A 72,089-nucleotide genomic window follows, 5' to 3' on the forward strand; every position below is an offset into this window, starting at 1 on the left:
AGTGCTTTTCCCAAATAAGACTCCCTAAACAGATAAAAACAGACAATGCCCCAGCTTATACTTCTGCTGCTTTTAAGAGATTTTGTCAACAATTTTCTATAGTGCATTCAACAGAAATATCTTATAATCCCCAAGGCCAAGCCATACTAAAAAAAAAAAAAAGGCACACACCAGACTTTAAAAAATCAGATAGCTAAATTAAGACAGAGAAAATTTAAATATTCCTCTCCACACCATGTCATGCTTTGTTTGTAATTAATCATTTAAACGTAGACACACAGGGACAGAATACAGTGATGAGACGCTAGATTCCTAAAGGGGCTATGACTCAGCCCCTGGTCAAGTGAAAAGACCCTCCTTACCAGAGAGTAAAAAGGGCCAGATGTATTGTTAACTTGCAAGAGAGGGTATGCTTGTGTGTTTCCACAAGATTCCACTTCTCCTGTTTAGATTCCTGACAGACTGATTTGACATATCCAGTCCTATGAGATCTCCAAGATCACAAAGACACCCTGGAGTCCTAGAGTCCGGGACCGAGGGAAGATAGAGAGATCAAAAGCTCATCGACTCCGGACCTGAGAGAGTCAAAAAAAACCAAAAACAAATGGCGAGTGACCCTTCCCCTGAGGCTTCACCGCTAGTACCCTTCAGATACCTGGCTCTTCAAGAACGACATGCTGTCGAGTCCAACCGTATTCTGCTCCATCATCACCGCATCGCACTCAAACAACTACCTCCAACACGGCGCCAACATGGGGCCAACTAAAACATCTCACTCAACAGGCTGAAGAACTAATAGAAAGGGGGAGACACAACGCTGCTCCGGTGGTAATGTTTGTGGCTACGCTTGCTGTGTTGGCTTGTCAGTCGAGGCCCTCCAGCGCAAAAAAGTTCATTGGGCCTATTTGCGTAATCCACTTTCTTTCCAGCCTGTTGATTGGATGAATGAGCCCATTCGTGCTTTTGTTAATGATACTCATCTTTTGGGCGGGGCTTCCATCTAGCCTGCTGCTGCTGCTGCTAAGTCGCTTCAGTCGTGTCCGACTCTGTGCGATCCCACAGACGGCAGCCCACTAGGCTCCTCTGTCCCTGGGATTTTCCAGGCAAGAACACGGGAGTGGGTTGCCATTTCCTTCTCCAATGCATGAAAGTGAAAAGGGAAAGTGAAGTCGCTCAGTCATGTCCGACTCTTCGCGACCCCATGGACTGCAGCCTACCAGGCTCCTCCGTCCATGGGATTTTCCAGGCAAGAGTGCTGGAGTGGGGTGCCAATGCCATCTAGCCTAATAATGCTAAAACAGTGGCCAGTACTCCCTTCAGTTTTTCAGGCATGTCCGTTTATCCACCTATTTGCTTTGCCATACCTTCCTCCTTACAAGGATCAGCTCTGGGTTTAAATGGATGTGTTAACACTTCCTTGAAAGGCATGCTTACTGATCCTCCGAGAAGCAATAGCAAGAGAGACTTTTGGTCCTTACAGCTGCTGATGCCGGGGGCACAAGAAAAACAATAAAACAGGCAGCCCCTCATTTAAAGGACTTTCCAAGCTGTGCACTCCCCGCTCCAGATTCTGATGAAGAAGGACTACAGGCCTGGGAAACCATAAGCTAAATTTCTGTCTTTCCTCGTTGGAAAGAATTCATGTATACCTTAAAGTTATCTATTCCCATTGTTGCCACCAGACATTCTCTGATCAAATGGGGGTGCCCCTATCTTTTGGATCAACAATTAAACTTGGTTTTTGAAGAACCTTATAGATCCATATAGAATGATTCATTCATCCCCTAGCCTTCAGCAATCACTAGGTGGCATGTTGAAGCATGGGTTCCTCCGTTAGTGAGTTTCGGTGGAACGGGTCCCACGCAGCCTGAGTTATGGAGAGCACTGGCTGCCATGGCACCTGAGACTTTACATGGACCTTTAAATGAACAAGATACACTGTATGGGCCTGCGCACATTCTCCCTGTGCCTTTTTGCTGGCCAGAAATCGGAATGATTTGGGAGATTTTGAAGGAGAAATTGTTTATAATGTCTAATGTGTGAATTGTTTTATATCAAATTGTGTTGAAGGGAATGATTATAGTAATTATAAGGCTGTGATGATTGTAAAACAACCACCATATTTGATGGTTCCTGTAAAATTAGAGGGACGATGGTTTGATGATTATGCATTGAAAGTTTTGTATGAACTTAATGGCTTAATTTCTCAACCTAGCAGATTCCATGCAGCTCTGATGGTGGGAATCACTGCCTTGACTGCCATAATTGTTTCAGTTGCAGTTTCTGCTGTTGCCCTGTCAAAAGAAGTGCATACTGCCTCATTTGTTGATCAGCTGTCCAGAAATGTTTCCGTAGCTCTTACTACACAGGAAATTATGGATAGGAAAATAAAAAATAAGGTCAATGCTTTAGAAGAAGCAGTCCTGCTTATAGGACAAGAAATTACAAATTTAAAAATTAAGTTGTCTTTAAAGTGCCATTATATCTACTACTGCGGGCAGGAATCCCTCAGAAGAAATGGAGTAGCCATCATGGTCAACAAAAGAGTCTGAAATGCAGTACTTGGATGCAGTCTCAAAAACAACAGAATGATCTCTGTTCATCTCCAAGGCAAACCATTCAATATCACAGTTATCCAAGTCTATGCCCCAACCAGTAACACTGGAGAAGCTGAAGTTGAACGGTTTTATAAAGACCTACAAGACCTTTTAGAACTAACACCCCAAAAAGATGTCCTTTTCATTCTAGGGGACTGGAATGCAAAAGTAGGAACTCAAGAAACACCTGGAGTAACAGGCAAACTTGGCCTTGGAATGCAGAATGAAACAGGGCAAAGACATACAGTGTTTTGCCAAGAAAATGCACTGGTCATAGCAAACACCCTCTTCCAACAACACAAGAGAAGACTCTACACACGGACATCACCAGATGGTCAACACCGAAATCAGATTCATTATATTCATTGCAGCCAAAGATGGAGAAGCTCTATACAGTCAAGAAAAACAAGACCAGGAGCTGACTGTGGCTCAGATCATGAACTCCTTATTACCAAATTAAGACTCAACTGAAGAAAGTATGGAAAACTGCTAGACACATTCAGGTATGACCTAAATCAAATCCCTTATGATTATACAGTGGAAGTGAGAAATAGATTTAAGGGCCTAGTCTGATAGACAGAGTGCCTGATGAACTGTGGAATGAGGTTCATGACACTGTACAGGAGACAGGGATCAAGACCATCCCCATGGAAAAGAAATGCAAAAAAGCAAAATGGCTGTCTGGGGAGGCCTTACAAATAGCTGTGAAAAGAAGAGAAGCGAAAAGCAAAGGAGAAAAGGAAAGATATAAGCATCTGAATGCAGAGTTCCAAAGAATAGCAAGAAGAGATAAGAAAGCCATCTTCAGCGATCAATGCAAAGAAATAGAGGAAAAGAACAGAAAGGGAAAGACTAGAGATCTCTTCAAGAAAATTAGAGATACCAAGGGAACATTTCATGCAAAGATGGGCTCAATAAAGGACAGAAATGGTATGGACCTAGCAGAAGCAGAAGATATTAAGAAGAGGTGGCAAGAATACACAGAAGAACTGTACAAAAAATCTTCACAACCAAGATAATCACGATGGTGTGATCACTAATCTAGAGCCAGACATTCTGGAATGTGAAGTCAGGTGGGCCTTAGAAAGCATCACTACGAACAAAGCTAGTAGAGGTGATGGAATTCCATTGGAGCTGTTTCAAATCCTGAAAGATGATGCTGTGAAAGTGCTGCACTCAATATGCCAACAAATTTGGAAACGTCAGTAGTGGCCACAGGACTGGAAAAGGTCAGTTTTCATTCCAATTCCAGAGAAAGGCAATGCCAAAGAATGCTCAAACTACCGCACAATTGCACTCATCTCACATGCTAGTAAAGGAATGCTCAAAATTCTCCAAGCCAGGCTTCAGCAATACATGAACCGTGAACTTCCTGATGTTCAAGCTGGTTTTAGAAAAGGCAGAGGAACCAAAGATCAAATTGCCAACATCCACAGGATCATGGAAAAAGCAAGAGAGTTTCAAAAAACATCTATTTCTGCTTTATTGACTATGTCAAAGCCTTTGACTGTGTGGATCACAATCAACTGTGGAAAATTCTGAAAGAGATGGGAATACCAGACCACCTAACCTGCCTCTTGAGAAATCGGTATGCAAGTCAGGAAGCAACAGTTAGAACTGGACATGGAACAACAGATTGGTTCCAAATAGGAAAAGGAGTACATCAAGGCTGTATATTGTCACCCTGCTTATTTAACTTCTATGCAGAGTACATCATGAGAAACGCTGGGCTGGAAGAAGCACAAGCTGGAATCAAGATTGCCGGGAGGAATATCAACAACCTCAGATATGCAGATGACACCACCCTTATGGCAGAAAGTGAAGAGGAACTAAAGAGCCTCTTGATGAAAGTGAAAGAGGAGAGTGAAAAAGTTGGCTTAAAGCTCAACATTCAGAAAATGAAGATCATGGCATCCTGTCCCATCACTTCATGGGAAATAGATGGGGAATCAGTGGAAACAGTGTCAGACTTTATTTTTGGGGGGCTCCAAAATCACTGCAGATGGTGACTGCAGCCATGAAATTAAAAGACGCTTACTCCTTGGAAGAAAAGTTATGACCAACCTAGATAGCATATTCAAAAGCAGAGACATTACTTTGCCGACTAAGGTCCGTCTAGTCAAGGCTATGGTTTTTCCAGTGGTCATGTATGGATGTGAGAGTTGGACTGTGAAGAAGGCTGAGTGCTGAAGAATTGATGCTTTTGAACTGTGGTGTTGGAGAAGACTCTTAAAGGTCCCTTGGACTGCAAGGAGATCCAACCAGTCCATTCTAAAGGAGATCAGCCCTGGGATTTCTTTGGAGGGAATGATGCTAAAGCTGAAACTCCAGTACTTTGGCCACCTCATGTGAAGAGTTGACTCATTGGAAAAGACTCTGATGCTGGGAGGGATTGGGGGCAGGAGGAGAAGGGGACGACAGAGGATGAGATGGCTGGATGGCATCACTGACTTGATGGATGTGAGTCTGAGTGAACTCCGGGCGATGGTGATGGACAGGGAGGCCTGGCGTGCTGCCATTCATGGGATTGCAAACAGTTGGACATGACTGAGAGACTGAACTGAACTGAACTGAAAGTGCCATGCTGAATTTAATGGATGTGCATTACCCCTCTACAAGTGAATGGTTCCGTACATTCTTGGGAACACATTAGGCATCATATTCTAGGCGTTTAAAATCATTCAGATTTTCGTATTGATATTTCTAAGTTATATCAGGACATTCAGAGTATGAAGCAGGTGGAGTCTGACTTTTCCTCTCAATGGCTTTCTAATTCCCTTTTTAAAAATCTGGAGGGATATCTTTCCCATGGATCCTTTTTTACAAGAATGATTAATGCGGCCATGTGCTTATGCCTGTTGGTTCTGATTTGTGTAATAGCCCCCTGCCTTTTCAAAATAGTCAACCAAAGTGTTTCTGCTTTATCTACTGAGTTTCATACTTATGCTCTAAAAAATAAGAAAGGGGGAGACGTCGGGAGCCATGTTAGACATTACTGACAAAATGGAGGCACGGCCCCAACCCCCTCTCCTCATCCCGTAGGCACGGTCCCAAGATGAAGGAGTTAGGTCTTGTGAATCTGACTTGTTCTTTCCTTTCTTCGGTTGAGTTGGCTGGAAAGAATGTTAAGGTGCTTATTGTTCTTGAGAAAAACATGAGAAAGCACAAAGCCTTCTGCAGTTGTGCCCCAAAAAATAATCTATAAAGTAACCATTGACATTTGTTCAAAGATATTTACAAAAAATGTCCCAAGATGAACAGGTAGGCCACAGCTTGAGGCCGTGGAAAAAATTGTTCTGAGACCTGTTTTTTGAGGGAAATGTTTATGACAAGAGAAGTTTGCTGAGCTTAGGGAAAAATAGCTAAAAGGCTTTTTAGGAAATAGTGAGCTTAAGATACTAGGGACAAACAGGATTTAAAAAGATAAAAAATAAACTGAAGAATGTGATATACAGCCCAGACATAAACACGAGTTACAATGTAATCACAAATAAACACGATTCTGAGAGAATCGCTGAAACAAGAACTCTGTTTGAAGGACAACAAAGAAATAATAAATCTGGGTGAGGGGGAGCTGAAAATGTAAAACCTCTGACCTAATGCTTTTGTCAAAATATAAAAAAAGACCTGATGCTTAAAATAAACATGTAGTCCCATACCTTGAGTCAGAGACTACATCATTCTCCAACACCGCTCATCCCTTCAGGCTGATTCCCTGGCTGCTGGAGCTAAAGAATCAAAGCTACTCCATTTTGTAAGGTTCCAGGAAAAGAGCCTTTGGAAATCCCCTGACCTCACCCCACCACCTGTGAACCAATCAGAACCCTTGGCCAGCCCGGGAAATTCGAATCAAGCCCAGAAAGGAGAACCGATCAGAACTCAACACCTAACCCTTCACCAGAAGGTGACCAATCAGACCCGGAGACTCCCGTTTTCCAAATTTTTCATGCGATAATACCGTATATAAGCAATGTAACCCAGAGCTCAGGGCTCCTCCCTATAGCTGCTGCGTTGGTATCGGTGGGAGCCCCAGCTCGAGCTTGGTAATTAAAACTCTTGCTTTTGCATCGGATATCGGCTCCCTGGTGGTCATTGGGAGATTTCGCGACTTGGGCATAACAGAGCTGGACTCCGACAAGTGACCTCACAGAGAATTCATTGTAGGAGGGTGAAACAGATGGGAAAGATAAATTGTACAGCATGTGAGAAGGTGAAAAGTGCTATGGATAAAAATGAGGCAGTGAAAAGGAACAAGGATTGGCATGGGGGCACAATTTTAAATTATCTGGTCTGTTGGCAACACGAAGATGATGTTTGGGCTAATATTTGAGGAGGTGAGGGAGTAAGCTACACAAGGCACTGAGGACAGTTGTATCTCCTTTGATGCAAAAAATTCTCTTAACAGTTTCTTAGCATTCTTCTTCCTTGTATCTCAGATAACATGACACTTAAAAATTTTGATCTTTTGTCTCATTGATTCTAATTCCTGTTGCTGAAATGTTGAGTGGATGCCTTCTTACAGTGTGTGCATCTCTGTGGGTGCCTGTTCCCTTTGTGACCATCCCACAATTTGTCAGTTATTCAGCTACAAGAACAGGGCACTGAATACTGAGGCTCAACCTGTGTTACTCCTGTTGAATCTAAACAGGGAGGTGTGATCTGCCCAGCAACAGAGCCCAGGCTTTACAGTGTGGTGGACTCCGTGCTCTTCTGTGGCTTTGCCTCTGCTAGGTAAGCAAGGTCTGGGAGTTGGTGATGGACAGGGAAGCCTGGTGTGCTGCTGTTTATGGGGTTGCAAAGAGTTGAACACGGTGGAGCGACTGAACTGAACTGAACTGAGGTGACTATAGGCCCCACCCCTTTGCCTTCTCCTGAGATGGAGTTTATCTTCTTTGTCTTGTAAATTTAGGGCTCAGAGAGGGTTGCTGAGTGAAGAAACATGGGTGGCCTGCTGGGCTGTTGATCCCTGTGGCCCCACTGTTTTTTTCAGTCTCTCGAGGTGAAAGTACAGGCAGCAATCCGGCCAGGGCAGCAACTGAAAGAGCTGAAGTCAAAAGCTCTTTTGCTAACTCTGGCCTCAGCAAGAAGCCTGGTCCTGTAGCCCGATGCCCCAGAATGCCGCTTCCCGTGCATAAACAAGGCATCTGCTGCCCTGCTTCTCTGTCCTGGCCGCCTGTCCTTTTTCAGCGTTATTTGCGCAGATGAGTTGCTTGCTCCAGGGGGATCTTCCACGGGTGGTTGGGGGTGTGTCTGCTGCTCCGCCTTGGACCTCCCACTTGCCCCTCCAGCTCTGCAGGTGGACTTCCCTTCCCATCACCCCTTGAGGGGCTCTCCCTAATGTCAGGAAGAATCTTCCACTGGTGTCTTCATAGGTGCACTTTACAAGTGGGCCTCCCTGGTAGCTCAGATGGTAAAGAATCTGCCTGCAATTTAGGAGACCAGGGTTTGATCCCTGGATCAGGAAAATCCCCTGGAGAAGAGAATAGAAACCCACTCCAACATACTTGTCTGGAGATTTCCATGGACAGGGGAGCCTGGGGGGCTACAGTCTATGGGGGTCACAAAGAGTTTGACACGACTGAGCGACTAACACACACACACACACACACACACACTTTTCAAGTAACCTTCCCCTCCCCATCCATTCAAAGTACTGACATCTTCCTTCTTGAAAATATCTTTTCCTTCAGTCCTGGGAAAGTCCCACTTTCTCTCTGAACTAGGCGCTCCACTTCCCTTTGCCTTTTCTTCTGTCCAGACCCATCCAACCCTGAGTTATCCTAAACTATGAGTATGCTCCTGACGTTTGCCCCTTCAGATGTCATACACACCAGCTAAAACATCACATCCAAACTCCTGACATATTTTCAGCCCTTTCAGCCTCGGTAAGCCAAACTCTCAGCCCTACGTTATGGCCCAGTCGAGTCAAGTCACGTTTAGTTATCAGACAACACTTTTCCTTTATGCAGGAGGACCTCTTGTCCAGAAAGCACCGTCTGACTAACTTCCCTCCCCACACTCCCACTATGTCTGGTCTTTCTCAAAGGTCAACTTTCAGATTTTCCCTCCTCTAGAAAGCTCTCCTTGACCTCTCCAGGAAGACTTACCCCCACCTACTCATGTGTTACAACAACATATTTTCTGACCTATATGCGCATATATTTTCCAGTGTCTTTTCTCAAATAGACTATAAGTTATAAGAGGGTAGAACGCTTTCAATTCCTCTTGTATTTGATAGGTAATAATAATTTAATAAAGTTGAGTGAATATTTAAATCCTTTAGTTTCCAAAGGCTCTATCAAACTGGCATCTCTGTGCCTAGAATCACACCAAGGCGCTCCAGGAAAATCAACACCATCATGAGCTCTCATCTCAGAGATGTGCAGAGGCGGCTGGCTGTGCTGCTAGAGGAGAACCCCGTCATGGCAGGCTCTGCTGCCCATCCGCTCTGATGCATCCTCCCTGGCACCAAGAAGGCTGCCTCCTGCCAGTTCAGGAGTATTCATGGAGTGAGTGGCCTCAGGCATGAATGTCCACTGGACCAGCAGGTTCTGCCCTCAGAGTGCACCCATCAGTTGTTCCATTTCAGTGGGCAGCTCTGTACACGAGGGTGAAGGATTCCAGGACTACCTGTGTGAATCCTGGGCCTAGGGAAGAACACTTCTTTTGTGCCATCCTCCAAACATCTTATACCACCCAAGTCTGAAAAAGGCCTTATTAGATATGACAGTAGTCAGGGCCTCTAAGTAGTCCCAAGGGTTTATTTCATTCCTTTAAGCTTTCTGTATTTCTGACATTGTCAGCAATAAATATGTGTTTCTTTCATGGTAAAAATTTTTGACAAAACTGAAGAGATGGAGACCACATTAAGGTTGCCAGAGGTGGAGAGGTGTGCTGATATAGAGGAGTAGCATGGGGCAATCCCCTAGCTATGCTGGAATAGCTTGATAGTGGCAATGCTTACACAAATCTAAACATGGGATAACATTGCACAGGACTGTACCCATGCATGCACACACACACACACACACACAAATGAATGCATGTAAAATACAGTGAGCAATGGCACCCCACTCCAGTACTCTTGCCTGGAAAATCCTATGGACGGAGGAGCCTGGTAGGCTGCAGTCCATGGGGTCGTGAAGAGTCGATGCGACTGAGTGACTTCATTTTCACTTTTCACTTTCATGCATTGGAGAAGGAAATGGCAACCCACTCCAGTGTTCTTGCCTGGAGAATCCCAGGGACAGGGGAGCCTGGTGGGCTGCCATCTATGGGGTCGCACAGAGTCAGACACTACTAAAGTGACTTAGCAAAATACAGTGAAAACTGGATCTAGTTAACAGTACTGTACCAGTATCAATTTCTTGGTTTTGATGTTCTATAGATATGAAGTCACCACTGAAGGAAGCTGGATGAAGGGCACACAGGACTCTATGTACTATTTTTGCAACTTCTTGTGACTCTATTTTTAAAATAACCTTTTAATATCTTTCAGGAAAATATAATCCAAAATTTGGAAATACAACAAACTAACTGGATGACCCTAGAATGTCACACCAGAGATTTTTAAATTTTTTATTTATTCAATTTTGGCTGCACTGGGTCTTTGTTGCTGCAGGAGTTGTAGCTCCTGAGTTGCAGTGCAGGCTTAGCTGCCCCAAGCCATGTGGGATCTTAGCTTCCTGACCAGGGATCTAACCACATCCCCTGCATTAGAACACAGATTCTCAACCACTGGACCACAAGAGAAGTCTCAAGATTTTTTTAAAATAGTCCCATCTGATCTTATTAGAATTCATGACTTCATTTTTCTCAGAATTGATTTAGGGTCCAGGTATTGAATAATGGGTGAATTTAGGTTAACATATAGAAAACAGATTAGAAGTAGAAAAGACAATCTCAAGAATTATAGTTTTAGGATTTTTAACCAGCTTTGTACTCAATTTAGCAATCTGCTCTACCTAGCTTATTTCAACATAAGATAGTTGACTACATAAATCCTACTTCTTTATATCTTTATTGAATCAGCTTTGCTACCCTGATTTGGGAAACTTGGTTTAATGGGATACTTAAATTTGGCATGTGCCATTATTTATATGGTAATTATGTTTTCAATAGTATGGGAATTATGTTTTCACAATATTTGAAGGTAGCACTGAACTCTGCTCAACTTGTTGCAGGACAGGGGACCCTTTCCAGGGCCCAAAACTGAGCTCTTGTCTAACACTTGGAAATGAATTGTCTGATTAAAGTACACATGTGATGACAAAGCAAGAGATTTTATTGGGAAGGGCACCCGGGTGGAGAGCAGTAGGGTAAGGGAACCCAGGAGAACTGCTCTACCACATAACAGGTTTTATGGTGATGGGATTAGTTTCTGGGTGGTCTTTGGCCAATCATTCTAATCCAGTCTTTCCTGGTGGTGCCACGCATTGCACAGCCAAGATGGATGCTAGCGAGAGGGATTCTCGGAAGTGGACAGACATGTGGTGTCTCTTTTTGACCTTTCCCGAACTCTTCCGGTTGATGGTGACTTATTAGTTCCGTATTCCTTATCAGGATCTCCTGTCATAAAACAACTCATGCAAATGGTTACTATGGTGCCTGGCCAGGGTGGGTGGTTTCAATCAGTGTGCTTCCCCTAACAACTCCCCCGTGAGAGACTTCATAGTCAAGATACTTCTTGGGAATTGGGGCAGAGGTCTCTTTCTTCTCTATCTTCTTCCTGCTGTGCATGGGCGTAGGCCTGCCTCAGTTCATTTCAGTTCAGTTCAGTCACTCAGTCGTGTCCGACTCTTTGCGACACCATGAATCGCAGCACGCCAGGCCTCTCTGTCCATCACCAACTCCCGGAGTTCACTCAGAACGCATTCATCAAGTCCGTGATGCCATCCAGCCATCTCATCCTCTGTCGTCCCCTTCTTCTCCTGCCCCCAATCCCTCCCAGCATCAGAGTCTTTTCCAATGAGTCAACTCTTCGCATGAGATGGCCAAAGTACTGGAGCTTCAGCATCAAAATCATTCCCTCCAAAGAAATCCCAGGGCTGACCTCCTTCAGAATGGACTAGTTGGATCTCCTTGAAGTCCAAGGGACTCTCAAGAGTCTTCTCCAACACCGCAGTGCAAAAGCATCAATTCTTCAGCGCTCAGCTTTCTGCACAGTCCAACTCTCACATCCATACATGACCACTGGAAAACCCATAGCCTTGACTAGACAGAACTTAGTTGGCAAAGTAATGTCTCTGCTTTTCAATATGCTATCTAGGTTGGTCATGACTTTCCTTCCAAGGAGTAAGCATCTTTTAATTTCATGGCTGCAGTCACCATCTGCAGTGATTTTGGAACCCAAAAAAATAAAGTCTGACACTGTTTCCACTGTTTCCCCATCTATTTCCCATGAAGTGATGGGACCAGGTGTCATGGTCTTCGTCTTCTGAATGTTGAGCTTTAAGCCAACTTTTTCACTCTCCTCTTTCACTTTCATCAAGAGGCTTTTTAGTTCCTCTTCACTTTCTGCCATAAGGGTGGTGTCATCTGCATATCTGAGGTTACTGATATTTCTCCCGGCAATTTTGATTCCACCTTGCACTTCTTCCAGTCCAGCGTTTCTCATGATGTACTCTGCATAGAAGTTAAATAAGCAGGGTGACAATATACAGCCTTGACGTACTCCTTTTCCTATTTGAAACCAGTCTGTTGTTCCATGTCCAGTTCTAACTGTTGTTTCCTGACCTGAATATAGGTTTCTCAAGAGGCAGGTCAGGTGGTCTGGTATTCCCATCTCTTTCAGAATTTTCCACAGTTGATTGTGATCCACACAGTCAAAGGCTTTGGCATAGTCAATAAAGCAGAAATAGATGTTTTTGTGGAACTCTTTTGCTTTTTCCATGATCCAGTGGATGTTGGCAATTTGATCTCTGATTCCTCTGCCTTTTCTAAAACCAGCTTGAACATCAGGAAGTTCACGATTCACGTATTGCTGAAGCCTGGCTTGGAGAATTTTGAGCATTACTTTACTAGCATGTGAGATGAGTGCAATTGTGCGGTAGTTGGAGCATTCTTTGGCATTGCCTTTCTTTGGAATTGGAATGAAAACTGACCTTTTCCAGTCCTGTGGCCACTGCTGAGTTTTCCAAACTTGCTGGCATGTTGAGTGCAGCACTTTCACAGCATCATCTTTCAGGATTTGAAACAGCTCCACTGGAATTCCATCACCTCCACTAGCTTTGTTCGTAGTGATGCGTTCTAAGGCCCACTTGACTTCACATTCCAGGATGTCTGACTCTAGGTGAGTGATCACACCATCGTGATTATCTTGGTCGTGAAGCTCTTTTTTGTATAGTTCTTCTGTGTATTCTTGCCACCTCTTCTTAATATCTTCTGCTTCTGTTAGGTCCGTACCATTTCTGTCCTTTATTGAGCCCATCTTTGCATGAAATGTTCCCTTGGTGTCTCTAATTTTCTTGAAGAGATCTCTAGTATTTCGCATTCTGTTGTTTTCCTCTATTTCTTTGCATTGAGCAGAAGTCTCTCTCTACCAGATCTAAGTCAAGGTATTTTTTGCCTGAAACCAGCATTCACCCTTGTAATAACAGAAATTTAGTTTGAAAGTTGGCCCCTCTCAGAGATGAAATAGACAGGGGCCAAACAGGAGACCTAACAGGATGGTCATCTCTGGTCCCCGGAAACAGAAGGCAACGTTTGGGGAGAGGGTTGCAGGGTTTGTGACCCTTTCTGATTGGTTGGTGGTGAGGCAACAGAGCTATGCTCCAGGAATCCTGTGTTCAGTCTGAAGTTACCATCCTTCACCTGGGTGGGGGCTCAAAGACATTGTTATGCATATTTCTTTGAGTTGGAACCAGGACTCAGTCTGGAGGCTGTACCATCCTTTGATTGTTTATCCTGTTTCTGTATCTCCTCCCTTCCCTGATTAGCAATTGTTTGAATCCACCCTTACGAACTCAGGGAAGGTCAAGGAGGCTGAATGAAGCCTGTATCCTACAGACAAGAGATGGAGAACACAGAACAGATCTCTACTTCAGAGACCCACAGAGTTCTACTCAGTTTTAATTTAGGGAACTAGGCAACTATGACTGTGATAACTTCCTGTCAAAATGGAGCATAGGACTGCCTCAGCTTGGAGTGTAGACACTGAATTGGAAGTATTTCTGAGTTCCAAGTTCTAGATCTGAGTCTTGTATGATTGTAATCTCAATCCCTTGGTCTGCCATTTTGGTGTAACAGACCAAATTAGAAGTGGTTTGAGGAGTGATAACTGGAATTTAGTAGACAAAATAAATCTCATTTCTTTTTAGAAGAATAGGCCTGAAATCCAGTCTGGACCTGGCACTTCAGGGAGACTTGTAACCAGGTAGCCAGTTGCCTAGTTTTATAAAAAGTAAGGATGCAGTTACTAGCTTCCAGCAGACGTTGTTTTGACAATGGTGGCATCCAAGCCTGACACAACTCAGAAAACTCAAGTGTTTAGCTGCCGGGAGCCAGCATGGGAGATCCCACCCATGCCAAGGTCATGCAGGACTCGAAGGACTCCCTGGGCTGATCCCACCCATGCCAAGGTCATGTGGAGAGACCTGACGAGCAAGGAGGATCAGGACTCGAGGGACCCCCTGCACCTGCTCGAGCATCTACCCCCAAACCAGAATCTTGTCTGTCTTACTATTTTATGCCTTTCACCAACTCTTTTGACATTAACAGGGGGCTATCCCTGACCACCTTCTCTGGAAAAAAATCAACTTAGGGCTCTAGTTGATAAATCTCCTGGGCATGAAAGGAGTGTTTCAATTCAAACCCCCTGTTAGCATTCCAGCTTATTTGGCAGGTTTATCCACTCTTGAAACATTGTTGAGCCAATGCTTGCTGCCAAGTTCCCACATCTCTTATCCATTGTGTTCCTGGGAGTGCATATAGTCAGGATGTAGGAAAAACAAGCAGTAGCCTTAGCATTAGCAACATTAGACTTTGAGTTAACAAGTTCTTTCTTTGCTGTAATCCACTAAATCTTTGCTCCATAAAAATGTAACTCTGTACTTTAACGGTGACGCATGCTAGGAATTTAAGAAGAAACACTTCAAGGGAAAATTATTGTTCTGGCTGACCAACCTTATCAAAAAGAGGTCATAAAATACCAACAGGCCTTCGGGCCAGAAGATAATGTACAAAAAATAAGACTCTTGCAGGAAGGAACCTGGTATTGATAAAAGTTAATACTGATGGAATGTTGAGTTGACTCTGCATTTTTCACTTTGCTCAATGTACAACTCAGGGTCTAAGAGTTCCCTCTGAAAATAAAGTGACGGGCCTCGCTCACTGAGGCTTGGTCACCCCACGTCATGCATTCATTCATTCACCACCGTCATCCATCCTGAGGGTATCCCTGGGCTCTGCTGAAGCTGGACCCTGGCATTTAGCAATACAAGGTCTAATCTGAAAGTACACCCATAGCATCACCTAGTTATTTCCCAGGATATCTGAACCATAGCTACTCTATTTTGACTTTTAATTGTAAACTTTTCCTTAGTAGCCAAAGCAGATTTCACCATTAATGACGTCAGTGTTTCTCTAGGTATGAGAAGATGCAAGAATTGGGATTCATAAAATCTTCTCCTGAAAAGATCTAACTATCTGAAAGCCTGTTCTGCCAGTTTTTCCCAGAGCACAGAGTGCCTCATTCCTGTTTTTCACCCTGAACTCCTTTCAGGGGAGTTGAAAGTCAGCAGTTGCAGTGGCCATGATTTAATCTTTGTAGATGTAGATGGCAAGTGTCAGTCTTCGGCTGGCAGAGCCCCTTTTTGCTCATAAACTTGACAATGATTTTGAGGGGAGCATTTCATGACCATTTTATCCCATGGTGCTGAGAATGTCCCTTCTTAGGTTTGGCAAAGCTTTTGTTGACAGGCTACTCAATGTGCTGTTACTGGATCAGGCCATAAAACAATATCCAAAATTCTCTGGACCACTTGTCTTACTAGCCTCTTGGTCCAGGAAAATATTCCCTCTTGTTGCTTCTTCCCATATCTAGAGTTACACTGTTACCATCATCGATCTCATATGGGACTATATATTATTTTATTAGAGGCCTCAGACATACACTTGTAAGAAACAACAATTTTGTAAAATGGGTGAAATACAAATAACATAGCCAGCAGTATTAGTAAAGTCACAAGTAAGACTTAAGAGCTTCCATTGGATGTAGCCCAGCATATCTCAGGTCATCTGACTTAGTCTGCTCTGTAGAATCTTTATCTTCTAGGGAAGTTATATATTGGCACCGTCTATAAGGCACATAGCCCAGTTTTCTAGTGTTACTAGACTGATTGTCCTTAGTATGATTTGTTTCCAACACAGAGGAGACTTTAAGCCTAAATTGCCATAGCCTGGTGTTATCTATATAAATCCATCCCATAATTGTGGGAGAGTTTTTCCTCCTTTGCTGAAACTTTTCTTGTTGCAGTGATTGAGCTTGAGCAACAAATAAAAGCTCAAATTTATGGCCAGAGTCAGAGCAGGCATTATTAATTGGCCCGGGGTGGGGATACCATCTAGTAATATCACAGTGACCTGAATATGACTATAAATTTTTTTTAAGTAAATTTTCTCAGGGCCAACCAGTTAGAGTCTTGCAGGAGAAAAATTTACCAAGGTAAGCCAGAACTAGACACAGGTAATTGGCCACAAACCCAACAATTGAATTGATTTCTAAAACTAGCATAGAATCAGAGAAGGCAGTGGCACCCCACTCCAGTACTCTTGCCTGGAAAATCCCATGGATGGAGGAGCCTGGTAGGCTGCAATCCATGGGGTTGCTAAGAGTTGGACACAACTGAGCGACTTCACTTTCACTTTTCACTTTCATGCATTGGAGAAGGAAATGGCAACCCACTCCAGAGTTCTTGCCTGGAGAATCCCAGGGATGGGGGAGCCTGGTGGGCTGCCGTCTATGGGACACACAGAGTCGGACACAACTGAAGTGACTTAGCAGCAGCAGCAGCATAGAATCAGGCCTATGATAGAAAAGCATTTGATTTATATGCAAAGGTCTAAGAAGTCAAGAAAACATAAATGATCATACGAATCAAGTCTAGCATCTTGGGCAAGCTGTTTACCTCTGATGTCGTTGTCTTCTCATCCTGGTGTAGTATAGTTTCTCCTGCTTGAGCATCATTTTAAGGTGAGATCAGGTCAGCTGTCTTCTCTATAGCCCAATCCAGTGTAAGGGACTTTGGAAGTGGGAATTAATCTAAGAGTTAATTTCCCTTCAGTTTCATTGTGCATGAGCTAGTTCACTTCAGTTCAGTTCAGTTCAGTCACTCAGTCGTGTCCGACTCTGCAACGCCATGAATTGCAGCACGCCAGGCCTCCCTGTCCATCACCAGCTCCCGGAGTTCACTCAGACTCGTGTCCATCGAGTCAGTATGCCATCCAGCCATCTCATCGTTGGTCGTCCCCTTCTCCTCCTGCCCCCAATCTCTCCCAGCATCAGAGTCTTTTCCAATGAGTCAACTCTTCGCATGAGGTGGCCAAAGTACTGGAGTTTCAGCTTTAGCATCATTCCTTCCAAAGAAATCCCAGGGCTGATCTCCTTCAGAATGGACTGGTTGGATCTCCTTGCAGTCCAAGGGACTCTCAAGAGTCTTCTCCAACACCACAGTTCAAACGCATCAATTCTTCGGCACTCAGCCTTCTTCACAGTCCAACTCTCACATCCATACATGACCACTGGAAAAACCATAGCCTTGACTAGATGGACCTTAGTTGGCAAAGTAATGTCTCTGCTTTTGAATATACTATCTAGGTTGGTCATAGCTTTTCTTCCAAGGAGTAAGCATCTTTTAATTTCATGGCTGCAGTCACCATCTGCAGTGATTTTGGAGTCCAAGAAAATAAAGTCTGACACTGTTTCTACTGTTTCCCCATCTATTTCCCATGGAGTGTTGGGACCGGATGCCATGATCTTCGTTTTCTGAATGTTGAGCTTTAAGCCAACTTTTTCACTCTCCTCTTTCTCTTTCATCAAGAGGCTTTTTAGTTCCTCTTCACTTTCTGCCATAAGGGTGGTGTCATCTGCATATCTGAGGTTATTGATATTTCTCCTGGCAATCTTGATTCCAGCTTGTGTTTCTCCCAGTCCAGCATTTCTCATGATGTACTCTGCATAGAAGTTCAATTAGCAGGGTGACAATATACAGCCTTGATGTACTCCTTTTCCTATTTGGAACCAGTCTGTTGTTCCATGTCCAGTTCTAACTGTTGCTTCCTGGCCTGCATACAGATTTCTCAAGAGGCAGCTTAGGTGGTCTGGTATTCCCATCTCTTTCAGAATTTTCCACAGTTGATTGTGATCCACACAGTCAAAGGCTTTGGCAGATATCCTAGAAATTATATGGAGTTCTTAACACTCTGATATGTCCTGGTATTCTAATGGAAAACCTGATGACTTCACAAAAGTTAACAAGGGACTGAATGAACCAGTGAATATGCTTATAACTTTTATGGTTTTTATGTGAAAAATTACATGTTTGAATCTTGTGTTTTCCCACAGTAGAGAAAACCTTCCTCTCAAACTAATTATGAAAATAATTTGGTAAAATTACACGTTATAAACATAACAATTATACTTTCTCTCTATCTGACTCCTCCAGAAATTTGAAACTCTTAGGTTTCCAGTAAGTTTATCAAATGAGCTAGGAAGGTTATCTCACTAACAGGTACAAAAATCTCAAGGAAATTTTGAGACCTTAAAAAGGGAAGAATTCACCTAGATTTGTTAGGCAAAATCTGTGATAAGCCTTTGGTGTGGGTTTTCCAGCCCTGTTTTATTTTAAAAGTTCAGTCTGAGACTCTATACATGTTTCAGCAAAATAAAAAGTCTATAATCAATTATGGTTATATAAATCACCAGACCCAAATTTAGTGAGAACAGACCTATTTTGCAAACAAGCTAGCTTTTATTTGGTTATATTTGATAAAAATGAGGGTACTTTTAGGGAGAAAAAGATGTTTTAATAAATGTTAAATCCCAGTTTGTTAATGGAAGTCTACCAATGGAAGTAGTAAGACTCATTTATTGGATAGTTCTTTGCTGTTATGTGATATTAATGTAAAAAATTTAATTGAATTCTTAAAGAACACCCTAAGTTTGTTTCTGAAGCTTATCTCAGTAATCTGTCTTTGGATGAAGATCAGATGCCTCATGACTTGCAACCAGGACTGGAAAAAGACATAATTTAAGGGACTGTCTCCAACCTGGATGGAAGGACTTTTTTATCAGGTACTCTATGCACATGACACCACCCTTATGGCAGAAAGTGAAGAGGAACTAAAAAGCCTCTTGATGAAAGAGAAAGAGGAGGGTGAAAAAGTTGGCTTAATGCTCAACATTCAGAAAACGAAGATCATGGCATCCGGTCCCATCACTTCATGGGAAATAGATGGGGAAATAGTGGAAGACTTTATTTTCTTGGGCTCCAAAATCACTGCAGATGGTGACTGCAGCCATGAAATTAAAAGACGCTTACTCCTTGGAAGAAAAGCTATGACCAACCTAGATAGCATATTGAAAAGCAGAGACATTACTTTGCTGACTAAGGTCCATCTAGTCAAGGCTATGGTTTTTCCAGTGGTCATGTATGGATGTGAGAGTTGGACTGTGAAGAAGGCTGAGCGCCGAAGAATTGATGCGTTTGAACTGTGGTGTTGGAGAAGACTCTTGAGAGTCCCTTGGACTGCAAGGAGATCCAACCAGTCCATTCTGAAGGAGATCAGCCCTGGGATTTCTTTGGAAGGAATGATGCTAAAGCTGAAACTCCAGTACTTTGGCCACCTCATGCGAAGAGTTGACTCATTGGAAAAGACTCTGATGCTGGGAGAGATTGGGGGCAGGAGGAGAAGGGGACGACCAAGGATGAGATGGCTGGATGGCATCACCGACTCGATGGATGTGAGTCTGAGTGAACTCCGGGAGCTGGTGATGGACAGGGAGGCCTGGCGTGCTGCGATTCATGGGGTCGCAAAGAATCAGACACAACTGAGCGACTAAACTGAAGTGAACTGTATTAGTAATTTTACTATATACATTATAACTTGAGTGGATTTATTACTCATTTGATAATCTTTTTCATGTAATGTAACCAACCAAATAAACACCGTTTAATATCTCTCTTTGGGATGTTTCAGGGGCCCTCTGAAGCACCCCAAATTTAGCTAGACGTCAAAAGAACTTCAAAAGAATTTGATTTAGGAAGTTTTATCAAAAAGATGAATTAAAAGGGTTTAGAACATTTGGTCAGATTTAGTCAATGTTGATGGGTATATCATTTAGCTTGTTGATATGTCACAATGGGTGTAAATACCTTGTTGATATGTCACAATGGGTGTGAATACCGAGGCTCAAGGTCTAGTGAAAGTCAGCTCTGCCATCTTGAACCCAGCTGGCTCTAACCAGTTTTCTTATGGCTGTGTCATTCCCAACAAAATCTACTTATTTAACTAATTGTAATCCAATTTTAGAAAATCCTGATCATGCATAACTCTTTTAGTATTTTTCACATCTTTTTTTAAAAACTGAAAACACACTTCCTACCTTCCTTTAACAACCAAGAGCTAACTTTCATATTAGCATTTTATAATTTGGTGAGCATAAATGCCAGTGATAATTTCTAAAACCCTTGCTTTCTTAGAACATTTTTGGATGGCACCAAACATTATTCACTTATAGTCCCAAATCTCTTTGTTTCTCTGTAAAAGTAAATCAGTATTTAGTAGTAAATGTTTCAAAACCTTATTTTATTTGGAAATGACCTAACTATTCAATAGACTTCTAACACTTAGCACACTTGCACAACCCTTAGAAAGTTAAATTACGCCGATCTGGAGAGACGATTTTAGACAGGTATTGCTAAAGAATAATTATTCTTAATAGAGTTTATATAAAAGCTCATATCTCATTTACATTTTTTATAAGTTTCTTCACTGGAGGTAATTTCCTTGTCGACAAACTTGTAACACATACAATATTTTACTTATATTAAACCTAGGTATAATGAAAATATTCTATTTAATGTTAATTACTCTATTGCTACTGCTACTGCTAAGTCACTTCAGTCATGTCTGACTCTGTGCGACCCCATAGATGGCAGCCCACCAGGCTCCCCCGTCCCTGGGATTCTCCAGGCAAGAACACTGGAGTGGGTTGTCATTTCCTTCTCCAATGCATGAAAGTGAAAAGTGAAAGTGAAGTCGCTCAGTTGTGTCCGACTCTTAGCGACCCCATGGAGTGCAGCCTACCAGGCTCCTCTGCCCATGGGATTTTCCAGACAAGATTACTGGAGTGGGGTGCTATGCCCTCCTTCAGGGGATCTTTCTGATCCAGGGATCGAACCCACATGTTTTATGAAACCACGTCTCTTACATATCCTACATTGGCAGGTGGGATCTTTACCACTAGTGCCACCTAGGAAGCCCCAAATATGTGTGCATATGTGTGTATATGTGTGTGTGTGTATATGTATACACCTTTTACATATCAATGTCATTATATATACCTTCCCAGAAAGTGCCAGTTTGTGTTGTCACAGTCTAATGACATTGCTATGCAAAAAGTAAAATTTATATTACTAGAAACTTCCTTTTTGAAAAATCATTAAAATGTTACCAAGGAAAATCTGTGAAACATTTTTATGTAAGAGACTAATATCACCTAATATTCTTCAATCAAGTTAAATCCTGAATTAAAACAGAGATTTAAATGTAGTTCCAAAAAAGGAGAGGAAAGAACATAAAAATTCAGTTCAGTTCAGTCACTCAGTCGTGTCTGACTCTTTGCAACCCCATGGACCACAGCACGCCAGGCCTCCCTGTCCACCAGCAACTCCCAGAGCTTACTCAAACTCATGTCCATCGAATCAGTGATGCCATCCAGCCATCTCATCCTCTGTCGTCCCCTTCTCCTCATGCCCTCAATCTTTCCCAGCATAAGGGTCTTTTCAAATGAGTCAGCTCTTTGCATCAGGTGGACAAAGTATTGGAGTTTCACCTTCAACATCAGTGCTTCCAATGAACACTCAGGACTGATCTCCTTTAGGATGGACTGGTTGGAAGAAATAAAATGCTTCATTTTATTTAAAATTTTACAATCTCAATGTTTTTAAGATATTAAATGTCTCAAAATTGGTACAGACATTCAAACCAATCCCAATCAAAAGTCCAGAAGGTTGACAGAAATGACTAAATGATTTCAAAGTCACTTAGACATGTTATCAGGTGGCCAAAGTATTGGAGTTTCAGCTTCAGCATCAGTCCTTCCAATGAACACTCAGGACTGATCTCGTTTAGGATGGACTGGTTGGATCTCCTTGCAGTCCAAGGGACTAAAGAGTCTTCTCCAAGACCACAGCTCAAAAGCATCAATTCCTTGGCACTTAGCTTTCTTTATAGTCCAACTCTTACATCCATACATGACTACTGGAAAAATCACAGATTTGATTAGATGGACCTTTGTCGGCAAAGTAATATCTCTGCTTTTTAATATGCTGTCTAGGTTGGTCATAGCTTTTTTCTTCTGATGCTTAATCTGAAACTCCAATACTCTGGCCACCTGATGCAAAGAACTGACTCATTCAAAAAGACCCTGATGCTGGGAAAGATTGAGGGCAGGAGGAGAAGGGGACGACAGAGGATGAAATGGCTGGATGGCATCACTGACTCGACGGACATGAGTTTGAGTAAGCTCCGGGAGTTGGTGATGGACAGGGAGGCCTGTGGTCCATGGGGTCACAAAGACTCAGACATGACTGAGTGACTGAACTGAACTGAACTAGACATGTAATGCACCTAGAACAGCCGCAGTAATCTTGAAACTTCCTTGTGATGTGCAGGCTTCTCATTGCAGTGGGTTCTCCTGTTGCTGAGCACAAGCTCTAGGGCATGCAGGCTTGAGTAGTTGTGGCTTTCAGGCTTAGTTGCTCTGCAGTATGTGGGATCTTCCTAAACCAGGGACCAAACCCATGTCTCCTGAATTGGCAGGCAGATTCTTAACCACTGGACCACCAGAGAAGTCCCAGGAACTCCTGGTAGTGCTAATGGTAAAGAATCTGCCTGCCAGGATATAAAATCAACACACAGAAATCCCTTGCATTCCTATACACTAATAATGAGAAAGTAGAAGAAGAAATTAAGGAAACAATTCCATTCACCATTGCAACAAAAAGAATAAAATACTTAGGAATATATCTACCTAAAGAAACTAAAGACCTATATACAGAAAACTATAAAACACTGATGAAAGAAATCAAAGAGGACACTAATAGATGGAGAAATATACCATGCTCATGGATCGGAAGAATCAATATAGTAAAAATGAGTATATTACCCAAAGCAATTTACAGATTCAATGCAATCCCTATCAAGACACCGGCGATATTTTTCACAGAACTAGAACAAATAATTTCAAGATTTGTATGGAAATACAAAAAAACCACGAATAGCCAAAGCAATTTTGAGAAAGAAGAATGGAACTGGAGGAATCAATTTGCCTGACTTCAGGCTCTACTACAAAGCCACAGTCATCAAGACAGTATGGTATTGGCACAAAGACAGACATATAGATAAATGGAACAAAATAGAAAGCCGAGAGATAAATCCACATACATATGGACACCTTATCTTTGACAAAGGAGGCAAGAATATACAATGGAGTAAAGACAATCTCTTTAACAAGTGGTGCTGGGAAAACTGGTCAACCACTTGTAAAAGAATGAAACTAGATCACTTTCTAACACCGCACACAAAGATAAACTCAAAATGGATTAAAGATCTAAATGTAAGACCAGAAACTATAAAACTCTTAGAGGAGAACACAGGCAAAACACTCTCCGACATAAACCACAGCAGGATCCTCTATGATCCACCTCCCAGAATTCTGGAAATAAAAGCAAAAATAAACAAATGGGATCTAATTAAAATTAAAAGCTTCTGCACAACAAAGGAAAACATAAGCAAAGTGAAAAGACAGCCTTCCGAATGGGAGAAAATAATAGCAAATGAAGCAACTGACAAACAACTAATCTCAAAAATATACAAGCAACTCCTGCAGCTCAATTCCAGAAAAATAAACGACCCAATCAAAAAATGGGCCAAAGAACTAAATAGACATTTCTCCAAAGAAGACATACGGATGGCTAACAAACACATGAAAAGATGCTCAACATCACTCATTATTAGAGAAATGCAAATCAAAACCACAATGAGGTACCACTTCACACCAGTCAGAATGTCTGCGATCCAAAAATCTGCAAGCAATAAATGCTGGAGAGGGTGTGGAAAGAAGGGAACCCTCCTACACTGTTGGTGGGAATGCAAACTAGTACAGCCACTATGGAGAACAGTGTGGAGATTCCTTAAAAAATTGCAAATAGAAATGCCTTATGACCCAGCAATCCCACTGTTGGGCATACACACAGAGGAAACCAGAATTGAAAGAGACACATGTACCCCAATGTTCACTGCAGCACTGTTTATAATAGCCAGGACATGGAAACAACCTAGATGTCCATCAGTAGATGAATGGATAAGAAAGCTGTGGTACATATACACAATGGAGTATTACTCAGCCATTAAAAAGAATACATTTGAATCAGTTCTGATGAGATGGATGAAACTGGAGCCGATTATACAGAGTGAAGTAAGCCAGAAAGAAAAACACCAATACAGTATACTAACACATATATATGGAATTTAGGAAGATGGCAATGATGACCCTGTATGCAGGACAGCAAAAAAGACACAGATGTATATAGCGGACTTTTGGACTCAGAGGGAGAGGGAGAGGGTGTGATGATTTGGGAGAATGGCATTGAAACATGTATAATATCATGTAAGAATCGAAATGCCAGTCTATGTCTGATGCAGGATATGACACGCTTGGGGCTGACGCGCGGGGATGACCCAGAGAGATGTTGTGGTGAGGGGGGTGGGAGGGGGGTTCATGTTTGGGAACACTTGTACACCTGTGGTCGATTCATGTCAATCTATGCCAAAACCAATACAGAATTGTAAAGTAAAAATTAAAAATAAATAAATAAATAAATAAAAAAGAATCTGCCTGCCAATGCAGGAGATCCAGGTTCAATCCTTGGGTCAGGACGAACTCCTGGAGGAGGGCATGGCAATCCATTCCAGTATTCTTGCCTGGAGAATCCTCACAGACAGGAGAATCTGGCATGCAAGTGTCCATAGGGTCAAGAAGAGTCAGACTCTACTGAAGCAACTTAGCACACACATGCACACACAATCCCACTTAAGAAGGCTCTCTACTCCTGACCCAATCCCTCTCAAAAGTCCAGCTACTATCACTTTGGGAAGATAGGATTTCAACATGAACCTGGGGGGAAAAAAGCACTCAGACCGTAGCATGGATCCTCAGCTCCAGTCAAGTCTTCAGATGACCGTAGATCCATTTAACATCCTAATTGTGACCGCAGAAGCTGAGTCAAAACCACTCAACTAAATTCCAAATTCCTGACTCTTGGAAACCATAAGATAATAAAAGTTCCTCGTTTAAACTGATAAGTTTGGGGTAGTATTTTATACATCAATAGCTAACTTATACTAACTTATACTTGGAAGGGGAGCACTGCTGTAACAAATACCTAAAATATGAGTGGCTTTGAAACTGGGCAGGGGACAAAAGTTGGAAAGACTCTGAGGAGAGTGTTAGTGCCTTAGTAAGTGTGATCACTCACACTCACCTAGAGCCAGACATCCTGGAATGTAAAGTCAAGTGGGCCTTAGGAAGCATCACTACAAACACTGTTAGTGGAGGTGATGGAATTCCAGTTGAGCTATTTCAAATCCTAAAAGATGATGCTGTGAAAGTGCTGCACTCAATATGCCAGCAAATTTGGAAAATTCAGCAGTGGCTACAGGACTGGAAAAGGTCAGTTTTCATTCCAATCCCAAAGAAAGGCAATGCCCCAAAATGCTCAAACTACTGCACAGTTGCACCCATCTCAATGCTCAAAATTCTTCAGCAATATGTTCCAGCTGGTTTTAGAAAAGGAAGAGGCCCAGACAACAAATTGCCAATATCCACTGGATAATTGAAAAAGCAAAAGAGTTCCAGAAAAACATCGGTTTCTGCTTTATTGACTATGCCAAAGCCTTTGACTGTGTGGATCACAATCAACTGTGGAAAATGCTGAAGGAGATAGGAACACCAGACCACCTGATCTGCCTCTTGAGAAACCTGTATGCAGGTCAGAAAGCGACAGTTAGACCTGGACATGGAACAACAGACTGGTTCCAAATAGGAAAAGGAGTACATCAAGGCTGTATATTGTCACCCTGCTTATTTAACTTCTATGCAAAGTACATCATGAGAAATGCTGGGCTGGAGGAAGCACAAGCTGGAATCAAGATTGCCGGGAGAAATATCAATAACCTCAGATATGCAGATGACACCACCCTTATGGCAGGAAGTGAAGAGGAGCTAAAAAGCCTCTTGATGAAAGTGAAAGAGGAGAGTGAAAAAGTTGGCCTAAAGCTCAACATTCAGAAAACGAAGATCATGGCATCCAGTCCCATCACTCATGGGAAATAGATGGAGAAACAGTGGAAGACTTTATTTTCTTGGGCTCCAAAATCACTGCAGATGGTGATTGCAGCCATGAAATTAAAAGACGCTTACTCCTTGGAAGGAAAGTTATAACCAACCTAGACAGCATATTCAAAAGCAGAGAAATTACTTTGCCAACAAAGGTCCACCTAGTCAAGGCTATGGTTTTTCCAGTGGTTATGTATGGATGTGAGAGTTGGACTATAAAGAAAGCTGAGCACCAAAGAATTGATGCTTTTGAACTGTGGTGTTGGAGAAGACTCTTGGGAGTCCCTTGGACTGCAAGGGAATCCAACCAGTCCATCCTAAAGGAGATCAGTCCTGAGTGTTCACTGGAAGGACTGATGCTGAAGCTGAAGCTCCAATACCTTGGCCACCTGATGCGAAGAGCTGACTCATTTGAAAACACCCTGATGCTGGGAAAGATTGAGGGCATGAGGAGAAGGGTATGACAGAGGATGAGATGGCTGGATGGCATCACTGACTCGATGGACATGAGTTTGAGTAAGGTCCGGGAGTTGGTGATGGACAAGGAGGCCTGGCATGCTGCGATTGATGGGGTCGCAGAGTTGGACATGACTGAGTGACTGAACCAAATTGAAGAAAAACAAAAACAAAACTCGACTTTGAGAAGGCATGGCTTAAAAGGAAGTTATGAACATCTTACTGGAAAATTAAGAAAGGGGGTATGGAGTAGCAGAAAGTTTAGTAATCCTACACTTGCAATTTTTTCTTTTAAAGAATCAGAGAGAGTTGTTTTTTGTTGCTGTTTTTAAACTTTATTATTTTTGGCTGTCCTGGGTATTTGCGGCCTTGTCAGGGCTTTCTCTAGTTGCATAAGTGGGGGCTGCTCTTTGTTGAGGCACTCGGGCTTCTCGCTGCTTTGGCTTCTCTCGTGGAGAACGGGCTTGATGTCCGCAGGCTTCAGTAGTTTCAGCTCTCAGGCTGTAGAGCTTGGGCTCAGTAGTTGTGGTGCATGGGTTTAGTTGCTCCAAGCATATGGAATCTTCCCAAACCATTGATCAAACACATGTCCCCTGCACTGGCAAGCGGATTCTTAACCAGTGGACCACCAGGAAAGTCCACTACACCTGCAGTTTATGAAAAGTAGAAAATGTACCTAATGAGCTGGAAGGAGAAACTGTACCTAAATAATTGAGTTATCTAGCTAAGGAGATTTCCAGCCAAACAGCCAAAAGTGCTGCCTGGTTTCTTCTTGCTGCCTATAGTAAAATATGAAGGGGGGCGGGGGGGAAGCTTTAAGAGAAAGCCTTTTTAAAAAGGAGACAGAACTTCTTGATTTGGAAATTTTCCAGTCTTTTAAGATGACAGAAGACACTAAAATTAATGGCTCTCAAGCAAAGATCATATCCAGGGCATTGAGGTAAGGTAGTCTAAATATAACATTGTACATCACCTATACGTCAGTTCTTAAAAATTCTTTTTAAATAAAGGTGGTCTAAAGATGAGTGTGACTGTAAAATTCTTTAAGCCTCAGAAAGGTGGAAGGTGATGCTTCATGGCATTATATAGTCAGGCCAATGCCCTCCAAAGAGTTTAGGGGTGTCACTCAGAGATCATTTCAGTCACACAATAGGACTTCTACCAAGTTTCAGGGTGTTATCCCTCAGCTATCTCAGCAGAAAACCAAGACAGAGTAGGCCTTACTATGAAGACATGTGTGATTGTGGCTTTGGAGTGGGGTGCTTTGGCACGGACACTAGTAAGATTATCAGGAGACAAACCAAGTTTTTAAGATAACATATTTAAGTTCAGCTTGGACTGAAAGGACCAGCAATAGTACAAAATAAGAAAGCTTTGAACTTCTCCCTTCTACAAGCAGGAAGCAGGCTAGGCAGTCTGTTTCATTGTAACCATATACTACCCACCTTTCATGCAATGGAATCATGTCATTTCATCTCAGTCACTCAGTCATGTCCAACTCTTTGCGACCCCATGAATCGCAGCATGCCAGGCGTCCCTGTCCATCACCAACTCCCAGAGTTCACTCAGACTCACGTCCATCGACTCAGTGATGCCATCGAGCCATCTCCTCCTCTGTCGTCCCCTTCTTCTCCTGCCCCCAATCTCTCCCAGCATCAGAGTCTTTTCCAATGAGTCAACTCTTAGCATGAGGTGGCCAAAGGACTGGAGTTTCAGCTTTAGCATCATTCCTTCCAAAGAAATCCCAGGGTTGATCTCCTTCAGAATGGACTGGTTGGATCTCCTTGCAGTCCAAGGGACTCTCAAGAGTCTTCTCCAATACCACAGTGCAAAAGCATCAATTCTTCGGCGCTCAGCCTTCTTCACAGTCCAACTCTCACATCCATACATGACCACTGGAAAAACCATAGCCTTGACTAGACGGACCTTAGTCGGCAAAGTAATGTCTCTGCTTTTGAATATGCTGTCTAGGTTGGTCATACCTTTTCTTCCAAGGAGTAAGCATCTTTTAATTTCATGGCTGCAGTCACCATCTGCAGTGATTTTGGAGCCCCCCGAAATAAAGTCTGACAGTTTCCACTGTTTCCCCATCTATTTCCCATGAAGTGATGGGACTGGATGCCATGATCTTTGTTTTCTGAATGTTGAGCTTTAGGCCAACTTTTTCACTCTCCTCTTTCACTTTCATCACGAGGCTTTTTAGTTCCCTCTCCACTTTCTGCCATCACAGTGGTATCATCTGCATATCTGAGGTTATTGATATTTCCCCCGGCAATCTTGATTCCAGCTTGTGTTTCTTCCAGTCCAGCATTTCTCATGATGTACTCTGCATAGAAGTTCAATTAGCAGGGTGACAATATACAGCCTTGACGTACTCCTTTTCCTATTTGAAACCAGTCTGTTTTTCCATGTTCAGTTCTAACTGTTGCTTCTTGACCTGCATACAGATTTCTCAAGAGGCAGGTCAGATGGTCTGGTATTCCCATCTCTTTCAGAATTTTCCAGTTTTTTGTGATCCAACAGTCAAAGTCTTTGGCATAGTCAATAAAGCAGAAATAGATGTTTTTCTGAAACTCTCTTGCTTTTTCCATGATCCAGTGGATGTTGGCAATTTGATCTCTGGTTCCTCTGCCTTTTCTAAAACCAGCTTGAACATCAGGGAGTTCACGGGTCACGTATTGCTGAAGCCTGGCTTGGAGAATTTTGAGCATTCCTTTATTAGCATGTGAGATGAGTGCAATTGTGTGGTAGTTTGTGCATCCTTTGGCACTTTCTTTGGGATTGGAATGAAAACTGACCTTTTCCAGTCCTGTGGCCACTGCTGAGTTTTCCAAATTTGCTGGCATACTGAGTGCAGCACTTTCACAGCATCATCTTTCAGGATTTTAAATAGTGCAACTGGAATTCCATCACCTCCACTAGCTTTGTTCGTAGTGATGCTTTCTAAGGCCCACTTGACTTCACATTCCAGGATGTCTGGCTCTAGATGAGTGATCACAGCATCGTGATTATCTGGGTCGTGAAGATCTTTTTTGTACAGTTCTTCTGTGTATTTTTGCCATCTCTTAATATCTTCTGCTTCTGTTAGGTCCAGACCATTTCTGTCCTTTATTGAGCCCATCTTTGCATGAAATGTTCCCTTGGTATCTCTAATTTTCTTGAAGGGATCTCTAGTCTTCCCCATTCTTTTGTTTTCCTCTATTTCTTTGCATTGATCGCTGAAGGCGGCTTTCTTATCTCTTCTTGGTATTCTTTGGAACTCTGCATTCAGATGCTTATATCTTTCCTTTTCTCCTTTGCTTTTCGCTTCTCTTCTTTTCACAGCTATTTGTAAGGCCTCCCCAGACAGCCATTTTGCTTTTTTGCATTTCTTTTCCATGGGGATGGTCTTGATCCCTGTCTCCTGTACAATGTCATGAACCTCCATCCATAGTTCATCAGGCACTCTATCTATCAGATCTAGGCTCTTAAATCTATTTCTTACTTCCACTGTATAATCATAAGGGATTTGATTTCAGTCATACCTGAATGGTCTAGCGGTTTTCCCTGCTTTCTTCAATTTGAGTCTGAATTTCGTAATAAGGAGTTCATGATCTGAGCCACAGTCAGCTCCTGGTCCTGTTTTTGTTGACTGTATAGAGCTTCTCCATTTTTGGCTGCAAAGAATATAATCAATCTGATTTCGGTGTTGACCATCTGGTGATGTCCATGTGTAGAGTCTTCTCTTGTGTTGTTGGAAGAGGGTGTTTGCTATGACCAGTGCATTTTCTTGGCAAAACTCTATTAGTCTTTGCCCTGCTTCATTCCACCTTCCAAGGCCAAATTTGCCTGTTACTCCAGGTGTTTCTTGGAGAAGGCAATGGCAGCCCACTCCAGTACTGCTACCTCCATGAAAAGATATAAGCATGTGAATGCAGAGTTCCAAAAATCTGATGGACGGAGGAGCCTGGTGGGCTACAGTCCATGGAGTCGTGAAGAGTCAAACACGACTGAGCCATTTCACTTTTCACTTTCATGCATTGTAGAAGGAAATGGAAACCCACTCCAGTGTTCTTGCCTGGAGAATCCCAGGGACAGCGTAGCCTGGTGGGATGCCATCTATGGGGTCACAGAGAGTCGGACACGACTGAAGCAGCTTAGCAGCAGCAGCAGCAACCAGATGTTTCTTGACTTCCTACTTTTGCATTCCAGTACTCTATAATGAAAAGGATATCTTTTTTGGGTGTTAGTTCTAAATGGTCTTGTAGGTCTTCATAGAACTGTTCAACTTCAGCTTCTTCAGCGTTACTGGTTGGGGCATAGACTTGGATTACTGTGATATTGAATGGTTTGCCTTGGAAACGAACAGAGATCACTCTGTTGTTTTTGATCACCGCTCCTTGGACAGGAATCATGTCAGAGGGCAGAATTAAAAATTCAGAGACTGAAGCCTAGGAAGTTTCCAGGCCTTGAATCCTAATCAAAGACTGCCAACAAGAACCTGTGGGATTTCAGAACTGCTACTATTGACTCCCATCTCCCCTCCCCTTTCTGGAACAGGAGTGTCTATGGTTATCTATGCCTGACCCACCACTGTATGTTGGCTGGGAAAGTGAGCAGATTAACTCATCTCTTTTATTCACAGATCCTCAGGTCTAGAGGAACTACACTTGTACAATTTGAACTGTTGTGTTGGAGAAGACTCTTGAGAGTTTTTTGTACTGCAAGGAGATCAACCCAGTCAATCCTAAAGTAAATCAGTCTTGCATATTTATTGGAAGGACTGATGCTGAAGCTGAAGCTCCAATACTTTGGCTACCTGATACGAAGATCTGACTCATTGGAAAAGACCCTGATGCAGGAAAAGATTGAAGGCAGGAGGAGAAGGGGACGACAGAGGATGACATGGTTGGATGGCATCACCAAATCAATGGACTTGAGTTTGAGCAAGTTCCTGGAATGATGATGGACAGGGAAGCCTGGTGTGCTGCAGTGCATGGGGTCACAAAGAGTAAGACACAACTGAGTGACTGAAGACTTGAGATACTGCACAACTGGACCCTGATCCATATCTGGATATGACTTAGATGACAAGGTCCTGAACTTCAAGTTAATGCTATAATGGATAAAATCTTTGAAAACATTGGCAGGAAAGTGCATTTTGGACATAGAAGTATGTAAACAGTTTGTGGCCATGTGTGTCCACGTGGTTTTAAATTATGTCCACAAATCCTTTCCTTCAAGGGTGGACCTTATACTCCCCTTCACATGTGGGCTGGACTTAGTGGCTCACTTCTAATGTTAGAATATTGCAAAAGTGAAAATGAAGTGTCTGAGACTAGGTCATAAAAGGCACTGCAGCCTCCTTGCTCATCCTCTTGGATCACTCACTCTAGAAGCCAGGTTAGTCATATCTTGAGAACACTCAGGTAGCCCAGTAGAGAGGCCCAGGCGAAAGAATTGAGGCTTTCTCCCAACAGCCAGCAAGGAAGCTGGTTTCAACAGCTATGTGAGTAAGCCATCTTGGAAGGAAATCCTCCAGCCCATGTCAAGGCTTCAGATGACAGAAATCTCATGAAACCCTGAGCCAGAACACTCAGCTGAATTACTCCTGGATTCCCAACTTTCAGCAGTAGTATGAGATAATATTGTTTTAAGCTGTTAGTTTGGGGTAATTTATTATGCAGCAGTAGTTCATTAATGCACTGCCAACTTTGGGCAATGTCTTTATCCAGGGGCGCCTGTCCATTTAGTCCAATTTTAGCCAGAATCTGCCAAGTCAGTTTAGAAAAAATACCCCACCCTTGATCTGACCACCCTCAGTATCATATCAAATTCCTTATCACTCACCTCAGTATCTTATCAGCCTTGCCTAGCCTCAGCAATGATCCTCAGTTTAGCCAGAACCCACCCTCACCCTTAGGGTCCTCTTAGTAAATTTCCATCCACTGACACCCACCCTGTTGCTGTTCCTTGCTTTTCAGGCTCCCAGTCTCTCTTTGCAACCCTGTGGACCCACCCTGTTCTTTAGCTGTAAATCCCAGCTGTGTCCCTGCTGGAGTCAGACTTAAGCTCAATCTCTCCCTAATTATAAGACCCCAGTGTAGTACTCTTACCTTGAATAAAGTTTTTCTTACCACCTTTAGTAAGTGTTATGGATAATTTTTTAACATTTCCAAGTTCTGTTACTAGGAATTACTCTCAAATGAATATGTTTATACCTTTACTTTTTATACTGTATTAATTTTGGGGAACAGATTTCTAGAATTAAAACATTTTCACGTTTTTACCATACAAACAGAAAATATCTTTTAAAATAATTATATATCTTAAAAAAAAAACCCATGCAGTAATCTGAGAAGGATGTATATATAGACATGTCAGTGTATATACACACATACCCTCAGAGCTCCAAAGAAAATTGAATTCTCAATAAACTATAAATTAAAACATTCAGCTTGCAAATAGTGAAATTTTTGGAATTAACTTGCCAAAAATCATAGTGAATGAAATTTTAATTTAAAAAAAGGTATACATAAAAATATTTGGGATTCAGACAAAACTGCTGTTTAAATAAAGGTAGGTCAAGTCCTAAACCCTTTATAAAAAAAAAAAGAAATACTCAGTATCATGTAATAACCTATAATGGAAAAGAACCTAAAAAAGAATAGATATGTATCTGCATAACTAAATCACTGATATACATCTGAAACACAACATTGTAAATCAAATATATTTCCATAAAAATCTGTAAAGAAAGCTTTTAAAATACAAGGCAATAAAAAAAATCTTAAAGAAAGTAGAAGGTATATATGACTTGAAACAAAAACAGAAAACAACAAAAATAAAACCTGTTGGAATAATAAAACAAGAGCTGCTTCTTGGAAAAAGTAAATCAGAAACATCGATACAACTGTGGCAAATCTAATAAGGGGAAGAGGAAGTTAACTCCAATACTAGAAATGAGAAATGGAATGAGATTCTAAAAGGATAATATTCAACCCTGAGTGGAATTACTTTTGTTTCAGGAAAGGTCCAGTCAAGCAAAAACCTGGGGAAAGAAAGGGAGGAAGGAAGGAAAGAAAGAAGAAAAGAGATAGGGGAAGAAAGGAAGAAAAAGAAAGGAAGAGAGAAAGAAAGAAAAGTAAATGTCTCAACAGATGTTGTAAACTATCCAATAAAACAATTCTCTTTAAATTCTAAAAACAGAAATAGAAATTTATTAAGCCATATACTCATTGCCTTTGATGGTACTAAGAACAAGAAAACCCATTTACACATCACTGTTTAGAAGTCCTGGCCAACACAGTAAGATTATATAAAAAATCTAAAAATATGCCATGTTATTTGTAAAAAGACAGCAGAAATAATTTTAAAAAAAACATTTTATTTCTATAAATACTAATTTTACTTACAATTTTTTGGCAACATTAATAAAATAATAAATTTTATCTGAAAGAACAAGCAAAATAGACAAGGAAATTCACAAAGGGCAATAACAAAATAGTAATCTTGACAGATAATCAATACATTTGTAAACAAAACAAAGTGACATTGCCTTAAAAAAATATAGAGGTATCAATAGAAAAACAGAGAAAGCTCCTGAAAGAACTCACTATTAACTATCTTTTATTTGCAGGCACAGAAACTGACTCAAGTTAATTCTAAGATGCAAAGCCCTGATGTTATTATCTCTTCTCAGTTTTTTTTTGTGTGTGTGTGTGAAAATCTAGGAAATTTAGGCTGGAGAGGGAAGAAGAGGGTAGAGACTTAAAGTGCCTTTAAGGAGGAGGAGGAAAGGGAGGAGGTTGGAGATTTCATTGTGTGATTTTAACATTGGTGAAGTTCAAACAAGGGAGGTAGCAAGCCATGCAGGCCTAGGGGAAGAGCATTTCCAGAGGAACAGCAGCTGCAAAGTCTTTGGATTGGGAAGAAATGGAATTTGCTTGAGGAAAAGCAAGGGCAGTGTTGTCAACAACAGTGCACCAGTGGGGAAAATAGTAGAGTAAAAGGACAGAGAATGGAAGAGAGGAGGTAGTCAGGGACCGTATCACTGGAACGTTTTTAGTTGGCAATAAATAACAACTTGTACTCCTTAGGAGCATACTTCAGAGCAAACAACAGTAACAGTGTTGATAATACTAAGCAACAATAAAAACATGTAACTAAAACATTTCATATTTTTACTACAGAAATAGAATAAAGGAGGTAAGTATGCAAAAGTCTGCACATTTATTTATACATAGAAGTTTTCACCTGAGACCAGAACACACACACACTCTTTCTACACACCTAAAGAAAGTGGTTTAAGCTGACACTTAGCAAAGTGCTTTGGCCCAAGCAAACTAACTGGAAAGGCCTAAATATTCAAAGTGCAAATCAATCAATCAAGCACTGAGTAAATAAATACAATAGAATTTATACTCTAAATTACCTAAAATGCAGACAATATGCTAACTACAGCTTAGTCATCTGCATCCTTCCTCTCCAGCTCTGAGAGGGACACTAACCCCTTGGTGATTATCACTTTCCAGCATTTTGTGAAAGCTTAGAGAATTTAAATAAATTGAGGAGGGAGAAAAAAAAAAGTGGGGAGAGACAAAAAGGAAAGAGGAAACAGAGAAAGGAAGAGGAAAAGAGGAAGAGGAAACGGAGAGATTTCTCCTGGCACAGGCCTACAGCCAGGATCCCAGGTTCCTTGAACGGTGCACAGAGATTGCTAGGTATCTGCCAGAGTGGAGAAGGGATGGCATTAAAACATGCCTAAGGAGACTCAACTCCAGGAACCCACGGAGGCAGCCAAGTGTGCTGATGTTCAGGAACCAGTACTTAGAGGGTACCCTGCAGGTCTGTGAAAGAGCCCTTGGAGACCGCAAGAAAAAAGGTGTCCACAAGTATAATCACAGATTAGATAGTTGGATAGATTAGAGGAAGGATAATAACTCTATGACCTGATAATTACTGAAATAAACGAGACAATTCCTGCACATCAGACTGTGTCAAGTAAGGCCGAAACTCAGTATTAGTTTGATAAATTGGGAAATTACACACTCAAAGAATTAACTGTTAACTGTAATACATTTGTCTCCAAGGCAAGATAAGATACAAAACTGAAATCTTCACATGTTCAACCAGGGTAAGACACATGTAACTGGAAAAGGTAAGGAAAAGTTCTATAAAGGGTTTAATCACCCTGGACCATTTTTATCCACTACATTTACTATTCTTGGACAACTCCATTGTAGCTTAAGGGTAAGACAACTAAATTTACCCCAATTCATAAACTGAACAGATTCCCTGTGTTTGATCCTTTTCAGTTAAAACTATGGGTCCAGTACAAATCAAACTGGACGTCAAGGCTTTTTTCCTTGGGAATCTTAACTTGCTTTACTACTGTGTCTGAGATAGATATGGCTACTTCACTGTGACTAAAGGCCAGCCAAATGGGAAAGGGGACGGAATGAATCAAATTCCCCTTTTGATCACTCAACAGGAGGTCCACGGGCACCAGGCCTCATTCTATTATCTCTGCTTCTCCAACTGCAGTCAATAATACACAGGGCCTGCTTGATGCTTGCAGGGGCCCCTCACCAAACACAGGCATTTTAATGGCTGGCTTCCTTAGCTGTCCCTGGGCTAGGTAAAGACACTCTGAGACAGTGTTCCTTCTGCCTCAGCTCCATGCCTGGAGTGAATATGTGTCTCTTACTCAACTGGGACAAGAAGCCACAGCTCTCCGCTGACTAAATCCCCTGTGTCTGGTCCAAACTCACATCACAGCTTCTCCATCAACTTCTCCACACCAGGCTTTCGGAGCCAGGTTATCTTAGATCAGCATAACAGAGGCACTTCGGAGAGTTCAGCAGCACACAGGACCATACCATAACAAAGCCATTCCAATCTGGCTATATAGTTAATACTGAGATCTTCAAGGCATGAAAACAGTTGAAAATCACGTTGCTAAAACACTCTACAGATTATATGTATAGTAGTGCTTTCGAACATACAAATAACGAAATACCAAAATAAATAGGTTGTTACTTTTCCTCTCTCCCCTTCTCATTCTCTCTCACACACACGCACACACACATACTTTTTATGTGTTAAGACAATTATATGAAAAACAGGTAATATATTTTTAAATAACATCTCAACATTTAGATCAAACAAAATTGTACTTCATTAATTAAAAAAAAAACACACACAAATTACCCACTGGTTTCACTATATTTGATACTATTGAATAATGCTATAATTTGGATTTTTTGTTTTTAATTGGGTTTTTAACTTTGACTGAAATACTTGCTTCAGACTTACTGAAAGTAGAATTAACGGGTTTTTTTTGAACTCCTACTTTTAGATTTGGGGGGTGATGGTTCAGAATCAGCTGTGTTGACAGTAATGGATGCTACTTCCACCAATCCCGGTTGAAGAGGTTCCAGTGATACCTGGATAACAACTTTTGTTTCAGGAGGTAATCCCTCTAGCTGCTTAGGCTTCTTAAACATTTGATGACACTGGGTCTTGTGCTCCATTTTCTCTTTGAAAGTTAAAAACTGTAGCCGACATTTGGAACACTGGTGAAAACTCTTTTCCCAGTGCCCTCTATAATGACACATGTATGGTGTTGCAGTTTTAAAAATTTTGAGACAAAACGGGCAAAGCAAATTCTTAGTGTTTCCATGGTATGCTCTGAAATGTGCATCCACATCTGCAAAGACTGATGATCTGTAATTGCAAACCTGGCACACATAGGGCATTTCGCCAGGCTTATGAGTGTCTTTCATGTGCTCCAAGAGAACCTGATCTGTCTCAAAGGACAATTCACAGATCTGACAGACTGCGGAGGGCTCCTGGGGCGTGTGGACGCCTTCAACGTGACATTGCAGCTGGAACGGGGTGGGGAACTGGCGGTGGCAGTGCCGGCAGGTGGTGTGGTTTTTCCAGCTGTCACCTCTCTGCCTCTCAAGTTCCAAGTGGTGCTTCATGTGATTCATAAACTTGACATTTTTTAGAACTTTCCAGCAGCTGAGGCATTTAAAGGCTGTGTGAGTCTTCGGTTCTGGCTGCCCATCTCCTATATGCTGTCCATAGTAGAAGTCACGAAGTAACACAATCAGATTTCCTCCTGTGGCATCAACAATCTTGTTTGGACTTGCTAAACTAGGAAAGTCAGTTTCTGTCAGTCCATTTTCCCCTAAAGGACTTACAGGCTTGCAATGAACACTGTCCTTTGGAAAAGCTGTTGGACAAGGTTCTCCATTCTGAACATGGCTTAGTGAGGTATGAACACTGTGTGGTGTGCTCTGCTCAGTAGTCACTGTATGAAAAATACCTGAAGGGGACAAAGCTAAAGAATGTTTCCCTGTAATTCCATCACTGAGTTTAGGCCTTTTGGGATTTGTGCTATTTGTTTCAGAACTGGAAAGTCGCTTTGATACACGAGGACTTTTATTCATATCTCCTGCAGAAACTGCTGTTTCTACTACTGGATGCTGCAATGAACTTGTGAAGGTAATCAAAGAAGAACGTAACTCTGAAAAGCTATTAGGCACTATTTGTGGCGAAATATTTTTATAATCAGGTTTAGACAAAGGCTCAATAATAATAGGACTATCTGTTGATCTTGATTCAGAGTCAGAAACTGGCAAGACAGTCTTTGCTTCTGATGTAGGAGTCACATGACTAACAGGCTGTAATTTGTGAGCATTATCTTTCCTGAAGTGACCATACCTTTTTCTCCTTGAACATGAACCTGGGGTGACTCTGTTCAGTATGTTTGAAACGACTGGTTTTGAAGCTGAGGTCATCCCAACAAAGATCAGATCAGCATCTTCATTTACATGTTCCACTCCAACAAAGATCAGTTCAGCATCTTCATCATCTACTTGTTTGGTTTCTCCTACACTTTTCTGTGGTTCTGGCTGTTGGTCTTCTTCACATAACATACATGGTGGTTCCATATTTTAAATATTTTTTATTCTTGGAGGGTGTGGCCACAAGTCCCAGTGCTTCCTTTATACAAACTGCCACCTAAGTATAAACATACTACATATTAGTTAAGTACAGAAAAACGAGCTATTTGATTATCTCCAAAACTCTAGGGTAATTATAAACAACCTTATCTTACAAAGACACTGAGTGTCAAAGAGACAAAATGACAGCTGAAAAACCTATGACTACAAGTCTACATGACTCTAGAATCAGAGCTTTGTCCCATGCTGACTTTAATCTCTTCTATTTAAAAAAAGAAAATAAAAAAACCACCACCACTGATCATTAGGTGAAATCACATGTAAAGGACGAGTATTTTTACAAAAGCACTATTGTACAGTGTTTAGAAACATGGACTTCAGAGTCAAAAAAGATTAAGCTGGAATTCTAAGTTAACCACACACCAGCTGCATCTTTTTGGGCAAATTTATAAGTGTGTTTCTGTATCTTAAAGACAAAAATGCTTATTTCTTAGACTTAGGGTTAACAGCTCTTTTTAAAAAGCATCAGCTATTCAACTGTATCTTGTTTTGTAGTAAAATTGGAAGAAAATGTATCTTAAATGCACATCACAACTGATTCACAAATACTAATTTCCTAAATGTTAATACAGAAAATAGGTAGCAAATTCAAAGTATAAAGTATCTATACATAGTCAACAAAACAGCATAATTCAATGTCAAGCACTTAATACAGGCCTAGCAAATTGAGAATGAACTCTCTTGATAATCTTACCCCAATTCCACACTGATATATCCTAAATTTCTCCCTCTAATCCTGACTAAACTTAAATCTAACAATGCTTCATCCTTCACTCCACATGTTTCTTCCCCACATAGCAGGCAAAGTGATGCCAGTATTTCTCTGATACCAATATCAGACAGAGACGTCACACACACATACAACCGATATCCCTTATGAATATAGAGCCAAGAGTCCTCAACAAAATACTGGCAAACAAAATCTAACAACATATAAAAAAGATTATATACCATGATCACGTGGGATTTATGGAGGTATGCAAAGTTGGTTCATTATATGAAAGTCAATCAACATTATGCCATTTTAATAAAGGACAAAAACCACATCTGCCTGCAGAAAAAGCATTTCCCTGAATCTAGCACCTTTTCATAATAGGGGTTAAAAAAAACACTTAATAACTAAGGACAGAAGAGAATTTCTCAATCAAAGGGTACCTGTAAAAGACCCACAGCTAACATCATACTTAATAATGAAAAACTGAAAGCTTTCCCTCTAAGGATGTCTATTCCACACCTTGGCTCAATATTATACTGGCAGTTATATAACCAGGGCAATCAGTCAAGAAAAAGGAGTTGCTGTTGTTTTTAAAAAAAAACCAAAAACAGCATTCAGAATGGAAAGGAAAAAGTAAAAGTATATTGGAGATAACATACTTTTGTATATAGAAAATCCTGAAGAAACCACAAGTATTACAACTAATAAAAAGCTTGCAGACTACAAGATAAATATTTTAAAAATCAATCACATTTCTATACAGCAACAAATGTTCTGAAAATGAAGTTAAGTAAACACTTCAATCTACACTAGCATTAAAAAGAATCCTTAGGAAGTCAGAAAGAGAAAGACAAATATCGTATGGTATCACTGACATGTGGACTCTAAAATATGACACAAATGAACTTATCTATGAAACAGAAACAGACTCACAGACATAGAGAGCAGACTATGTGATTACCAAGAGGGGAAGGGTGGGCAGGCATAGACTGGGAGCTGGTGATTAGCAGATGCAAACTATAATATTAATACAGAGAATATATAAACATCCTACTGTATAGCACAAGGAACTATATTCATAATTTGTGATAAACAATAATGGAAAAGGATATGAAAAAAATTGTGCGTGCATGTGTGTGTGTTTACATATGAAGGAAAGGAAAGGTGAAGGAAGGGAAAGGACAACTGTTGGCAAGCACGTACAGAAACTGGATCCTTGTGTGTTATGGATAGATTTTAAAATGGTGCAACTGCTACAGAAAAGAGTATAAAGGCTCCTTGAAAAATTAAAACTAGAACTACCACATGATTCAGCCATTCCACTTCTGGATATAAATTCAAAAGAAGTTAACATGGGGTCTTGAGATATTTGCACAGCCATGCTCACAGCAGCACTAATCACAACAATTAAGAGGTGGAAGCATCTAAATGTCCATCAAGTGTGATATATACATCCAATGAAACATTATTTAATATAAAAGAAATTCTGCCACATTCTACAACATGCATGATCCTTTAAGACATCAAGCTAAATGAAATATGCCAGTCATAAAAAAGATAAATACTGTATGTTTCCACTTATATGAAATATCTAATATAGTCAAGCAATAGAAAAGAAACAAAGAAGAACGATGGATTCCAGGGTCTAGGGAAACAGGGAAGAAAAGAGTTTTTGTTGTTTAATGGGACAGGTGATGGGTATAGAGTTTCAGTTTTGCAAGATGAAAAGGTATAGAGAGAGATCTGTTTCATGACAATGTGATAAGGAATTCCCTGGTAGTTCAGAGGTTAGGATTCCACGCTTTCCTATCAGGGGCCTGGGTATGATCCTCAACCAGGGAACTGTCATTCAAGCTGCACAGCACAGCTAACACAATGACAACAACAACAAAACAACACTGTGACTATGTGTGTGTGTGTGTGTGTGTGTGTATTAGTCGTGTCCAACTCTTTGCATCCCCATGGACTGTAGCCCACCAGGCTCCTTTGTCCATGGGATTCTCCAGGCAAGAATACTGGAGTGGGTTGCCATTTCCTTCTCCAAAATGGCTGATCAAAGTGTGTGAAATACTTACCATGTAAAAATGGTTAAAATGGTAAAATTTAAGTTACATGTTTTTCACAACAATAAAAGAAAAAAAATTTAAAAACCAGGAAAAGAATTTGAATAGACATTTCACCAAAGAAGATATACAAATGGCCAACAATCACAAAAAATACTGCTTAACATGATTAGGAAAATGTAAATCAGTCTCAGTGAGATACTGCTTCACACTCATTAGGTTGGCTATAATCAAAAAGAGGAATAATAACAAGTGCTGCAGAGGATGTGGAGAAAAGGAATCTTCATATTTTGTTGATATAATTGCTGTAAAATGGTACAACCACTTTGGAAAAGTGGCTTGTCAGTACCTCAAAAATGAAATATAGAGTAGCCATATGAGCCAGCAATTTCAGTCTTTTGTATATATCCATAAAAACTGAAAATGTTAAGTCCATGCAAAAAACAATGTTCACAGCAACATTACTCACAATAGCCACAAAGAGTACACCATCCAAATATTACCCATTAATTGATGAATGGATAAATAAACTGTGGTATATGCTCACAATGGACTACATGTAAGCCATATACCATATTTATATACCATATTCAGCCATAAAAAAACATGCACTGCTATACATCCATGAAATGGATGAATCTTGAAAATACACAAACTATGGGACTTTCCTGGAGACCCAGTGTTTAAGACTCTGCACAGGTTCCATCCCTGTGCTGGGAACTAAGATCCCACATGCTGCATAGCTAAATAAATATTTAAAAAGAAAATATGATATCTGAATAAAGCCAGACACAAAGGTCACACATTGTATGGGGGAAAACTTAGGTAGAAGAGAAGCAGGAAAGAGAAGCATTCTGTAACCAAAATGAAAAATTTTTTTCAGGGAGGAGGAAATGAACTACTCTGATAAAGGCTGTTAATAAATTAAATAAAATAAAAACTAAAAAATTGACCTCTGAGTTAAACATTTGGAATTCACTAGTGACCTTGACAAGACTGGATTTAAAGGAAAATGAGAGAATTGGAGATAAAAAATTCTACAAACAACTCTGTAGAAGTCTATAATAAGCAAATATGAAATAAATAAGCAGAAGCAGGATGTGTCACCAAAAGACTGATTTTTAACGAAAGGTGACATCATAGTCAGTCTGTTTGCTGATGGGAACCATCCAGAGAAACAGAAAACTTAATCCAGGACAAAGAAGAGACTTGCTAGAATATCAGTGAATAAATAAGAATTGAGTAGATCTAGCACACAAGAAGTGTACACAAGCCAAATAATTTGCTCACAGTAACAGAACTGAGATCATATGAAGAAAGGTTGGCATGCTGGATTAATGGGTATGGTAGCCAGCCTTCAAGATGACCCCAAGTGAATCACATCTCCTGATATTCCCACCCCTGTGTAGTTCTCTCTCAAACTCTCACAGGGTTGACCTGTAAGACTACGCAAATACAGAAGTGAAGATGTGTAACTTCTGAAAAAGACTCTGCACTTTATCTTGGGTGGAAGTTCTTTCCTGAATTACTCATTCTGGGAAAAGACAGCAGCCTCCAGATGAGCAGCCCCTTGGAGAGGCCCACAGAGGGAGGAACTGAGGCCTCATGAGTACAGCCAAGTGAGAGAGCTTAGACTCAACAAGCCAAGTCTTCAGAGGTTGCCAAACAAGATAAAAGCTTGACTACAACCTCAGGAGAGACCCTGAGGCTAAACTACCCAACCGGATTCTAGATCAAGAGATAATAAATGTAAGTTCTTTCAAACTATTCAATTTTGAGATAATATGTACAACACAAACATTTCGAGTTATAATATTCACATCATACTTACACACAGAATAGTTCTCCTATAAATATGGCAAAAATTAAAAAACACAAAACAAACCAAAACACGTAAAAACAGGAGTTGCCTGGCAGTCCAGTGGTTAGGACTCAGCCCTCTCACTGCCAAGATCCTGTGTTTGAACCCTGGTTGGGGAACTAATATCCTATGAAGCCACATGGTGTGACCAAAACAAAACATGGCAACATTGATATGCTGTGAAGTTCAAAGCTGTACCAGCAATAGATAACTATACAACAGAGCTGTAGGCACAAGTTGCTGGGCATAGAGCTACCTATGATCTTGTTTACTGGCATGAAATGAAGTCAGATGGTCCCCCGCCGCCATCCAGTGGAATTCAATTACTTAATGAAATAAAGCCCTTAAGGATACAGAAATGAGCAAGTAATCCCTGGTAAACATGTTAAATCACAACACATTTTCTCTGAATGAACCACTTGATTCATTTATTCATTTGGCCATGCTGCTCGGCTTATGGGATCCCAATTCTCTGACCAGACATTGAACCCAGACCACTGCAGTGAAAGCCCAGAATCCTAACCACCAGGCCACCAGGGAACTCCCACACCTTCATTACTTTGATTTTGTAGCTAAAACCTTAGGATATGTGCATTGCCCAATTTTAGCCTCACCGAGTGGTAGGGGTCAGCTCTACACAGCTTAAAACTCACGGTGCTCTTACTTTTTTTCTTTCAAGACGGCAGGAGAAAGCAAGCCACCAGCCTCCCTGCCTGTTTTTAAGGTTTCAACTCAGAGAGAGCTTCAGGCTGACCTGAAACCAGGATTGCCCTGAAGTCACCACCCGCAATCAGGGTCAGCTAATCCCCAATCAGGAGAACTCTCTCTCAACAGCAACGTGTCAGCCCATGAATCAAAGGAGAAAAACGGAAGGCAAGAAAGACACAACTTTGTCCCTTACTGTAAAGACGTCTGTCACCTTACCTCAGAGGCACACTGAAAACCCGAGCGCTTCAGACTTCCCAGGCAGGAGAAGGTCACATCCTGGGGGCGGGCAGAGGGAACGGTCAGAGTGAGTCACGTGTGCCGGGAATGTTCCACCCCCCAGGCCCTACCTGGTCCTACCCTAGGGATGGATGCTGACCAGGCGTCTCACACTCAACCAGAGCAAGTGAGTGAACTCCTCTTCCCTGGGCTTCTTCCTCCCACCTCCCTTCTCTCAGTAACAAACAAATACCTCATCTGCCAACTTCCCGAACCAAAGGCCTGAATCTCGGGGCCCCCAGGGACAGGGGCGGCCGGGGAGTCCGAGGAGAGGCAGAGCAACCAGGAAAACGACAGTGAAGAGGCCACTAGATCGATTTTTTTTTTTTTTTGCTGCGCCCGCCTGACTGCCTGGGTCCAGAACCGGGTTGGGCCCGAGTCACAAACCCGCCGTGAAGATTTTTGTGTGTGGATTTAAATATATTAGGTTCGAGACCTGGGCGGGGGCCGGGGGCCGACAGGCCCTTCCCCCGAGCTGGCTCGTCCCACCCCCGGGGCAGGAAGGCTGCCGGAGAGCAGCGCCCGCCCAGACTAGAAAGGGGAGAGGGCGAGAGGGGCCTCGGGGTCTGTGGGCCCGGCCGCACGCTCCCTCCTGAGGGCCCGCGGGCCCTCACAGGCCGCCCCGCCGAGCAAGGCCCCGCGCGCGTGGGGACCCGAGAAACCCTCCCCCCCGGCCCTCAGGCACCGCTTTGGCCGCACCACGCCCCAGTCCTTACCGGTCCCCGTTGGCGGCGGTGCCAGAACTCCCGGCTGCTCACCTGGCCCTAGGCGGTCCCCGGGTTAAGCCTGAGGCGACGACGCCTCCTCAGGCCCGGGGCGCCGCCGCAGCTGCCCCTACGGGCGCGCCCGCTGCCACCGATGATTGGCTGCCAGGTGTCGGCGCCTGCCATCTGATTGGCCGCGAGGCCGAGTTGGGCGCATGCGCGCGCGCTAGCACCTCTGGCGGCAACCGCTGGGGGCGCGGTCAGGCTGAACCTGAAGCTCAAGGGTCTTGGGTCTGTCAAGACTGCGCAGCTCACAGAAGAAAACAAAAAACAGATTGCACAGTCTCCAGGGCACAGGGCTGAGAGCGGCATCCGAGTCTGCCAGGGGAGTCCAGTGATGGTGTCCAGCACTCACAGCCCTCAGGGGTGACCTGCCCCTTGCTTAAGGAACTTGACCGTACACCTGGGTCTTGAAGCCCCTCCTCTTGGAATTCCATTTGGATCGATGCAGGGCAGCCTGCCCCTGTTTTTGAGCTGAAAATGAGCTTTACTTCTTTTTTTAATTTTAGATCCTTACACTTTTTAATGGCTGAGGAAAACCGAAAAGAATATTATTTTCTGACTTGAAAACTGTGTGAAATTCAATTTTCAGAGTCCTTAAAGATGGAACAGGGATTTGCCAGTTCCTTTGGTTACTGTCTATGGCTGCAAACTTGATTAATCGCCAAAGATCATATTCGCAAAGGCTAAAGTATTTCTTTTTTGGCCCTTTACAGAGTCTTTGTTAAATGCCCTGTTCTGCTGGAAGTCTCCTAGTAGTCATATGGGGGAATAAAGTTTTGGTTTTGTTACAATATTTTCTTCTCTATTATATTCATTTTTCATTCTTTATTAATTTCATTCCTTCTTATCGCTATAAGTTTGTTCTGTTGCTCATCTTTACAACTTTTTGAGATAGTTATTTGTAACTCTCATTTCTCTTATATGTAATGCTATAAATTTACCTTAATTTGTTGTTGTTCACTCCCTCAGTCATGTAGGACTCTTTGCAACCCCATGGACTGCATGCAGGACACAAGACTTCCCCGTCCTTCACTATCTCCTGGAGTTTGCTCAAACCCATGTCCATTGAGTTTATCCAACCATCTCATCCTTTGCTGCCCACTTCTCCTGCCCTCAGTCTTTCCCAGCATCAAGGTCTTTTCCAATGAGTTGGCTTTTCACATCAGGTGGCCAAAGTATTGGATCTTCAGCTTCAGCATCAGTCCTTCCAGTGAATATTCAGGGTTGATTTCCCTTAGGATTGACTGGTTTGATCTCCTTGCTGTCCAAGGGACTCTCAAGAGTCTTCTCCAGCACCACAGTTCAAAAGCATCAATTCTTTGGCACTCAGCCTTCTTTATGATCCAACTGTCACATCCATACACGACTGCTGGAAAAGCCATAGCTTTGACTAGACGAACTTTGTCAGCAAAGTAATGTCTCTGCTTTTTAATATGCTGTCTAGGTTTGTCATAGCTTTTCTTCCAAGGGGCAAATATCTTTTAATTTCATGGCTGCAGTCACCATCCACAATCATTTTGGACCCCAAGAAAATAAAGTCTGTCACTGTTTCCATCATTTCCCCATACAAATTTAACAAATTGTCCCACAATTTTTGCCGAATAGTATGTTCATTATCATTCACTTCCAAGTATATCCTAATATTCTCTTCTTAAGACAAAGGTTACATATTATATGGGCTTCTCTAGTCGCTCAACTGGTAAAGAACTTGCCAGCCAATGCAGGAGACACAAGAAGCCCAGGTTTGATCCCAGGTCAGGAAGATCCCCTGGAGAAAATAATGGCAATCTGCTCCAGTAGTCTTGCCTGAAAATTCCATGGAGATACACATTATGTATTAGTATATTTATTGATATTTTCCAAATGAATGGCATTTTAAAAGATGTTTCTTTGTCAATTTCTCATTATTGCATTATGGTCAGATCACACAGCCTAAATTTTATTGATCCTTTGTATTTGAAGATTTCCGTTCAGTTAAGTATATCATACTTTAGATTTCCATTCCGGTGAAGTCAAAATGAAGTGGGTGTGATGTACAGAAAATACTTGCAATGTCTAAAATGTATATGTGAAATGACCTCCTTTAAGCCTCACAATTATTCCAGCATCTTTCAGTAGGGTACCTTTAACTACGTTCCAGGTTTTATTTAAATTTTACCAGTTTTTCCACAAATGTTCTTTTCCAGTTTCATCTTCTCATATAGGATACCAAATTGCATGAGGATATATACCGAAAAGCTACAGATACCTCCTTAGCTTACTCTGGTATGTTTAGTTGCAGTGTGTGGGATCTAATACCCTGACCAGGAAAGAACTAGGACTCCCTAATTTGGGAGCACGGAGTCTTACCACTGGACTACAGGGATGTCCTTCCCATGATCGAATCCAGGTCTCCCACATTGCAAGTGAATTCTGAGCCATCATAGCTTTGACTATAAGAACTTTGGTCAGCAGAGTGATGCCTTAGCTTTTTTTTTTATGCTGTCTATGTTTGTCATAGCTTTTCTTCCAAGGAGCATGCTTCTTTTAATTTTGTGGCTACATTCACCGTCCACAGTGATTTTAGAGCCCAGGAAAATGAAATCTGCTGTTGTTTCCACTTTTTTTCCATTTGTTTGCCATGAAGTGATGTGACCAGATGTCACAATCTTCCTTTTTTGAATGTTGAGTTTTAAGCCAGCCTTTTCACTCTCCTCTTTCACCCTCATCAAGAGGCTCTTCATTTTCTGCCATTAGGGTGGTATCATCTGCATATCTTAGGAGACTGGAATGCAAAAGTAGGAAGTCAAGAAACACCTGGGGTAACAGGCAAATTTGGCCTTGGAATACGGAATGAAGCAAGGTAAAGACTAATCGAGTTTTGCCAAGAGAACTCACTGGTCATAGCGAACACCCTCTTCCAACAACACATGTTGTTGGAGACTCCATACATGGACATCACCAGATGGTCAACACCGAAATCAGATTGATTATATTCTTTGTAGCCAAAGATGGAGAAGCTCTATACAGTCAGCAAAAACAAGACCGGGAGCTGACTGTGGCTCAGATCATGAACTCCTTATTGCCAAATTCAGACTTAAATAGAAGAAAGTAGGGAAAACCGCTAGACCATTCATGTATGACCTAAATCAGATCCCTTATGATTATACAGTGGAAGTGAGAAATAGATTTAAGGGCCTAGATCTGATAGATAGAGTGCCTGATGAACAATGGAATGAAGTTCATGACATTGTACAGAAGACAGGGATCAAGACCATCCCCATGGAAAAGAAATGCAAAAAAAGCAAAATGGCTGTCTGAGGAGGCCTTACAAATAAAAAGCAAAGGAGAAAAGGAAAGATATAAGCATCTAAATGCGGAGTTCCAAAGAATAGGAAGAAGAGATAAGAAAGCCTTCCTCAGTGATCAATGCAAAGAAATAGAGGAAAACAACAGAATGGGAAAGACTAGAGATCTCTTCAAGAAAATTAGAGATACCAAGGGAACATTTCATGCAAAGATGGGCTTGATAAAGGACAGAAATGGTATGGACCTAACAGAAGCAGAAGATATTAAGAAGAGGTGGCAAGAATACACAGAAGAACTGTACAAAAAAGAGCTTCACGACCCAGATACTCACGATGGTGTGATCACTAATCTAGAGCCAGACATCCTGGAATGTGAAGTCAAGTGGGCCTTAGAAAGCATCACTACAAACAAAGCTAGTGGAGGTGATGGAATTCCAGTAGAGCTATTTCAAATCCTGAAAGATGATGCTGTGAAAGTGCTGCACTCAATATGCCAGCAAATTTGGAAAACTCAGCAATGGCCACAGGACTGGAAAAGGTCCGTTTTCATTCCAATCCCAAAGAAAGGCAATGCCAAAGAATGCTCAAACTACCGCACAATTGCACTCATCTCACATGCTAGTAAAGTAATGCTCAAAATTCTCCAAGCCAGGCTAGCAATATGTGAACCGTGAACTCCCTGATATTCAAGCTGGTTTTAGAAAAGGCAGAGGAACCAGAGATCAAATTGCCAACATCCGCTGGATCATGGAAAAAGCAAAAGAGTTCCAGAAAAACATTTATTTCTGCTTTATTGATTATGCCAAAGCCTTTGACAGTGTGGATCACAATCAACTATGGAAAATTCTGAAAGAGATGGGAATACCAGACCACCTGACCTGCCTCTTGAGAAATCTGTATGCAGGTCAGGAAGCAACGTTAGAACTGGACATGGAACAACAGACTGGTTCCAAATAGGAAAAGGAGTACGTCAAGGCCGTATATTGTCACCCTGCTTATTTAGCTTATATGCAGAGTACATCATGAGAAACGCTGGACTGGAAGAAGTGCAAGCTGGAATCAAGATTGCCGGGAGAAATATCAATAACCTCAGATATGCAGATGACACCACCCTTATGGCAGAAAGTGAAGAGGAACTAAAAAGCCTCTGGATGAAAGTGAAAGAGGAGAGTGAAAAAGTTGGCTTAAAGCTCAACATTCAGAAAATGAAGATCATGGCATCTGGTCCCATCACTTCATGGGAAATAGATGGGGAAACAGTCAAAACAGTATCACACTTTATTTTGGGGGGTTCCAAAATCACTGTAGATGGTGATTGCAGCCATGAAATTAAAAGACGCTTACTCTTTGGAAGGAAAGTTATCTACCAACCTAGATAGCATATTGAAAAGCAGACACATTACTTTGCCAACAAAGGTCCGTCTAGTCAAGGCTATGGTTTTTCCAGTGGTCATGTATGGATGTGAGAGTTGGACTGTGAAGAAAGCTGAGCGCCAAAGAATTGATGCTTTTCAAGTGGTGTTGGAGAAGACTCTTTGAGAAGACTCTAAGTCCAAGACTCCCTTGGACTTCAAGGAGATCCAACCAGTCCATTCCAAAGGAGATCAGTCCTGGGTGTTCTTTGGAAGGACAGATGCTAAAGCTGAAATTCCAATACTCCGGCCACCTGATGCAAAGAGTTGACTCGTTGGAAAAGACTCTGATGCTGGGAGGGATTGGGGGCAGGAGGAGAAGGGAACATCAGAGGATGAGATGGCTGGATGGCATCACCAACTTGATGGACATGAGTCTGAGCAAGATCTGAGAGTTGGTGATGGACAGGGAGGCCTGGCGTGCTACAATTCATGGGTTCACAAAGAGTCGGACACAACTGAGTGACTGAACTGAATCGAACTGATCTGCATATCTGAGGTTGTTGATATTTCTCCCAGGAATCTTGATTCCAGATTGTGCTTCATCCAGCCCAGCATTCGCGATGTACTCTGCATATAAGTTAAATAAGCAGGGTGACAATATACAATCTTGACGTACTCCTTTTCCTATTTGGAACCAGTCTGTTGTTCCATGTCCAGTTCTAAATGTTGCTTCTTGACCTGCACACAGATTTCTCAGGAGGCAGGTCAGGTGGGCTGGTATTCCCATTTCTTTCCGAATTTTCCAGAGCTTGTTGTTGTCCACACGGTCAAAGGTCTCATCACTTCATGGCAAATAGATGAGGAAACAATGGAAACAATGACAGACTTTATTTTGTTGAGCTCCAAAATCACTGCAGATGGTGACTGCAGCCATGAAGTTAAAAGATGCTTGCTCCTTGGAAGAAAAGCTGTGACAAACCTAGATGGCATATGAAAAAGCAGAGACATTATTTTGCCAACAAAGGTCCATGTAGTCAAGGCTATAGTTCTTCCACTAGTCATGTATGGATGTGAGACTTGGCCCATAAAGAAGGCTGAGCACCAAAGAACTGATGCTTTTGATCTGTGGTGTTGGAGAAGACTCTTGAGAGTCCCTTGGACTGCAGGGAGATCAAGCCAGTCAGTCCTATAGGAGATCAACTCTGAATATTCACTGGAAGGACTGATGCTGAAAGTGAAGCTCCAATACTTTGGCCACCTTATGGGAACAGCCGATTCATTAGAATACACCCTAATGCTGGAAAAGATTGAAGGCAGGAGGAGAAGGGGATGACAGAGAATGAGATGGTTGGATGGCATCACAGACTCAATGGACTTGAGCTTGAGCAAGCTCCAGGAGAAGCTTGCTGTCCAGGTGAAGGACAGAGAAGCCTGGTGTGCTGCAGTCCATGGGGTTGCAAAGAGTGAGCACGACTGCACAACAACAAATTATTGTTTGTCTTGCTTGATTTTTTTGTTTCTGCAGTTTTTCAGTTCTAGTTATACTTGTTCTTGGAAACTCATGGAAGGTCTAGGACCTAAAGTTTTCCTACAAATAAGAGACAGGGTACATTGCAGGAACAGGGCAGGGGGGGTGTGGGGGGACATGGTCTGTCCCTGGGAAAGCCCTGCAGGGTCCTGTTCAGTTATATGATGAAACAGACTGACAGTGCCAAGGGTCTGATAAAAGTGGAAATGTCAATAATGTTAGCGGAAATACACATTGCTTCAATCACTTTGAAAAAGCATTTGACTGTACCTGCTTATTAGAATGGCTCAGTCAGTGACAGATCAGCCTGCAATGCAGGAGACCCAGGTTTGAACCTTGGGTCAGGAAAAACCCCTGGAGAAGGAAATGCCAACCCATTGTGGTATTCTTGCCTGGGAAATCCCATGGACAGTGGAGCCTGGTGGGCTAGTGTCTATGGGGTTGCAAGAGTCAAATACGGCTTAGCAACTAAACTACTACCACGTGCATTATCCGAGAATCTCATATCTAGACATGCAGATATAGCTATCCTAGAGAAGTGACTATGGAAGACACACACAGGTTCATAGGCGGTTTATTCAAAAAGGCAAAATAAGAGCCTCACATTTCAGGCACAGTAAAATGGACATATAAGACTATGCCCATTCATCCAAGGGAATTCTACCCAGCAATGAAAAAGAATATTCCACAGCTACATACAATAAGGATGCATCTCACTTATTTAAAAGAAAACCAAGACCAGGGGAACAGAAACTGTATTGTCTGGTTCTATTTATTTAAATTTTAAAACATAGAAAAATGAATCCCTGGTGCTAGAGGTCAGAGAAGTGGTTACTTTGGGGAGCAGAGAGTGTCCAGGAAGGAACATGGAGATTTCAAAGCTACCTGATGGTAGAGAGATGAAGCAAGTACAACTTCAGTTACGGTAAAGCCAGACTTTATTTTCTTGGGCTCTGAAATAACTGTGGATGGTTACTGAGGCCATGAAATTAAAAGATGCTCACTCCTTGGAAGAAAAGCTGTTACAAACCTATACAACGTATTAAAAGACAGAGACGTTACTTTGCCAACAAATGTCCATAAAGTCAAAGCTATGGTTTTCCCAGTAGTCAGATACAGATGGCAGAGCTGGACCATAAAGAAGGCTGAGTGCTGAAGAATGGATCTTTTCGAACTGTGGTGCTGGAGAATGGAGAAGACCCTTGAGAGTCCCTTGGACTGCAAGGAGATCCAAGGAATCAATCCTAAGGGAAATCAACCCTGAATATTCAGTGGAAGAACTGATGCTGAAGCTCCAATACTTTGGCCACCTGATGGGAAGAGTCAACTCACTGGGAAAAAAAAAAAAAACCTGATGCTGGGAAATATTGAAGGCAGGAGCAGAAGGGGTGACAGAGGACGAGATGGTTGGATGGCATCAGCAACCCAATGGAATGAGTTTGAGCAAGCTTCAGGAGATGGTGATGGACAGGGAAGCCTGGCGTACTGAATTCATAGGGTCACAGGGAGTCAGACACGACTGAGCAACTGAACAAGAACAAAAGCCAGGCAGGGTCTTTGTGTATAGCCAACTGAACCTCAATAGGGCTGTTTCGAATTTCCGGAGGTGGGCAGAGCACAACTTTTAGCCAGATCCCTTGCTGCAAGACGTCTGGAATATTTTGTGTTCGTGGTCATCTTCTGTGTAGTTTTTCTGGGTGGTGCTTGGGAGTCAGTGCTCCTCACAGTGATGGATGCTGTCTCTCTCAGTCCCAGCTGAACTGAAGTCCGGATCGTGACCTCTGTCTCAGGAGGCAGCCCTCGCAATTGCGCTGGCGTTTTGAATGACTGATGACTCTTGTTCTGGTGCTCTGCCTTCTCCTTCAGGTTTAGAAACTGTAGCCGGCACTTGGAACACGGAAAGACCCTCTTGTTCCAGTGCCTCCAAGCGTGATTTACGAAGGGGGTCGCCAGTTTGAAAATTGTGAGGCAAAGCAGACACAGCAAATTGTCCGTGTTTCCATGCCACGTTCTAAAATGCGCCTCTACGTCGGCGAAGGCTGATGACCTGTGACTGCAAACGCGGCACGCATAGGGCATTTCGCCAGGTGTGTGACTGTCCTTCATGTGCTCTAAGAGAACCTGATCTGTTTCGAAGGACAATTCACAGATTTGACAGACCGCGGAGGGCTCCCGGGAAGCGTGGACACTTTCCACGTAACACTGCCGCTGGCACGGGGTGGGGAACTGGCGCGGCAGCGCTGGCAGGTGGTGTGGGTTTCCCAGCCGTCACCCTTCTGCCTCTCAAGCTCCAGATGGTTCCTCACGTGGGTCATAAACTTGACATTTTTGAGAACTCTCAAGCAGCTGGGGCATTGAAAGGTTGTGTGAGTCTTCGGTTCTGGCTGCCCGTCTCCTGTATGCTGTCCATAGTAAAAGTCATCAAGCAACATGATTAGATTTCCTTTCGTGGGATCAACAGTCTTGCTCTGACTTGCTAGAGACAAAAAGTCTGTTTTCTCCAGCCTTTCCAAACCACGTGTTCTGTCTGGATCCATAAGACTGAAGCATGCCTGGTCATTTGCGTGAGTCCGTGAAAATGAGGCCCCACCGTGAACATGGCTCGGTGAGGTCGGGAGATCTTCCAAGGTCATAATCGTGTTCTTCGTAGGAGAGATTCCTGGAGGGGGCATGGTGGAGGCAGGTCCCCCTGGGATTCCATTGTTGAGTTTAGGTCTTTTGGGATTCCCACCGTTAAAATTTACATCTGAAGTGGAACATCGCTTTGAATTAAGAGGACTTTCATCCTTGCCTCCTAATGAGAGAACAGCTCCAGATAGACAGTGAGACCGCGGAGAGAGCAATTCTGAATTGTGAAGCACGGCTTGCAGAGAGTTCGTTTTATAATCAGGTTTAGAAGAAGGCTCGAAAATAACAGGACTGTCTCTTCCTCCGCATTCAGACTGAGAAGCTGGGGAGATGGCCGCTGGCTCTGATGCTGGGCTCCTGAGATTTGCAGGTTGCAACGTGCAGGAGGGATCTGGACTCACGTGGCCCTTCTTTCTTCTTGAAGATGAGTCCCTGGTCACTCTGTTCAAAATGTTAGAAATGACTGGCTTTGAACTTGAAATCACTCTGACAAAGAGGGTTTCAGCATCCTTATTGACGTGCTCCACGCCAACAAAGATGACCTCAGCATTGTCAGCGTCCTCATCTCTGGTTTTGGACCCTCTGGTCTTTTGCTCGGGTTGTGGTGGTGCTTGTGCTTCCTCACACGGGAAGAGATGGGCCATTTTACAATCACTTTTGGCTTCAAGTGGCCCCTTCTTCTAGTGCTTTTTCCACCTAAAGGCAACCACAGGACAAGGTCATCACCTCTGATCTCAGGGGCCACTCTCTGTGGTTTCAGTTAACCCTCAGTTGTTCACCAAAAATATTAAATGGGAAATTCCAGAAATAAATAACTAGTAAGTTTTAAAGTGCATGTCATTCTGAGTAGTGTGATTGGAATCTCACACCATCCTGCTTCCTCCTGCCCAGAATGTGAATCGTTCCTACACATCCCACCCGTCTGTCACTCGGTTACCACAGTGACTGTTGAGATATCACAGGGCTTGTGACCAAGTCACCCTTAGTTTACTCAATAATGGCCCCAAAGCATAAGTGGAGTGATGCTGGCAATTTAGATATACCAGAGAGAATCCATTAAGTGCTTCCTTTAAGCGAAAAGATAGAAGTTCTCAATTTGATATAAAAAGAGAAAAAATTGTATGCTGAGGTTGCTAAGATCTGTGGTGAATGTGAAGAAGAGAAAAGAAATCTGGGTTAGTTTTGCTCTCAAACCTCAAACTGCAAAAGTTATGGTCACAGAGCATAGTCAGTGCTTAGTTAGGGTGAAAAAAAAACCCTCTAAATTAGTACAGTAATATTTTTTACATAGAGACTACATTCACAAAACTTGTATAAAAGTATATTGTTATAATTGTTCTATGTTATTATTACACCTTCCCTGGTGGCTCAGATGGTAAAGTGTCTGCCTACAATTCGGGAGACCCGGATTCGATCCCTGGGTCGGGAAGATCCTCTGGAGAAGGAAATGGCAGCCCACTCCAGAATTCTTGCCTGGGAAATCCCATGGACAGAGGAGCGTAGTAAGCTGCAGTCCATGGGGTCGCAAAGAGTCGGACGTGGCTGAGTGACTTCACTTTCACTTTCCTGTTATTATTAGGCAGTTGCCAATCTCTTACTGTGCTTTTATAAAATAAACTGCATCACAGGTATGTTTGTATAGAAGAACCATTGTGTATATAGGGTTTGATACTATGTGAAGTTACAGATGTCCGCTGGGGGTCTTGGAACTTATTCTCTGCAGATAAGTGGTGATAGTTCTTTCAAAAGACAAAATTAGTACCTGATTTAATCATCGGCTGAAACACTGAGATACCTACTAACACCCTTAGACATAAGGAAACATCTCAAACTCAGTTAAGTGACATGACCGTGTTAAACTTCCTTCTCCAGCCACCACTTTTGCCTTGTCTCTCCATGGTGGCCCCAGCGCTCCTGTTAAACTCTGCAGGAGAGCTGGTAGGCACCATCTTGCTTACAGATCTCCACTCTCACTCAGAAATGCTGACCAACATAAAATGTCCAAAAGAGCCCCCAGCTGTCCCTTGGGGGTGCCCCTCACTCCCTCCATTCTGTGAGTCCAGAAGGCACCAGACTCTATACATGGATCAAAAATATTTTTTTTTAAATTCCAGAAAGTTCCAACAGCAAAACTTGAACCTGCTTCATGCTGGCAACTATATATATATATATAGCATTTACACTGTACTTGAAGCTATTTACACAGCATCGACATTGTATTAGGTATTATAAGGAATGTGGAGATGATTTAAAGCATTCGGGAGCATCCCCTTAAGTTACATGAAAAGACTGCACCATTTTATATAAGGGACTTGAGCAGCCATGGACTTTGGTAACTGAGGGTGCAGGTTTTCCGGACCCAATCTCGCAAGGGCACCGAGCAGAGAGGACGGGCCTTCTCCGGACTTCTGCTCCTCCCCTGCCTTGGACGCTGTCTCAAGTGCGGCCGCCCAGCTCCTGACCTGCCTCGGTCCACAGTTTCTCTGCCAGGCTTCCCTGACCATGATGTCAGAAACCATAGCCTCCCCCAACTCACATGCCATATTCACCTCCAGAGCTCTTGGGTGACTGTATTTTTGTTTCTAGAACAACATGTGGCATCTGGCAGTGCTACATGTCTGCTGCATAAATAAACAGTAACTGTTACTAATACGATCATTTATCTGGACCACAGGCTCGACCCACTCATTCCTAGCTCCCCAGGTACTTACACTTGATCTTAGCCAGAAGGCTGAGAAGCGATTTCTCCAAGCATTTAATGAAATCCAAATCTTAATGATTTAAAACTATCATGCAAGGGAGAAAGTCAGCCAGTATGCAGCTGGATGCGGACAGGGGCGGTGGTGCTCACTGAAATAAAAGGTTTGTAACACAATTTGTCTCCATTTAATACATTTGTTGACAGCTTCCATGCCATTAACACGTTTCATGGACATTAAGGGACATTCTAAAGTTTACCTGTGACCATTTCCGATACCAGATCACGTTTCATCAGCAGCATGTCATAGTTTGTTTGGCTGTGTGTGAATGGTGGCCCTAGCGGTAAAGGACCCTCCTGCCAACGCAGAAGACGCAAGAGACTCAGCTTCCACCTCTGGGTCAGGAAGACCCCCTGGAGGAGGGCGTGGCAAGCCGCTGCAGTATTCCTGCCTGAAGACTCCTATGCACAGAGGAGCCTGGTGGGCTACAGTCCAGAGGGCTGCAAAGAGTCAAACATGACTGAAGCAACTGAGGACACATGCATACATATGTATATAAATATATATATAATTTTATAGTGGTATGAAAAATACTGCTTGTGGGACTTCCCTGGTGATCCAATATTTAAGACTCCTCACTTCCACTCCAGGGGGCATGGGTTCAATCCCTGGTCAGGGACCTATATCCCACATGCCACAGGGGGTGGCCAAAAAAAAAAAAAAAGAATAATGTTGTATCTTACAGCTGATGTCATCTGAGATTTAATGGAAATTTCTATTTTTCATAAGCAGAATCCAGCCTACTAAGTTCATGTCACAAGTCACTAATGGGTTGCTAGCTGCATTATATAGGCAAATGGTTTAGACAGGGATTGACAAATTGGCTTGCCTCCTGTTTGTATTTTTCTACCAACAAGCAAGCTAAGAATGATTTTTATGTTTTAGTTTTTTTTAACTTTTAAAAATACGTTTAATATTTTTACATTTTTTTTAATTTGGGGGGAACAAAGGAATATTTTGTGACATGTAAAAATTACATGATATCTAAATTTCAGTGTCACAAATAAAGTTTTATTGGAACACAGCCGTGATCATTTGCCGCTGCCCAAGGCTGTTTCACACTGCTAATGGCAGAGACCGCGTGGCCCTGAATGCCTGGTTACTATCTAGCCCTTTACAGAGAAATTTTGCAGACTCATGGCTGCAGAGAACAAAATGAAGCATTCCAAACCCCATGGCTCACCAGCTCCTGAAGTCCAGTTGACTCTGTGCAGCTAAGGGTGAAGCTGGAGTGTCTCTGTCTCCACGTCCCAGAGAGATTTCTCTGGAAATACCAGCACCACTTTCTGTGTCCGTGGAACTCCTACCTGGCTCTCCAAAAGCCTTTTCTCAGTGAGGCTGGATCAAGAGATTACAAGCCTTTTAAAGCCCTTTATAATCCAATCCATAGTATCCAAACTGGGCTCCAATCAGGTTTCTGAACCAGTTTTTCCCCATAGGATCTTTCAACTAGAAACCTTTCTACCAAATTGCTAGAGAGAGGAAAGAATGTGGGTGGGGCTTCAGGGCCCCGCCCAGGGGCTGTTTTCCAGGTCTCAGTGTGGTGAGAGTCCCCACTTAACCTCTCTGGCATCCAGAGGCCCACCACCTTATCTCCAATTTATCTTCGTCTTTAGTAGTTATTTTCGGTTCAATAGCTTAAGGGCAGCGGAAGGTGGTCCACACAGCTATTCCAACAGAGCTCAGGCTGCTGTCAGGAACCTAAAAAGGCAGGGGTCCTCTTCCAATGCTAGAAAATTCTCCAGCTGCAAACAGCAAACCCCTGTTCTCTTCCAGGGGCAAGGGGGCTGGGTTGGGGGGCGGGGAGGCAGGGTGAGGGGGCAGGAGGCAAGCTTCCTCCCAAGTGATCTGCACTTGAAGTCTCAGCACCCGCTGGATTCCCGGGGTCCTCACTGAGAACCGCAGGAGCTTTTCTAGGCAGGGGCTCATGATTCCTTAAACCACGACAGGTGTGTCAGGCCACACCCTGGTCCCCCTCCTCCCTTCCTCCCACACTCCCCCTCTTCTCTCTCCTTCCCCTTTGCACCACCAAGATTATATCTCAAGCTTTCCCTCCCACTGCCTTTACAGCCCTCTGCACACAGATTCTTAAGGGGAGGGAGGGTTTCAGAGAAGAAATATGTGTATTTCCATTCCTTATAAGGTAACAGAGTCACTGAATTATAACAAAAATGAAGTTCGCTAATGAACGTGATCTCAAGTGCTGTAACCAGATGTAACATCAAAAATGCCTTTCTTATCAAATCAAGACGTGTTCACCTTAAATTTACACAATATATGTCCATTACATCTCAATGAAGCAGGAAAAAAAAATCCTGGCCATTAGAAAGAGCTGGTTGTACACTCTGTTAAGCCGGTTGATGCTGAGTGCTGTGCCTAGTCGCTCAGTCCTGTCTGACTCTTTGCGACCCCATGGACTTTAGCCAGCCAGGCTCCTCTATCCATGGAATTCTCCATGCAAAAATACTGGATTGGGTTTCCATGTCCTTCTCCAAAGTTGGTGAGTATCAAAACCCAAGGCTAGGGACTTCCCTGGTGGTCCAGTGGTTGAGACTCTGCCTTCCAGTGCAGGGAACGTGGGTTCGATCTGTGGTTGGGGAACTAGGATCCCACATGCCAGAGGGCAGTGGACCCAACAAAGGATCCTGCATGCCACAGCTAAGACCCCAGGCAGCCAATAAGTAAATAAAAATAAATACTTTTAAAAACTCTATGCTATTTACATTCTTCTGGATATATTTGAAAGCATGATATTAACAGTTTTATTTATTTCTGAATACACCATGCGACTTCCTGCAGGATCTTAAGTTTCCTGACCAGGGACTGAACCCAGGTCACCAGAGTGAAAGCATTGAGCACCACCCACTGGTTTGCCAGGGAATTCCTAGTCTTATTTACTTAAAGGGTTTATTTTTATTGTACGCCAAAAGCTTCATCCTTTGCAGTGTTTACACTTATGACAAAAACATTTTGGATGTCAGTTTTTAAATGTTTGCAAAAACTTAGGAGAAAGAAAGGAAAATTTTGACTACTTATTTATGCTTCTAGGCTTCCCTGATGGCTCAGACAGTAAAAAATTTGCCTGCAGTACAGGAGACCGGGGTTTGATCCCTGGGTCAGGAAGATCTCCCGGAGAAGGGAATGGCTATCCACTCCAGTATTCTTGCTTGGAGAATTCCATGGACAGAGGAGCCTGGGGAGCTACTATCCATGGGTCTGCAAAGAGTCGAACACAACCGGATGACTAACACTTTCACTTTCATATGCTTCTAAAGATTGCTCAAATCTCAGAATCCCCTGGGACATTGTTAAACATAGAGATCCCAGGGCTGCATATCACACCTGAGAAACTCAAATTGCCAGAGGAGGAGGCCCGGGAATCTGAAAGTTCAATGTTTGCCTCACTTGATTCTGAAGTGAAGTGCATCCCAGGGTGTAAAATCCTCCAATAATTTGGGAAACAGTGATCCCTGGTGGCTCAGCAGGAAAGAATCCACCTGCTAATGCAGGAGACCTGGGTTCAATCTCTGGGTCGGAAAGATCCCCTGGAGGAAGAAATGGCAACCCACTTCAGTATTCTTGCCTGGGAAATCCCATGGACAGAGGAGCCTGGCAGGCTACAGCCTGCCTATGGGGTCACAAAAGAGTCGGACACAACTTAGCAACTAAACCACAACAGTGAAAGTGAAAGTCGCTCAGCCGTGTCCCACCCTTCGCATCCCCATGGAATATACAGTGCATGGAACCCTCTAGGCTAGAATACTGGAGTGGGTAGCCTTTCCCGTCTCTAGGGGATCTTCCCAACCCAGGGATCAAACCCAGGTCTCCCACATTGCAGGCAGATTCTTTACCAGCTGAGCCACAAGGGGAGCCCAAACAGCAATAAGAACATGTTTAAAATACCCAAGAATCTACTCCTTCAGGAGACCCTGAGGGTTGAGGGTCAGGAATTCATTTTTCCTTCATGTGACACACTGAGCTCCTGCCTTGGAAGGAGCAGGTTACTGGTAATACAATCAATCAGTCAGATGCTGTAGCTTGAGCTGGGAGCTCATCCTCCCCACCAACCTTCAGAGATTCTAGGACTGCCACACCCTCTCTCGGGGCTTCTGGATGTCCTTCGTATTGAAGGAAGTTAGGGTGTAAGCAAAGCCCAGAGATCCGGATCCAAACTTCTCAGTTTGGGCCACACTTTCAAATCTCCTGGGCTGTGCTTCTTAACCCTCAGTGAATCTAAGGAATTGCCTACGTGTCTTGTGCAAAAACACATTCTCGTCCAACAGTTGTGGGTGGGGCCTTGAGAGGCTGAGTTTCTCACAAGCTCCAGGTGTTGCCCAGGCTGCTTAAGGTGTCCATATTAAACAGTGAGTACTAGAGAGCTTTTGAAAAGTACTGATGTTCTGGTTGATTCTGCCCATCTTACTCCATATCCACAGAATCAGTATCTCCAGGAATAGGACCAGGGAGTCAACGTTATTAAAGGTCTCAGATATTTCTAAGGAGCAGGCAGGGTGCAAATTGGCAGCCAGGCAAATCACCCTACCATCAACCCCGTTTGGGGCTTCATTGTGTCCTGCACTATCCATATGTGGAGGGGACTTTCACAAGGGGCCAGTGGCTAAGACTTTGCACTCCCAGTGCAGGGGGCTGGGCTTTGGTCCCCGGTCAGGGAGCTAGATCCCACATGCTGCCAGGAAGACCGAAGACCCCACGTGCCACAACTAACACCTGGTGCAGTCAAAGAAATTCATTCCTAACCCCCAACACTTTGGAATGTAACCATATTTGGAGATAATACCTTTAACGAGGTGATGAAGTTAAAACGAGGTCACTAGGGTGGGCCCTAGTCCAATCTGATGGTTCTCCATATAAAAAGAGAGAGGGGAATTCCTTGGCAGGCCAGTGGTTGGGGCTCAGAGCTTTCACTGCCAAGGGCCCAAGTTCAATCCCTAGTTTGGAAACTAAGACCCAGAAGCGAAGCAGCACAGACAGAAAAAAAAAAAAAAAAAAGAGGAAATTAGGACACACAAGACATCAAGACATAAAGAGACAGGAGGACAGGAGAATGCAGCTGTCTGCGCATCAAGGAAAGAGGCCTCCGGAGACACCACACTGTCAGCACCTTGATCCTGGATTTCTCGCCTCCACAACTGGGAAAGAAAACAATTTCCTGTTGTTTAAGTTTGTGATATTTCCGGTGGCCACCTTAGTACTTTAACACGTTCTTTAGATCAGGAGTCCCTAGAGAGGGCTCACCTTAAGGACAGGTATGGGGTATGCAGGTGAGGACTCAGCTCCCAGGGGCCTACCACCCATCAACAAATGCCCACCCACCCAGATTTTCCAGGACGCAGCCTGCTCCTGTGGACCACTTCTTGCGGACCACTGCTGCTAAAGTTCCCCACCCAACTCTCTTTCTGGCCCCAACTTTTTTCACTTCTCTCCTAGACTGTGAGGGGAACAGAGCGAGGCCTGTGCTCAAACCATCCTGGATGTGAAGGGGAGTGTGTTTTAACCAAAAAAAAAAGGGGGAACCACAGCTGTCCAGCAAAACACACTGAAGCTTATCACCAGATGTACAGAAAAGCCTTCACATGTTGGGTTAGGAAGAAGCAGAGGACACAAGTTCAACCTCTTCTGCAGGGAAGGTTTCCAGGAAGGAGGACAGCATGCTTTCTGTAGATGGGTTGAGAGCAGATGAATTGATTGGAAGGCATTTGGGTCCTTAGCCAGGAAAGGAATATGAGTGGGGAGGGGGTATGTCGTCCTTCCGTTCTCTCTACCTCCAGAAGTTTCTATGATATGGGCCGTGGTCACAGGGCTCCCAGAGGTCAGGGAGAGAGGAATGTTTGGTGACTTCATCAAAGCCTGACCCATAGAAGGCTGCCTCTCAGCAGCCAACGTCAGACTCCTGGGCCGTCTGCCAGGCTCAAGAAATGACCTACTGGGAACTCTCTGGTAGTCTTGGAGTGGTTAGGACTCTGCACTTTCACTGCTGAGGGCGTGGATTCTCTCCTGAGTTGGGGAACTAAGATCCTTCAAACTGCGTTGGCTGGCCACCAAAAGAAACAAAAAGAGAAAGACATGACCTGTTCCCACCTTTCCTTCCGTGGACAACCCCAAGGCCAACTCCAGTCCAGGTCCATTGCTGTGGTCAAGGAGGAAGCTCCCTGGGGCTTGTGGCCGTGGAGTGACATGTGGTCAGCCTGAGTGTCCACCAACGGGGCTGGGCATCTCACACCAGCTGGGAACCTGGTACCCAGACCAGGCCCTCGGGACACAGGCTGGTGCCTGCTGACCTACAGATCAGGGATGTGTGAGAAGTGGACTCAATAAGGTGGCCAGAAGGCACACCTTTCAAGAGGGCACTCATCCAGGTGGCCAGCCCTGACCCACTTCCTCCACCTCTAGGGGAGAGCTTGGTTTGGTGCTTCCATTGTTCTCACAAACCTTTTCCTCTTCTACTCTCCCTGAGACAGCTTTATCACAAGAGATTGTTGTTGTTCGTTTGCTCAGTTGTATCTGCAGCCCCACGGACTGCAGCGCACCAGACCTCCCTGTCCCTCACCATCTCCTGAAGTTTGCCCAAGTTCATGTCCATTGCACTGGTGATGCCATCCAGCCATCTCATTCTCTGTCGCCCTCTTCTCCTTCTGCCCTCAGTCTTGCCCAGCATCAGGGACTTCTCCAGTGAATCAGCTGCTCACATCAGATGACCAGTATAGTGGACCTTCAGCTTCAGCATCAGTCCTTCTAACAAGTACTCAGGGTTGATCTTCTTTAAGATTAACTGGTTTGAACTCCTTGCTGTCCAAGGGACTTTCAGGAGTCTTCACCAGCACCACAACTCGAAAGCAACAATTCTTTGGCGCTCTGCCTTCTTTGTGGTCCAGTTCTCACAACTGTACATGACCGCTAGGAAGACCATAGCCTTGACTATACAGACCTTTGTCGGCAGAGCAACGTCTCTGCTCTACAACACACTGTCTAGGCTTGTCATGGCTTTCCTGCCAAGAAGTAACCGTCTTTTGATTTCATGGTTGTAATCACCATTGCAGTGACTACAGCCCAAGAAGAGGAAATCTGTCAGTACTTCCACCTTTTCCCCTTCCATTTGCCATGGAGTAATGGGGCCAGATGCCACGATCATAAGTTTTTGTAATACTTAGTTTTAAGCCGGCTCTTTCACTCTCCTCCTTCATCCTCACCTAATCAATGCAGAGCATCTGGCTTCTTGCTGCTTCTGCTATCAGTTCTAACTCCCTGAGTGAGAAATCATAAAAGGATGGTTTCGCAGCTTACACGCAAGGGTGGGACAGAGAGGGACTGAAACATAAGGGACCGCGACCCACTGAAAACCTCAGTCAATGAAGACTTGCACCACCTGCTTCCCCACAGGATTAAAGGCGAAGTGAAAGTAGCAGTCAGTTCTGTCTGACTCACGGTGTCTCCATGTCCTGTAGCCTGACAGGCTCCTCTATGGTGTTATCCAGGAAAGAATACTGGAGTGGGTAGCCACCCCCTTCTCCAAGGGATCTTCCTGATTCAGGGACTAAGCCTGAGTCTCCTGCATTGCAGGTTGGATTTCTTACCATCTGAGCCACCAGGAAAGCTCAAATCAAGGTGATGCTAGTTCCCAGGACTTTCCTAGATCAAAATTTTAGCGGTCCATGCCAGTCCCAACTCTTTCGGTCACAAAAAGGGGTATAGTGAGAGTCCTCCACTCTGAAGGGGTGCTGTTATTTTGTTTAGTTGCTAAATCTTCTCTGAATCTTAGAGGACTTGGTCTCAGCAAAGAGCTCTGATGGGCAAAGAGAATTAGTTAAAAGCCTTGGTGCTGCCAGGTTGGCAGAGAACCAGGATTTGGAGGAAATTTTATCTTTACCATGTGGCTTAAGGTAAAAACTTAAGGATTAAGGTTTTTAAAAAAAAGTTACAGATGAATCACACCAAGGAGAAAAATGCCAAGCTACACTCAACACTGAAATACTGAACTCGGAAGTGACTTTTTTTGACCATTGGGAATGGATTTCTGTCAGCCTTTGAATACATAATTGTGTGTGAAAGTTTTTATTAATATAAAAACAAAATAAAACCTGTGGGGATATTAGTGGCATAAAAGCACATGTAGACAATGGGTTCAGGGATGCTGGGTTGTCTCTTAGAAACTGGAGGCTCCCCTGGCGGTTCAGATGGTAAAGAACCTGCCTGAACAGCTACCCACTGCAGTACTCTCACCTGTAGAATTCCATGGGCAGAGAAGCCTAGCAGGCTAAAGTCCATGGGGTCCCAAAGAGTCAGATATGGCTGAGCAGTGGGAAGGTGGGCACAGGCTGGTGGGTCCCAGAGGCTCCCGATGGTCTGCTGGTGAATATCCCCCAGGACTCCGGCCCTGACTTTGCACAGTAACCCGTCTTGGCACTGCCCAGGGTCCAAGATGGAGGCTCTGTGCCGGGGTCCAGCCCCGGTGGATCCAGGGAATTCGAAGGTGGGGACGGTGTCGGCGTCTTTGGAAATAACTTATTTAATTACAGACAGAGAGGTATTAGAAGATTAGCAGAGAAAAAGAGGCCAAATAACTTGGTTCACATGGGATACCAATCACCATCTACGTAGGCCGCAGGCATCTTCCCGTTCTCCCGAAGGAGAGGAGGCACTGAGGCCCCCCCGGTCCGATCTTAGAAGCCCAGGCAAAATTAATAGGCTTGGTGGGTACCCATGTACCAGATGGGAATTCGGCCAGAAAATAGTAAGAGAGAGAAAGGGGCTGAATAACTTGGTTTACGTGGGATACCAATAAAATTCCAAGACAAGGAATTTGCACCATCTACATTGGGCCGCCGGTGCCACTTGAATATCGGAAGTTACCCCTCCTTGGGCTCCTTCTCGCGTGGACTTGAAAACCAGGGCAAATAAGTAGACTTGGAGGGCACCCACGCTCCAGATGGGAATTCAGCCAGAAAAATGGGGAGCAGAAAAGGATGACACGAAGGAATCAGTCTTTCTGGAAACTGATCCGATTCCTTTATTTTTGGGTTTGCTTATATACCTTTTGTTACACATAGGGATGAATACAGAGTCACGCGGGGGTCAGCAGTCCTGACCTTTATCAAAATCAGGTGCTTTACATAAATGAATAAAAAGAAGGTCTTAGGGATATTACATCATCTTCTGGCCATGAGTGAGACCTGCTGACATTCTATGATCCTTTCTTTCTGATAACCAAAAATCTTATTTCTTCCAAGGGTGTTTTTTCTTAAACCAGGCACCACCCTCCAGATAAAGTTGCATTCCTATAAGGTGAGGGTGTAGTGAGTTACAATCAAGAAAGGAATTTATTTAACCCAAGGTTAACATGATTAATCTTAAAGGTTAATGCTTATCTCTCCTATATGCTTAAAGATTAATACTTATTTCTCCTGTATGTTAGTTATATTCATTATAAGGGCAGGGAACATGGAAATTTAGCAGCAAACATCAGCCCAACAAATGAAAATCCTTTCATCAATGCTCTCTTTAAGATCTATTTAGTCTTAAGATAGCGATAAAGTTACATTTTTACATAACAAGGACACAGTGATCTATTACAAAAGAGAAAATCCATTAACTCAAAAAGTCTAGTATTGCTAACATCTAAAACTACTATATTTCCTTTTCTATATTCCAAATACATTGATTAATATATTCCTAGGTGCCTAAGGATATGGAGGCCTGGCGGCAATCATTGACTCAATGAGAAGAAAAAGCCCTATGCTAATTAAGACTCTCAAATACTCCAAAACTCTCTGTGCTGTTTGTGGTTGAGAGGTAGTATGGATAATCCTGTCACACAAGCTAGTCTGTCAGCAGAGAGGTTTGACCTGAGACATCCTTGTCCCACCCAGAGCAGGGAATTAGCAGCAATCATTGACACAACAAATGAAAAACCCTTCACCAATATAATTCCTAACCAACCCCCTATACTGATAATTTCTAACTCCCCAAAAGAATTTGCCTTTAGTAAGTCTAAAACATCTCGTGCCTCTCAGATTGGGAGGCTGTAAACAATCACATGTGGCAGGAGGAACCTATACAGGTGGGCTAGATAACCTTCAGAGGAGTCCGGAAGCTGAAACACTCTTGTCACGCCCAGGAATTTTTATTGCCTTGGAGCTGCACGTTTACTCCTTCTCCGAGAGAAATGGTTATGGGGGAGAGCCCCCCGTAAAGTCAGAGGCGTAGGTGAGAGCATAAAACAGACTCTGGTTTGGGGGTTAGATGCTCGGGAACAGGGGGTTTCCTAAGGCTTGATCACGCCTTTGCGTATGCCAAGCCTCCTTCCTCCTGCCCTTTGCCGTGGGCGGAGCTCCTCGCGCTGGCCCCCAACAGCTCTGCATCTGCTGGATCCCCTGGGGAAAATGCTCGAGTCCAGGGCCCGGGTGGGGTTGGCAGTGAGGGTCCCTGGGAAGAAGGTTCCCTCCAGCGGTGCTCGCTCCTGGACACTTAGTTCGTTCCAGGCCCTGAGGACGCCCCTTGTATATGATGACAGATTGAACAGCCTCAGAAATAAGTGAGGAGGTGGCTGCCCTGGAAATGAGAACCACAGGGAGTGGGTAAATAGTGCCCTGACCTCCTGTAGCCGATCCTTGCCTGTCAGAGAGCGTCTAGGCCCCACTCACACTCAGGCCCTTTTATTTAACCACTCACAGGAGAGTCATGAGCTTAACGGGGAGAATCATGGTCACAGATCACGGAGGACACCAAATGACTGACAGTGGGCTTCCCTTTATTTCCTTGTTAACAATCCAACAGGGGCAAGGACCCCATCAACCTCCAAGCCCAAACGCCCCTCCAAAATTCAGACTCACATTTCTAACTTTGTAGGAACACGTCTCTCCAGAAATCCCACCAACCCCGCCCCCCTGCCCACTCTAACTGTCCCGCGTGCCGGAACAATCGTCCGGAACTGTGGTTTGTGCTCCTGCTAGATGCACTGAGGTCTGGGTGCCAGTGTCCCGGTGCCGGGGTGGGACTAGGCTGGGCTAGGCGGGCGTAGCAGGAGGACAGGATGGGCTCGGTGTCGGCGTCGTAGAAGATCTGGTCACCGCAGTGTGGACAGGGGCTGGTGCTGAACGAGACCATGCTGGCCCGCCCAGAGGCGCACAGCAGCTGCTTGAGCCGGGCGTGCAGCTGAGCCAGGCGGCCCAGGTGCAGCGTGCCGCGCACATCCTCATAGCTCTCCAGGGGTGCGGGGCACAGCATGCGGCTCAGCTTGCTCAGCCCCTCGGTGTGGTGCAGCAGGCTCTCCAGCATGGCCATGGAGATGGGGTTGCTGCAGAAGCTGAAGGTGGTGAGCTGGGAGCAGCAGCTCAGGGAGGGCAGGAGGGCGCTGAACTGGGACTCCATGATGCCACACTCGTCCAGGTACAGGTCCTGCAGGGTGGCCGAGGTCCTCTCGATCAGGACCTGCAGGGGCTCCAAGCTGAGGCTGGTCAGGTTGACCCTGCCGAGGCCCAGGTCCTTCAGCAGGCCGACGCTCGGGCACTGCGACAGGTACATCAGGTCTGACTCCAAAATCAGGCAGTTGGTGATCGACAGGGTCTCCAGAGGGGTCTTCAGGCACCCGGGGAGAGACAGGGCAGTCAGTCCCAGGAACGGAGGTGGCGGGCGGAGGAATGTGGGGAGGAGAGGCCTGTTTCACCGGAACACAGGGCATCTCACTGGCTTCGAGCTGGCCTCTCACCTTCTTGACGGGAAGGCAGGGGGTCTTAAGGGGAAGATCATGCTCACATGGGTATGACCTCCCCCTGCACAAAATGATGAACTGTTTTCAATGTGGGAAACAAACAGTAAACAAGTGTTATATGCCTATTTCAGCTTACTAGGATTTGGTTAGCAGGAATTAAGATGTTTTTACGGGACACGACTAGTGAATTCAACAGCAGGCTGGATGCAGTGGACATGGGCTGGTGGGGATTCCTGAGTGAATATCCCCCAGATATTCGGGGGCCACAAACCATCCATCACCACCTATAATTCTTTTTTTTCTTTCTTTCTTTCTTCTGATTTCTCAGTGAACATATTTATTCCTAATGCTTGGAGTTTGCAGCTGCCAAAAAGGGAATCAATGCAACTCATACAGACAGATTAGGCTGCATCCTCTCAGCTTCTATCACTGTGTTCAAGGCAGAGTGATAACTTGTTACTAAGGATTTCCTACGTATTCAGAAGTCTTAGAGGAAAATAATAATTGTAATTTGGACTTAAACAGATTGGAGCCATTTCAACAATGATGCTCATGTGACTTTTTCTCTTCTCTGGACTGCTTAGGAGCCACAATTTTCCCCTCCTGATCCCTTCTTGTCATCCCCAGAATCACCCACTTCCCACAGCTCACCTGGGGCCTAAAACAGCTCAGGACAGAAGTGGCAGGTGGGAGGGAGAGACAGAGCTTCGGACTTCTTACCTCACGCCTGATGGACCAAAGTCCTTCTCACTTAGTTATCTGTCATCGTCTCAGCTAAGACATCACTCTCACAAAGAATTCCCAAGGGCATCACACCTGACCCCCACTATGCGGACTCCCAGCAAGAAGTCCCCTTTGACAGCATCTAACCTGGGCCATGTCTCTGACCCTGACCAGGGAGGTGACCTGACAAGATGCCAGGGGACAGAGCAGCGGCATCCTGAGGACTTCCGAGCGGCCCGAGCACCCTGGCAATGTCCCCAGCGGGCACGAAACGAGAGAGGCCCACTCTGGTCTGCAGAGCTGGCGCCTCACCTGAGCACCTGGTGCAGCCGGCCCTCCAGGAAGATGGAGTCCAGGTAGGGCTCCTGCAGGTGGGGCAGGCTCAGGAACTGGGCGGTGAGCTGGCCGACGCAGTGCTCCTCCTGGGCGGGGGCCGTGTGCGGCAACACGTGGATGTGAGACAGCAGCAGCCGGCGCAGGTTGCCCATCCGGCCCAGGTGTGACACAAACCTGCCCACCGTGGCCAGCTTCCAGGTGCAGTTCACCTCCAGGTCCTGGATGGAGTCCAGCCGCGCCAGCTTCAGGGTCCTCCTGACGCTCTGCACGGGCATGGCAAAGACCCTCAGCTTCCGGCAGCGCAGGTGCAGCAGGCCCCTCCTCTGCTTGGCCTTCTTCAGCAGGTAGCTGAGGGTCTCGTCCCAGGTGTCCTCCTTGAGCCACAGGTTGACCAGCACCTCCATAGGGGCCCGCGCCGGCTTCAGCCCCACCTTGGAACCCTCCACCCTGCGCCTGTTCTGCATGGGCTGGGCTGGCTCGGCTCCAGCAGCGAGGACACGCTGGCCTTGATGCCGGACGACACGGTCCAGAAGTCCTGGTGGGCGTTCCAGCGCAAGTCCAGCATGTGCAGCTTCCACCGCCTGCGGGGCCGCAGGGGACGCGCTGAGCTGTGCAGAGGCCGACCGGCACCGAGACCCCTCGGGGGCTCTGCAGTCCACACGCCACAGCTCCTCTGGGTTCCGGGCCCCCTTGGTCCCCACTTTAAGGGACACTGGGGGGCCCACGTGCCTTTTGTCCCCTCTGCCCCTGAACCAGTCCTGTACACTGGAATGCCTGTTCCCAGGTGACCCCTCACCCTCCTGCCCTGGCTGCATCTTGCTCACACTCCCAGGCCCCACCAGTCTGCCAGGTCGACCTTACCTGGGGCGGACCTCCTGAGCAAGCAGGACGTCCAGGCCTTCGAGTGCAGCCTGGAAGGTCTCCAGATGAGGCTGGTGGTCCTTCATCACGGACCCCAGAGGGAGGCAGGGGAAGGGCCAGGCCTGCACCATCGCCTTCAGGGCCTGGGTGTGCCTCCCGGCAAAGGCCGCTGTAAACAGCAGTGGGAAGAGCTCAATGGGCAGCTCCTCCAGGGCCGCAATGGCCAAGGCCTCATTCCGCAGCAGGCTCTGGCCGGCCAGCTCCAGGAGTCGGGGCGGGGCCCGGACAACCATCCTGAAGAACCTACTCCAGAACGAGTCCCGGGGGGATGTCAGAGAGCAAGGGGTGGGGGGTCCTTCTCCGGCCAAGGAACCAGGGAGACCCTGCTGTCCCTCCACCCTCAGGGAACCCAAGGCAGGGTCAGAGACTTCCTGTGGCCACAAAGTCACAGCTTTGGCCCCACTGGTACCAGGACAAGCATCTCTCCAGGCAGCAACAAAGGGACAAGGTGACCTCTTTCCCCATCCCATATCTACCGGCTGCTGCATTTAATCCCAGCCCTGCTGGTCGGTAGATACCTAGGAGTCTGACAACTGACCCAACTCTCTTCAGAGAAAGCTTCTGATTATTACTCAAGGGCCAAAAACAGGAATAAGGAGTTTAGCCCAACACGGCCTGTCTCTAAACTCCAGCCAATAACTCACGCAACGGGTGCCATCATGTCACTTAATAAAAAGACGTACCTTTCACTGTGCGTCTCTTCTACAAATGTTATTACCATTCGGTTCAGTGGAGCAAAGTTCTCACATTCAGAACAAAGTCTCCACTCTTTAAAATATTCTACAGATTTTTTTTTTGTATTCCATGGAATTAAAAAACAGATTTTAGCTTTTAAAACAAAAAGAAACCCCAAAAACCCTTTAAGCTAGTAAAATCACAAAACTATAAAATGATATGAATCATAATCACTGGTAACAAACTAAAATGTAAAACATCACCCCAAAATTCCTAATTCGATGCCTTTCATTAAATCAGTTCAGGGAGGAGGACTCTGCTGTCGCTGCAGGGGCACGAGGGTCCCCACCAGGGAGCCATGAGCCCAGACGCTGCTCGGTGCGGCCCCCCCCTCACTCTCACCCCACCCTATCCCATGCCCCCCACCCCCCCTGCCAAATTCTACTTGGTTAAGAAATATTGTAACGGTCTGTACAATTGGCAACAATCAGAGAAGAAGCCAAACTGTCCGGGATAAAGGTAAAACTGCACGTAGAAGCGAAAGCAAGGCGTGCAACTGCCAACGTGATGGAAAGGCGAAGACAATTCTCAGCAGGGTCCTGGCCTGCGTGGCCTGTCCTGTGAAGACCCCGGCAGGGACAGCTGTCAGAGCCCGAGGCGCCAGCGTGGAGCAGTGTGCTCAGGCCTGAGTCCTTCTCCTTCCAGGACACGCTTTTCAGATGCTGGCTGCAATTTCCATTTCCGGCTAACATGCTATCTTACTACTAGATCTCCATCCAGCTAAGGCTGAGTGGGTTTTTTACTTTCTCACTACATACAACTGATGGGATCCTATGCCTGTTCACAAAAGCAAAATATAAAAGAAGAAAACCAACCTGAAGGTACATTCGTTGGGGGAGTCTGGGCCACATCAAAATCACCCAAATGGTCACGTTCAGACAGCTTTGTGCGGATGGTGGTGTCACCCCAGAAGGAAAAGAAACAGACTAAGATTCCCGAGTATCACACTGTCACTTATCATTACACCAGACAGCGAAACACGTGCCCACTCGCAGGCGAGCAGAAGATTCCCGAG

General features: G+C 43.9%; 3 protein-coding genes across 4 annotated transcripts; all 3 read right to left on the reverse strand.

The window, feature by feature from the left end:
• Nucleotides 1-33,488: 33,488 nt before the first annotated feature.
• ZNF280B (zinc finger protein 280B) lies at nt 33,489-45,159 on the reverse strand. 2 transcript variants are annotated; one of them, XM_040251160.1, is made up of 3 exons: nt 45,027-45,159; nt 44,251-44,310; nt 33,489-38,685 (listed from the first exon to the last, which is right to left on the reverse strand). In XM_040251160.1, exon 3 carries the CDS (start codon nt 38,613-38,615, stop codon nt 36,981-36,983), a length of 1,635 nt encoding a protein of 544 aa, XP_040107094.1. In that variant the 5' UTR covers nt 38,616-38,685; nt 44,251-44,310; nt 45,027-45,159; the 3' UTR covers nt 33,489-36,980. The 2 variants fall into 2 exon arrangements, with proteins under 2 accessions (XP_040107094.1, XP_040107095.1); XM_040251161.1 differs by having other exon boundaries at nt 45,069-45,149.
• Nucleotides 45,160-52,786: 7,627 nt separating this feature from the next.
• LOC120871279 (zinc finger protein 280A-like) lies at nt 52,787-54,558 on the reverse strand. The gene is given in 2 exon segments (XM_040251159.1): nt 52,787-53,481; nt 53,484-54,558. Coding segments are annotated over 2 exon segments (1,692 nt in total). The 5' UTR covers nt 54,520-54,558; the 3' UTR covers nt 52,787-52,825.
• A 12,758-nt stretch (nt 54,559-67,316) lies between these two features.
• On the reverse strand, nt 67,317-70,572 carry LOC120871412 (melanoma antigen preferentially expressed in tumors-like). The gene is given in 6 exon segments (XM_040251303.1): nt 67,317-67,334; nt 67,558-68,226; nt 68,469-68,481; nt 69,395-69,893; nt 69,896-69,999; nt 70,280-70,572. Coding segments are annotated over 6 exon segments (1,596 nt in total).
• Between the last annotated feature and the right edge of the window lie 1,517 nt (nt 70,573-72,089).

This window comes from Oryx dammah, unplaced genomic scaffold, assembly GCF_014754425.2.
Source record: "Oryx dammah isolate SB20612 unplaced genomic scaffold, SCBI_Odam_1.1 HiC_scaffold_12, whole genome shotgun sequence".
In the NCBI taxonomy this organism is placed as follows: Eukaryota; Metazoa; Chordata; class Mammalia; order Artiodactyla; family Bovidae; genus Oryx; species Oryx dammah.

Coding starts and splice junctions, on each gene's coding strand:
- ZNF280B (XM_040251160.1), bottom strand. CDS start 38,615: ATGGAACCACCATGTATGTTATGTGAAGAAGACCAACAGCCAGAACCA.